The following is a 72,089-nucleotide window of genomic DNA, read 5'->3' as shown; positions in this document are numbered from 1 at the left end:
TAATAGTGTTGATCAACATTGCCCTATTGCTCTCTAACCCCCTTTCCTTTCCATTCTCTTATAACTACCATTCTACTCTCCACCTCTATGAGAGCAACAATTTCAGATTTGACATGTAAATGGGATAAATGCAATATTTCTGTTTCCCTTCTTGGTTTATTTCACTTAACATAATGTTTTCCAGGTCTGTCCATCTTGGCACAATTCATAGAATTTCACTTTTTAATGGCTGAATAGTATGACATTATGTATGTATGCCAGATTTTCCTTATTCATTCATTAGTAAATGAATATTTAGGTTGTTTCCATTTTTTGGCCATTATGAATAACACTGTAATAAACAAGGGGGAACAGATGTCTCTGATATGCTTGTTTCATTTCTTTTGGATATATACCCCATAGGGATTGCTGAATCATATGATATTTCTATTTTTAATTTTTTGAAGAACCTCAATACTGTTTTCCATAATGGCTAAATTATTTAACTTTTCCCCAACAGTGTACAAGAGTTCCCTTTTGGAACATTCTTGTCACTTGTTACTTTTTAAAAAAATAATAATCATTCTAATATGTGTAAGGTGATACCTTATTGTGGTTTATATGTGCATTTATGTGATGTTTAGTGATACTGAGTTTTTTAAATATGCTTTTAGGATATTTGTATGTCCTCTTTTGAAAAATGTCTGTTTAGGTTCTTTGACTATTTTTTTAATTGGAATGGTTCTTACTATTGAAGTGTTCATATATTTTTATATTTTTTTTAATATTTAGCCTTTGTCAGATGTATACTTTGTGAATGTATTTTCCTATTCCAAAGTTATCTCTTCCCTCTGATGATTGTTTCCTTTGCTATGCCAAAGTTTAATAATGCGATTTCATTTGTCAATTTTTGCTTTTGAAACCTGTGTTTGGGGGGTCAGATATCTTTACACTGTACAATATCATAACACATTGCTCCTTGCTTTCTTCTAGTAGTCCAATGTTTTGAGGGCTTAAATTTAAATCATTAATACATTTTGAGAATTTTTTTAACTTATGAAAGACATGGGGGTGCAGTCTCATTCTTCTGAATGTGAATATCCAAGTTTTGTAGTATTATTTTTTGAAGAATTTTTTAGCACCCTTATAAAAAATCATTTGACTGTAGATCTGTGGGTTTATTTCTAGTCTCTCTATTTGTTCGATTAATTAGCAAGAATAATTTGAAAACTTTCTCTTTAAGACCTGAAACAAAATAAAGATGCTATGTTTACTATTTTTATTCAATATAATACTCTAAGTTCTAGATAGAGCATTCAGCCTTTCCGCCAAAAAACAAAATAAAGAATATCAAGTTGAAAAGGGGGAGGTCAATTTGACTGTTGATGACATGATCTTATATGTAGAAAGTCTCAAGATGTCACCAAAAAATCATTTGAACTAATGAGCAAATTCAGCAGTTTCAGGAAACAAAATCAACACAAACATTAGTAGTGCTGCTACATACTAATAATGAATTATCTGAAATAGAAATTAATAAAACAGTCCCATTTACAAATGGCTACTAAAAATACTTAGGCATTAATTTAACCAAAGAGGTAAATGACCTATACAATGAAAACCATAAAATATTGAGAAAAAAATTAAAGAACACACAAACAAAATAGAATGGTTATCTGTATCATAGTTTAGAAGAATCAATATTGTTAAAATGTCCAAATTACCCAAAGCAGTCTACAGATTCAGTACAATCGCTATCAAGAAACCAATGACACTGTTCCCTAAAATAGAAAGAATGATATTAAAATTTGTGTGGAATAACAAAAAAAAGTTCTGCCAAAGCAGTATTTGATCAAAAAGAACAAATCAAGAGTCATCATACTACTTGACTTAAAAATCTACTACAAAGCTATAATAGAATCAGAACAACATGATATTTGACATAAATAAGCACATATAATAATAGTACTGAATTTTAATTATATTAACAGCATCTTTTGCAGATAAAAAAACTAATTTAAAAGAATCCAACGTGTCAATTTACATTTGTCTTTATTCCATTTTGAGTCAATATTTGTAAAAGTGTGAACTCTGCATCTGGATTCATTTCTTTCTTTTTGAAGGTATGTCCAGTTGCTTTAGCATCTTGCGTTGAAAGGTTATCTTTTTCATTGAATTATTTATTTATTTTTTGTTGGTCAATGACTTTGTGTGCATCTTTCTGGGTTCTGTATTCCACTGAACTGTTTGTCTATTCTTTGGCCAATACTGTACTGTCTTGAGTAGTACAGCTTTATGCTAACTCTTGAAGTTGTTTAATGTCAGTTCTCTGACACTGTTTTTCAGTGGAAGAGTTTGAGCATGATTGAAATTAGTTATTTAAAGGTTTTGTAGAATTCAGCAGTGAAGCCATCAGGTCCTGAGCTTCTCTTTGATCACAGATTCAGTCTCTTTTTTTTACTGATTCAGTCTCCTTACTTATTAACAATCTATTCAAATTTTTGATTTCTTCATAATTTCATCTTGGTAGGTTGAACACATCAAGAGTATATCAATTTATTTCTGGGTTATCAAATTTGTAGGCATAAAGTTGTTCATAGTAGTTTCATGACTTTTCTGTTTCTGTTGTTTGTAATTTGTTCTTTTTAATTTCTGATTTTATTTGAATCCTATTTTTTTAGTCTAACTAAATATTTGTCACTTAATAAAAATTTCAAAATCATTTTTATGTAGGCATAGGCTAACCCTTAATCAGTGTCCTTATCTAGAGTAACACATTTTTTATAATTGATGAACCTACATTGACACATAATAATCATCCAAAATCCACAGTTACACACAGAGTTTGTTCTTGGTCTTGTACCTTCTAAGCATTTAGATAAATGTATAATGGCATGTATCCACTATTATAGTACAATAGTTCCCCTTATCTGCAGTTTTGCATTCTGTGGTTTCAGTTGTCTGTGGCCAATGGCAGGCCAAAAATATTAAAATAAAAATTCCAGAAATGTACAATTTGAAGGTTTAAATTATGTGCCACTTCACTAGCTTCTGATAACTACTGATCTTTTTACTGCTCCATAGTTCTGCATTCTCAAGAATGCTCTGTATAGTAGTTGGAATGATGCAGTATATAGCCTTTTTATGTTGACTTCTTTTATTTAGCAATGTGCCTTTAAGTTTCCTTGCTGTCTTTTGATAGCTCGGTAGTTTAGCATTGAATAATATTCCATTGTTTAGATGTACCACAGTTTATTAATTCATTCACCTACTGAATGGTATCTTGGTTGCTTCTAAGTTTGGGTAAAATTAAATAAAACTGCTATCCATGTTCAGGCTTTTATGTGCACATGTGTTTTTAATTCCTTTGAGTAAATATCAAGGGGTATGATTGCTGAAGTCTATGGTTTAAGAGTGCCTTTAGTTTTGTCAGAAATAGCCAGACTGTCTTCTGAAGCAGCTGGACCATTTTATATCCCCACCAGCAATCAATGGAATCTCCTGGAGTTCCATATTCTTGCTAGCGTTTGTTATTGTTAGCTTTCTTTGCCTTGAATTGAGTATTTTATATTTTTACATTTTCTTTTTTTAAAGAATTTTTGACTGTTTTTAATTTTTATGGGTGTATAATAATTATATATAATGGGTTCATTGTGACACATTTGTGCATGCACATAACATAATTAATCAATTTAATTCCCCTGTACCTCTCCTTGCCTTCCCTTCCCCCTTTCCTTTTACTACCTTTCTTTACTGTAGCCCTCTTCCTTCTCTTTTCATGAGATTCCTTTTATCCTTTTCCTTTAATCTCTAGCTTCTACATGTAAGAGAAAATATGAAGCCATTTGCTTTCTGAGTTAGACTTATTTTACTTGATATGATGCTTTCCAGTTTTATTATTTTCCTTCAAATGACATTATTTCATTCTTCTTCATGACTGAATAAAGCTTTACATATATATATTTTATATATATATGAATTATTTTTATATATGTATAGTATATGTAATATACATGCAAGTTTATCCATTCATCTGTTGATAAATATGTGGGCTGGTTCCATAACTTGGATATTGTGAATTTTGCTGCTGTAAACATGGATATTATACGGTTTTCTTCCACATTTTAGTCTTATTAGTTATACTTGTTTCAAAATATTTTAGTGATTTTTCTAGAGTTTTTTAATATACATGTACAGCTAACCTGGGTTGTAGGTACTTACTATATTATATTTTTAATTTGTTCCTCCTATTCCTGAAAAGATTCCTATCATTTACTTGACTTCCACATGTGTTTCGACCATCTAATGCATTATTGCTATTTTTCTTTGAATAAGCAGTATCTATTAGATCAATTAAGAGTAAAAACACATTTTATTTTAATTTCACTTATTCTTTCATTCTTTCTCTGATGTTTTTCTTTTCTTCTCTCTTTCATGTGGGTTAAAGTTTCTGATCTATATTCTTTTACTTTTCCTTGAATAACTTCTTTTAATATTTTTGCATATTTTAATATTTTCTGCTGGCAAAAAAAAAAAAAAAGAAAATACCTTGTGGTTGTTCTTTTTTGAAAGAATTTCTCCTGCCTTTTGAAAGCTAATTTTTCTAGATACAGAATTTTAAGCTCATTCTATATTCTTTCCACATGTTATGCCATTTCACTGTCTTCTTGCTTACAGTTTCTCATGAAATAATAATATATTTCTTCTTCTTTCTTTTTTTTTTTTTGTTCCAGGTAAAGTGCTTTCTGACACTTTTCTCATTTCAAGATATTCTATACTTTGAATATGATATGCCTAGGTATAGATAATTTTGCTATTTATTCTGCTTGTTATTGTCAGAGTCCTGAATCTGTAATTTAGTATGAGCAATTAATTTTAGAAAATACTCATCCTTTAATACCTAATATTTCTTGTTCTTCCTTTTTTTCTTCTGGTACACATGGGTTATACCTTTACAATTGAGTGATTGGGTATTCCCTTTTTTATCATTGGATTATTGGGCATTCTATTTTTTGTGTATTGGTTATTCTGTTTCTTTGTATTGTTTTCTATTTGCATTTAAATTTGGGTGATTCCTGTTGACATGTCTTTCAGAAAGCTGATTATTTATCTAGGTTCATTGATGAGACTGGCAGGTATTCTTTACATCTTTCATATAGATATATTTATAGACTTTCCTTTGGATTCCTTCTTAGAGTTTTAATCTTGCTTACGTTGCCTGTTCTTGCAAGCTCTCTTTTTCTGTGAGAGATCTTAATGTTTAACCAGTTATTTTAAGTGTTCTGTTTTATTATTCAGAAAGCTGTCTTACCTGATTCTGTGTTTGGTGCTTGTTTTGTCTCCATGGGCTATGTTTTCTTTTCTTGCCTTCTAGATGACTTGTAAATTTTTGTTGAAAGCCGGACATGAAGTTTTGGAAACTTTGGAAATTAGGCCTTTTTTTGGTGAGTGTCACATTTGATGTTAATCTGGCTAGGAGTTGAGCTCTGCTTCATGTGTGCTGTGACTGTGTGTACTAAAACTTCATTTTTCTGTAGTTTCCTTGTTGCTCTTGCTGCTTTTCTGTTGTCTAAATTTACCTAAGAATCTCTTCTTAAGTAGAGTCTGTCTGAGAATTCTTTCACTTGTAATCCACTTGTATTTTACAGAAGCCCAGTTTTTTGTCTCCAGTGTCTATTAATTTCTGGTAAACTGTGATTAATGTATTCACCTTTCTAGATTTTGAGTTGGTACTTTTCCTTAGAACCTTGGGTCTGAGAAGCCATTGATTATGAGTTTGTTCATCTTTGTGCTTATTGTGAGATGGGTATTATAAATTTCAAGCTTTTTCCGTGTACATCTGAAATTGGAAATTTCCCTAATTGACTTTTTTTTTTAATTCAAGATAACTTTTTTACCAAAATAGATGAGCACAGTAAAGCAGTAGCTTATAAGCTGCCCTGACCTATAAAGTATGTGAGATATGACAAAATAGTTTTTGTTTTAAGCCAGTATGTCTTGGGATTATTTGTTCTGCAGCCATAAACAACAAAGAAACAACTGTATGAAGTTATAAAGAGAATTTAATAATAGTGATGAATACAAATCAATATAGAAAAATGTTAAGAAATGTAATTTTAAAAATTCCCTAAAAATAGCAAAAAAAATCAACAAAATAAAACATAAAGAACATTGGATTAAATCTAACACCATATAAATAAGACTTTTATGAAAAAAGTTGAAATTTTGCTCTAATTTAAAAATAAAGTTCTAATTTATGAAGAGATATATTATTAACTTTGAAAACACAATATTTTAAAGATATCAGTCTCTTCAAGTTCACTTACAGAATTGATGAAATCATCATTAAAATAACTGTAGTTTCTATTCTATGATATATATGGAAGAAGACCAAGAATAAAAGTAACTTACTTCTACCAAAAAAGGAAAATATTTGGAGTCTTCCAAATGTTGATTGGGCAGAGATAATGACTGTTTAAAAGGCTCATAACAAAGGATTTAGAGAATTGAAGAAGGGAGCTCTCGGGCAGAGTTGGCAGAGTACCTTAACACATGTTGGCGAGGCGTTCAGTTCAGCCAGTTTTGCCCCTTACTTATACTTTACCCCACCCTAATTTCCCAGAAATATTTGAATTTGTATCCGTTGTGTATTAAAGTTTTCCCAACACAGGGGTGCTTATTTGTTGGTTGGTTGATTGGTTTTTGACTTCCAATTTGCTATAACAAATACTCAAGAAGGAGCATACATAACTGTTATAAACAAGATGGAAGGAAACCATTTTTAAATGTAACTTTCATCTTATGAATCAAATTCATGAGTACTTCCCAGCTTGAAATAGAGATCTTGTTTCCTGCCCTTGTGCTGCATTGTTGTTATAACTAGCAAAATCTGTACATTGGAAACACAGAAGAACTATTCTTACCCTTTTTCATCTTATTATTTTGTTTATTTTCTTGTTTCAAAAAATCAGGATACCAAGAAGTGGTACATACCTTAAAATAATACAGAGCTAAGAAAGGATGGGGAGGAAAGTTTGATTCTTTTCTAAATCATTATTTAGCATCACATTTTTTTCCATTCATTTTAATCAACTTTTTTTTCATTGTTGTGATGAATAGAGACAAGAACAACATAGAGGAAGAAAAGTTTATTTGGGGCTCAAGGTTTCAGAGCTCTTCAGTCCATTCACAGTCAAGTCCATATCGCTGGGCCCAAGGTGAGTGAGAACATCATGGTGAAAGAGAATGGATGAGGAAAGCAGCTCAGGACACAGAAATAAGGAAGCAGAATGAGAGCGCTCACCTCCTGTAGCCTACCTTATCCAGCAACCCTACCTGCCTATAGTTAACACCCAGTTAATCCCTATCAGTGAACTAATGTACCAATAAAGTTACGGCTCTTACAACATAACCATTTTATCTCTGAACTTTCTTGTGTTGTCTCACACACGTTTTTTTTTGTTGTTGTTGTTACTGGAGAGTGAACCTAAGGGTGTTGGACCATTGAGCCACATCCTCAGCCCTTTTTCAATATTTTATTTAAAGGCATGTTCTCGCTGAGTTGTTTAGGGCCTCGCCAAGTTGCTGAGGCTGGTTTTGAACTTGTGATGGTCCTGCCTCAGCCTCTTGAGCCGCTGGGATTCCAGGTGTGTGATACTAAGCCCAGAACACACAAGCTTTTTGAAAACACCTCATGTCTAAACCATAACCCCACTCAATTGTATTAGTTCAAACTTACAGAAATGAACTACCAAAAGATAACTGATATGAGTCAGAATTCAAGGTTTTAAAAAAGAAAAAATGTAAATACTGTTTGTGTTCAAAGTTTCAAAATTTGACCACCACAATATGGAGAATCTAAAAGGTTCCATCTGCAAATCTTCATTTTGAAATAACTTCAGAGATATTAGACTTTTTATAAAAGAAGGTGAATACAATGCCTGTCTTTCATACTTGGCAGGAATTAGTTGATATACTGAAAGAAAACTAGATGCAGTACAGCTTACATGGATTTCCTTGTAGATTACATGGTTTTATTAATTGTTTCCTTATTTAAGACAAAGTTTACCTATAGGTAGATGCAGTCCATATATCCCTTCCTTCTATATTTTTGAAAGTCACTATACTTACACTTGTAGAAATCTGTTTATTGGTATTTGTAAGCATACAATAATTGTTTTATAATTATGCAATTATAACTGTATTTGCATTTGCTACATATTACTTGAAACATATTCAACTATTTAAATTTTTTCATAATTTGGTATTTGCAGAATTTTGAAATTTAGAAATAATAAGCAAATGCATTTGCATCTTCCAAAATAATCCTTACCCCCATGTGTCCCTAGCCAAGACTGAATAAATATTCCAAATGTCTTCATGGGAGGTCATAGGGTTCATTTCAATTGGAAAACAAGAATTAAATTTTATTTCCTTTACCTAAGTTAATTGCAAACAAATGTTCTTTTTGTCAGGAAGGAAAGAAAAAAAAATGCTTAGCTCTCTGGAAAAACTCTGTTTGTTCCTGATTTCTGGTAGCCTAGGAAGTCCAAAGATCTTTTTTCTTTTTGGTTCTCCTCAGAGAGGATTACCTGGTCATAATTACTTTACTCCTTATTCAGCTTCTGTTATTGAATTTATCTGAACCATATCCAATAACTAGAATTTACTTTGGATGCTAGGAATCATAATACTTCTTATTATGGAAATCCCCATGTCTGCTAGCCAGGAGAAAAATAAGGCAGTCTCAGAGATCAAATTGCTAGTCTGGCACGATTCTAGGACAACAATGAGATGCAAAAATCATAGTGAAGAAAACTCCAAGTTTACTAATGGAATTGCCCACGCAGAAAAGAAACCATTCTGAAAAAGCTGATTTGAGTTCCTAAGCTGTGCAAGGAAAAGACTGACTTAGCCCGCTAAAGCAAGAAAACCAATAAATGCAAAGAATAAGCCACTTGATTCTTCATTTCTTACTCGTATTACCAAGTGCCTATTCTAAGTTTGTTTTCTGTTTGAAAGGCCTTGAGGGTTGGGGAACTGTTCAACCACTGTATTAATTGGTTGAGTTAAATCACTGGCCCACTGCATTTGCTATAACACCCACATTCTCAGCATCACCATTGGCCACCTGTACTCAGCATGTTCTCACACATGGTCATTAACTCTGAAAAGTAATGCAAGCCAAACAAAGCCTGAGGAATAAATGGGTTGCCATAAGAAAACAATTAAAAAGTCACCTGTTGTGAAAAGACATATTTAATCAAACCTTGGTAAAGAGACCACCCAAGATTAAACAGAGGTTTTTCTACAAGTCTGGTATTTACAATACAGGTGCATTTTTGTGAATGAGTGATTGTGGTGAAAATACATTTGGTATTTACTTGGTATGTTTGAATGCTCAGAATAAATGTTTTAATAAAAATTTTATTGATTCTTCATAAATATTAAAGAACTTTTTTTCTTCTAAAAAGACTAAAAGTAAATATATTTTACACAAATTTGATTGGTATTGAGATTAGTGACCAAATTATCTAATTGGTAACTAGATGACTCATTCATCAAGACTTGGGGCTGTGAATTATTCTAAAATTTGGAAGATGACTTCTTTATTTTCTTTAGAAATAATCATGGAATGGAAATAACCTCTGTTATTTCCAAAAACCACTTTTTTCAAGATGGATTATTTTAAGCAGTCATTAAGATTTATAGCATAGATATTTTTAAAATATTTCAGAAAAATTTAAATTGCATCATATTTAAAATTTCTATTATTAAATCTTAGATTTCTAAAATTAATAGAGGAAAGTGTTCCTCACATTATTCCCTTGCAAAGAGAAATAAGCTAAGATCACACTAAAAGATAATGATTTGTCTTGAATATTTTGTGAATAAAATCAATACACTTTCACTCATTTATGAAAATACATTAAAATGTGAATTTATTGTTAAAATAAGGGTAATATTTCTGATGTTAATATAATTAGGTTATAATATTAAATATTACCATGATATATTAGCAAATTCCTCATATTTAAAAGTTGTTGGGGCTGGAGTTGTAGCTCTGTTGTAGAGCACTTCCCTCGAATGGGTGAGGCACTGGGTTTGATCCTCAGCACCACATAAAAAGAAATAAATAAATGTGTCCATCTATAACTAAAACAATATTTTAAAAAATTATATATTTAAAAAATAAAATGAAAGTTGTTAGAGCAAAGTTATGTGATGAGAATTTAAATCATAATTGCCGCCATTCCAATAACTTCAAATTCCATTGCTTTGCACAAATATTTTTCAACATTTGATTGTTTTGCTTAAAAAGAATGGAAAAGGAACTTTTAAAAAAATTGTGCCTGAGTTTCTGTGCCTGTTAAAAGGAGCAAATATTGTTTTTGTTTAGCATTAGTATAATATGCTAAGTTGCAAAGAACATAGATAGCCTAAGCTAAAACCTGTTTCTATCACCTGGGCTATGTGACTGAATGTAAGTTTCTTCAATTACCTGTGCCACAATTTGTTCACCTGTAGAATAGCATACATTAACACCTACTTGGTAGACTTGTGAGATTACATTATTTAATATAGGTCATTCCTGGAATACATCAAGTGCTATTGGTTAATTTTGTATAATGTTGTTGTTATTGCATATTTCATACATTTCTGGTGAATTCAGGAGAAATGTATATAAAATCTCTATATGCTTTCTAATATAATTGATAATCAGATATTAAAATATTATTTTATAATTTTGCATCTGAATTTACAAATGGGCAAAATGTATTTGTTAACATAATGCTTGATGATTATACCAATTAATAAATTTGCTACAAGTGAAATTCCTAGGGATGACAATTTTTGTGCGTGTTTTAGAACATCAGAGAAATACAAATGTTTGCACTGGAGCAATGTTTGCACATTTGGCACTCCTTCCCATATTATAGAGCCTGCATCAGCCACTAAGTCTTTGTTATTTTCTTCTACTTCATGTACGTAATGCATATTGGCATAGCAAGATACCAGTTATTCCACAGAGCTTAGATTCAGTAGATCCAAAACTGTCCTTTGAAACTTTATTCTTAAAATGTATCTATTTAGACATTGTTTATACTCAATTTATATATTTTAAAAAAATTTGTGGTGGGGGAAGATTTGGGGTTGAATTCAGGGACACTCGACCCCTAGCTACATCCCCAGTCCTATTTTGTATTTTATTAGAGACAGGGTCTGAGTTGCTTAGCACCTCCCTTTTGCTGAAGCTGGCTTTGAACTCACAAATCTCTTACCTCAGCCTCCAGAGCTGCTGGGATTACAGGCATGTGCCACCACACCCAGCTTTTTAAACTTTTTAAACATTTTTATTTATTTATTTAGTTAGTTAGTTACCCATGATAGTAGAATCTATTTTGATATAATTATACAAACATGGAATATACCAAATTATAATTAGGACCTCATTCTTGTGGATGAACATGATAGTAGGATCCACTGTGGTGTATTCATATATGGACATAGGATAAAATTTTATTTCCTCAACAGTTGTTGTTTATTTCTTTGTCTGCCAGGGAATTCTTCACATCTATTCTGTTACATGTTTCTTTAAATTCTATTTTCCAAATAGTTCTTAGAAATGTTCTGTTATTTTTTTCCTCATGTTTTGGTTCAGACCTTCATATATTATGCTGAACTATTGTAATAGTTTTCGACATGTTCTCTGGAACGTTGTTTTGTTCTCTTAAATCTGTCTACACTCTCATTATGATCTCACGAGAATGCAACCTTGTCATATACGAGCATCCTCACTGGCTACCGAATAAAGTTTAATAATATAATAAAAGTCTTTGTGAAGCATCATCCTGGCTTTGCCTACCCCCCCACAGATCCCTTCTCTCTTCTCATTTTCCCTGTTCTTCTCCTCCCTTCCCTTTCTCCACTCCCACCATAAGAAGCTGCTTTCCATTCTTCCTTTTTTTAAAAAAAAATAATTTCACCCCTTCATGAACGAGATCAATGTCATCTCCTTTGAAAAGTCTCTTTTGACACTTAGAATAGATGATTTTTTCTTTCTCTGCCCTATTACAACGTTCTATACTCACTTCTGTTGTGGAATTTACCATACTTTGTTGAAATTGTTTATGTTTTGTACCATTGAGGCAGGCATGATTTTTGTCTGATTTTTAATATATTTTTTCTTTAAAATTACCAATTTTAAATGATTTTTAAAAATTTTTTAAATACACCACTTACTATTATTATTGCAAAGAGCTGTATTACACTAAAAATTGGGAGAATATATGCTGAGAAAAAAATCTTTTATCCAATATTCAATATGTATGATAATTTGGATAAGTCCCTTTGTTAATTTTATTTCTTTTAAATTTCTTTTTTACTTATTTATTTTTTAATGTGGACATGTGAAAACTTTGTCACAGATTAGTATGATTTCAAAATTTTGCATTGTGAACTACTGATTTAAGCATATGAATTTAATTTTTACTTAGATTCAAGAATAATTGAGTGAGACTCCAAGAACTTACTTTGAGATTGTTTTTTCTGATGTATTGTGTTTAGCAGAGAAGAAGGGATTAAATACCCTTATAAATGTCCATTGAATAAATGAACATGTTAACTATGGTCAGTCAATTAATTCATGTAATTTACAGGATGTTGTACCTCTCTACATCAAGATTGAGATACATGATTTTTTTCTATTGCCTTTTGGTTGTTCACTGTCTTCCTCTTTGCTTTCATTACCATAGTTCATGATATTTCTCTTTTCCCCCATTTTAAAAATGAGTTTGCATTTTGTATTAAATCTCTTATTTATATTTAATTTTAAAAAATTCATTGTATTTTAACAATAGTGTAGAAATTTTGATCTTATGTTCATTTTATATCAAATTAACAGAGACTTTTATTTTATTTGTAGTTCTGGGGTTAAAACCTAAGGCCTCATGCATGCTAGGCAAGTACTCTACAACAGAGCTATATCCTCAACCCTCTTTTAAAATTTCTATTCACAACTATATTATCTTGTTATTCTACTATCATAAGGTCAAAATTTTTACTCCTGTGACCCCTATATTTATATACATAGCTACATCATATTACTTAATGACTACAAAAAAGGAATAAGTAAACACTTCCAATTTTCAAAAGATAAAGGGCAAAAAACTTGAAAAATGTAAATAGCAGCTAAAATTCTTTTCTTGCTTTTGAATGCCTAGATTTTAGATATAATAAAAGGTAAAACATTTTTTGATTTCTCTATTAAATGTTTTTATCCATTAAGTGAGGGAAATACACCTTCTTTTATTATATCTCAAGGATAAGGAATGTGACTCAATGCATAAAAAGTATTTTGGATTTCTCAAAAGAATCAATTACAAGAAGAATGTTAATAAAGGGCTGGGGTTGTGGTTCAGCAGTAGAGCACTTCCTCTCACATGAGGCACTGGGTTTGATCTTCAGCACCACATAAAAACAAATAAATAAGCAAAGTAAAGGTATTGTGTCTATATACAACTAAATGTATATGCTTCTATTGTGGTATATTTCTTAACATTTTTTTACATTTATTTTTGTAATATATATATATATATATATATATATATATATTAATGTTAAGAAAAGTACCACAATAGAAGCATCATCATATTATATTTAATGCATTATATATGCATTAAAGAAACTGATTAATTATAATCCATGCATGATTCAAAGAATCATTTTGTGCTATTAGACTATTATCTGGTCATTATTAGTTGTGAATAATTCAAAACAATGACATAGTTTAATAAGGAATTTAATCCAGATCAATTGTCATTTCCCTGAAATATGCCTTTATCAAAGAAAATATATACCTCAAGTTTACAGTGTCTTTTTTTAAAGGTTTTCCTTCACACTTTTTTTCTTGAATTATGTTTTTAAGATATTCAAAATCTACCAAATAATTAAAAATAAAATTAAAGTGAAATAAGAGAGCTCATGCCATGTTTCCTCTTTGACTCTGAGAAATAGCAGAGATCCCAAGCAGTGGCGGAGACCACCAGGGAAGAACAGCTGTCTTATGAAACAGCAGGAGACAGTGCTCCAGGAAGGACAGGGGGAACCCCAAAGAGAGGTCTGAACCAGGAAAGGGTATGTGTCTGGAGGGCAAAGGCAAGATGATTGCCAACGGCTGAAACTAGTAAATAAAATGTCACAGCAAAGCGAACATGAAAACACTTCAAATATGAACCAAACAGAAATGTGGAAAGAAAATGCAAGAGAAATTTAGGATAGTCTTTAACTTGACTATTCCTAAATAAATGAATGTTAAAAGGGACCAGACACAAGTATTTCTTTCAGGTAACATTTTCATGAACTTTGGTAGATAGTAAAATGAATTAAATTTATTAATTTCCTGTTTCCAATAATGGGAAATTGAATCATCTGTATTAGGTAAAGCCTCTGCATCTGCCCTCTGCATCCTTACCATTTAACTTCTTCTTTTTTTCTATCTATGTTCAAAAGCATCTTTTTCTTATGCTTTCCCAGATCACATTTTTTATGGTTATATCACTTACTGTACGTAACTCCACATAGCTGCTTCTGGTCTGGTTATGTTCCCAATATGGCCCTGTCCCACATATTTTCATTTGTGTTTGAGGCTTGTTTTATTTCCTTCATTGAATTTCAATTTGGTTTTAGAACAGTTGTTTTCATGTGGCCATTTTTTTTTTTTTTTGAAGAAACAAACACTGCATCTCTGTCTTTGTATAGTATGCGATCCTACAATGTTTCTGAGGCTTCTGATACTTTTAAAAATGTAGTACTGCACTCTGAAGAACTTAATTTAGGATATGGTAGAAGTGATTCTTCCTTAAGTTTTTCCTTTATTTTGTCCCTTAAAAACACACATAAACACATTCCAGTGTATTTTTATCCATTTTTCATTCATTTTGTATATAACTTATGAATTCTTTCAGGAGTAATTCACATTTTATCTCTTCCAGGCTTCCTTGGCTATTGAATCCTGCCTGTAGTAATATTTCCCTTCATTAGACTACTCTGGCCTTAAGATATCGATTATATTTTTTCAGCAGTAAGATTCCTTAATTGTGTAAAGGGAAAACCTCCACTTAGAGAAGCTGAGGAACTTTCCTAGGCTTACAGTTATTACATAAAATGATGCATACAAAGCTATTAGTATAAAGAAAGTGCTTTGAAAGTTAGATATTACCTGTAATGGTGGTAATTAGTTCTTACTTAATCAATTCATTTGAGATTTTTCATCTTTCTAATTATACTGTATTCCCTTTTAATTTACTTACTGAATTTTTGTTGTCTTGTATAGCATTTGCAGCTTTGCAAAGTGCACAGGGTACTCACTGATAGTTTGGTGATAGACAGAGGCAGGAAGAACAGAGGAAATACAAAGAAACAAAAAAAAAAAAAAAAAAAAAAAAAAAAAAAGCCTACCAAAGCAAAAAGTCTGTAAGGGGTTTAGAAACAGGAATTGGGTGAACAATGAAGGTTTTGGAGAAGCTTCCCAGAAGTAATATTCTAAAAGAAAGCTGATAATTTATTCTCCTGACAGTTTCTGGCCCAAATCACAGTTCTGCAATACAAAAATATAACATTATGTTGTCAAAAGACTGTGAACCTTTGATCTTTTATTTCCTTTATTCTACATTAATCTGCTACATACTAAAGGATGTGCAACTATACTACAAAAGATTAAATATCATAGTTTTTTTTGAAGGCACAGAATTCATTAAGAGAAAACAATATTAATGGGAACTGCAATGCATACTTAGAGCCAAAAAAATCTACAAAATAGATTCCAGGAACACTAAAATAAAATGTTAGACAAAGTGGGAACCAGGAAGGGAAATGAGTTTTAACAGAAAGAAAAGAAGTTTACAACCTCGTGTGGCTCAAGGGAGAAAAGCTCACCCACATTGCTCCCTTTAAGAGTTTTTCCATGTTTAACTAGCTGCATGGAGATTCCCATATGGCTATTAAAGAATTATATTATCAAATAGAAAAATAATAAGTATATTAAAAACAGTATATAATCATGCTATTAGAAGGGAAAGACCAGGCTATGAGCACATTATATTTAAGAGTTTAGAAGAGTAGGCACTCAATAAACGCCATGCACAGCGTAGGCTTTGAGAGCCTACTCTCTAAATCCAATATATAACTAAATAAATAATGTAGCCTTGATAACCCTCAAAATAGAAAGTAAATGGTCCATTAAGAGAACACATTAAGAAATCTTATTGACTCATACATGGACCCCTCAAGTGCCCATTATTAGCAAAATGCATGCATCAATAGTTACCCACATAGAAAATAATCTTGTAAAATACACCTTCAGGCTATAAATTCCCATTCTTAGCTCTTGACTAATGTTTCTAATTAGAAATTTTATAATTTTATAGTGTTATAATTTTTGCTTTAAAATTGTATTTTTGAATGGTATGGCTCATACTTAGAAAGTAATAATAGTCAACATTTTTTTTAAAAGTAGAGCTAGCATTCAATAGAAAGGTTCTTGTCTTAGAACAGGAATTGGGTGATGGGACTGCTAACATTCATGCTGTCCCATGAAAGGGAGAGAGTGGTAGGCTTCTTTTTCAATTATCTTCTAACCAGAGCTAAATCAGTTCTAAAGAAAATCATTCAAGTCACTTTCTATCAAATGCCAAAAATACAAAAGATATTTGATGCTTCACTTGATGTACTCTGTATGAAGATGTTATCTCTGCTTTTGAATAGAGTACTCATTTCAAACAGACCTTGAATAATTATTTCAAATGTATTGGTTTTCAATCAGAGTCACACTGGCTGCCTGAATTACATTGTTTCCAGTTCCTGGCTATTTATGTATGCCACATACATTACATCTATGTTCAGGCAAACCTCCAAAGTCCGGGTTATTACTGCCCACTGAATTGCCACCACCCAGCCTTAGAACCCAAAGCTGCTCCAGTTTATGGTCTCTTTGACAGACATTCCCCAAATTCCAGCCTAGATTGCTATACACAAGCTGTTCTTTCTAAGTGTTTGCTGATTAAATTTTAGCTCTACCGTACTTCCTTTGGTTTTCCACATCCCAGATTTCTTTTGTCATCCTTCCCTTCCAATATTACTTTCTCCCTACTCCTCTCAAATAAAGTTTTGTTTTGTTTTTCCATCTCCATTCTTTTTTTAGTCATATTTATGCAGTCACAGCTTCCACTTCCTGGGCCTTATCTAGTATGGACTCCTCACTATTATTACATCTCTGAAAGACAGCTTCTAGCTTGTTTCAACTTCAGCATTTCTGAGTTCATTCTATCAGGAAATAATTGATGGCATTTTCCTATGCATGTTTAATTTGAGGTGGATTTAGTTCTCACACAAGCCATTGTTCAGATATAGCTGTTCAGAGTTTATATATCTGGGAATGAATTACGTATATGTCATATGAAATCTGAAATAAATTTTAATCTCTTTATTTATGTGAAGCATAAGTTGACAGTAACCTTTCCTTCAGCTAAAATATGAAGGTTATATAAAAAGAATGAAGAAAATTTATCTGGAAAAAAATATCCACAGAAGGAGAAAAGGTGAAAAGAGAAACACAAAGTTGAATGGGAAACAAAGGAAAGAATATAGAAGAAAAGAGAGTAGAGGAGAAGACAAAAGGAAGGAAGGGGGAGGACAGGAGAGGGATGTAGGAGAGAGAGGAGAAAGGAAAACTGGACTAATATTAGTTTCAATATATTGTGGTTTAGATGTGGCCTCCCCCAAAAGCTCATGTGGGAGACATAGCAAAAGGTTTGGAGTAGAAATGATTGGGTTATAGCATTGACCTAATCATTGAGTTAATCCCTGATGAGATTAACTGAGTGTTAACTGGAGGCAGGTGGGGTGTGGCTGGAGGAAGTCGTGCGCTGGGGCATATATATTTTGTATCTGGAGAGTAGAGTCTCTCTCTGCTTCCTGATCAATATGTGAGCTGCTCCCTCTACCACACTCTTCTGCCATGATGTTCAGCCTCATCTTGAGCCCTGAGGAATGGAGCTGGCCTTCTCTGGACTAAGACCTCTGAAACCCTGAGCCCTCAAATAAACTTTTCCTCCTAAAATTGTTCTGGTCAGATCTTTTAGTTACATCAATGAAAAAGCTGACTAAAATATAATAGTAGTATTAATTAGTAGAAAATATTTGTGATACAGGTTATATATCAGAATTTTAAGAATGTTTACCCTATAGTTACAAAACTAGAGGACCTTGGATCAAAGACCCAGAAGATGTATCTCTTTCCTCCTTCCTGTCTGCAGTACAGTTTTTGACAGTTACTATCCACTTATGTTTCATCCCTTTGTTTATATTACCCCAGGAATGCCATGACTATTGATCCATTCTCTTTACTCAGCCTTTCTTCTCTTCCCAGAGGAGGCATATCTACTTTCATCCAAAAGTTAAAGAGAACAGAAAAAAAAATCTTACCTAGTCATAAAAATAATAAAATAATTATATTTTATCATTAAACATGCAATCTAATTTGATCATTGTTTTCCATCAGTAACACACACATATAGATATATATGTATAAAATTCTATATAAGTGAATTCATGTGTTTCTCTGCATTGATGAATTAATTTTTAACAAAAGAAATGGAAATACGAGGAATATAGCTATTCACAGATATGACTATCTTCATCCCATCCATCTACCACGAAAACCACAATAGTTCATTTTGAGCTAGATAACAAGCATGTACATACATCTTCATGTAATTCATCTCATTCCTTTCTCCACAATTAATGCATTTGGAGTAAACTTATACTTTAGTTTACAAATCTCCAAAGGTCCTGCAATGCCAAAACTCTAAGTGACAATTGAAACTTTTAAGAAATGCCTTAGTAGCCAGAACCTAGGTTTGGTAAAGGTGGCACACACTGAATGCCAAAATTAGAGTATATAAAGAAATACGATGAACTATTTAAATATTAAAGAAAGTTTTATTCCAGGCCAATGATAATGAAAAAATAAATCTATTCTTGTTTAAAAGGGCATACATTGATCATTAAGAGTTTATGAGTTTTCAAATGCACATATGCCACTTGCCTTTAATTTTCTTTCTGTTCTTTTCTCATTTTCGTATAAAATTATGTGTGTTTTTCTCTTCTGTAGTCATGTGCCATTTAATGTTCTAAGAAATAAGTTGTTAGGTGATTTCCCTCAACACGGATTCTTGCTTCAATCAAGACATGGTAATCATGAGATGTTTCAGACTGATACCAGCTTAATACAGCAAATGATTACTACTGTATCACAGTACTTTTTTTTTTTTAGTAAGTGGGAGTATGCTGTAAAATAACAGTAAAAAATATATTAAATGAATGTAATATTTTTTTCATTGCTGTGACCCAAATATCTGACAAGAAAACTCAGAAGATGAAAAGTTTCTTTGGGCTCATGGTTTCTGAGTCCATGATTTGCCAACGTCATTGCTCTGGGCTAAAGGTGAGGCAGAGCATCCCGAGGGAAGGTGTGGCAAAGAAAGCTTCTCATGTCATGGCATCAGGAAGCAGCAAGAAAGAGAGGGAGAGAAAGACAATGGGGACAGATATTGTCCCCAAGGACACATTCCCAGTGGCTTACTTTTTCAAGCCAGCTCTCTCTTGCCTACAGTTACCTTCCAGTAGTCTTTTCAAATTATTAATTCATCAAATGGATTAACTTACTGGTGAGGTTACAATCTTTGTAGCCCAATCATTTCCTAAAAGCCCCATCTCTGAGTATTGGGGACTATGCTTTCAACACGTGAGCTATTTTGGGGACATTCCAGATCAAGAATCACAATATATAAACCAGTAACATAGTCATTTATTACCATTGTATCATATTATAAATTGTGTTTAGTTGTATAGTGCTGTATTTTTATGACCAGTGCAGCTGGTTTATTTATACCAGTGTCACTACAGACACGTGAGTAATGTGTTGCATGATGATTTATGGTGACTACAATGTCACCAGGTGATCATAAAATGTTCAGCTCCATTACAATCTTATAGAACCACCATAGTATATGCTGTCATTGACTGAAACATTGTTATGTGGCCCATGAATGTATAGTGTTTTAATTTTATTTAGATTCAAAAACTTTATTTTTTAATTAGATTTAATTTTTTAATTAGATTAGATTAAAATGATTTTTTAAAATCTGATTAATATATATGCCTAGTTTTAATGTTTAAATAATTCAATAAATCTTAAAACTATGAGAGTCTTTTAAAATATTTTTTGTAGTTGTAGATGGACAGAATTCCTTTGTTTATTGAGTCTTTTTTTCTATATTTTTTATTGGTACTTTATAGTTGTACATAATGGTGGGATTTGTTACATATTTGTGCATACACAGAAATAACAATAAAATTTGGCCAGTATCATTCCATGGTATTTGGCTTTTCATTCCCCTACTCCCTCCCTCTGGTCCTGTTCATCTCCTCTACTGATATTTTGATTTTCATGAGATTTCCCCAAGTCTTGCCACCCTACACCTTTCTTTTCCTCTCTAGCTTTCACAGGTGAGAAAACATGACTCTAGAACTTCTGAGTTTCACTTATATTTTTTTAACATAGTGCTCTCAAGTTCCATCCATTTTTTTTTTACAAATGACATAATTTTGTTTTTCTTTATGGCTGAGTTAAACTCCATTGTGTAATATACCACATTTTCTTTATCCATTCATCTGTTGATAGACACCTAGGCTGTTCCATAGTTTGGGTATTGTGAACTGTGCTGCTATAAACGTGGATATGCATGTTTCACTAAAGCTAGAGCAGTATATTGTTCTGCCCTTTCATATTCTGACTTGAGCTACTGTAAAATACATTGTATGTCAATTTAATGATTTCCTTTAGAATTTACCTCTCTATATAAAAATAATGTTTAAACTACTCTGAGTTTTCATTTTGCAAATTAACTATTGAATTCTTTTCATGAAATATATATATCTTGCTCAACATACCTTATTCCCCCCAAGACATGAACCAGTATCAGTCTCTCAATGTTTCTATATAATAATTTCAGTTTGATCAATGCTTATTCTTTATATATATATATATATATATATATATATATATATATATATGTGTGTGTGTGTGTGTGTGTGTGTGTGTGTGTGTGTATACTAAATAAATTGCCTCATATACAATATATATGTGTACACACACACATACATGTAAACATATATATTATTATTTTTTGGTACCAGGGATGACTGAACCAAATTGAACTAAAACACTTAACCACTGATCCACATCTCCAATCCTTTTATTTTCTCTTTGTACTTTGAGAGTGGGTCATGTTAAGTTGCTCAAGACCTTGCTAAGTTGTTGAGACTGGCTTTGAACTTGTGATCCTCCTGCCTCAGCCTCCTGAACTACTGGGATTGCAGGTCTGTACCACTGCTCCCAGCTCTTTAAATTTTAAATACTATAGTGATGTTATTGAACATTGTGACATACTGCTTACTTGTGTACAACTTTTTGGCTTTCTCTAAAGTCCATAAATATCTCTTTTTTTTCTGCTTGATTTTCTCTATACCTATCACTAATTTATCAACAAACTTTTTGCCTCAGTGTTCAAATCATTGTATATGAGACAATTTCTTTTTTCCTTCCTTCCTTCCTTCCTTCCTTCCTTCCTTCCTTCCTTCCTTCCTTTCTTCCTTCCTTCCTTCCTTCCTTCCTTCTTTCCTTCTTTCTCCTGTCTCTATTCCAGGCTGAACTGGTTTGTCTGAGAATTGCTGTATAAGCGTTTACCTTGAAGCTTTCTTTACTGCAAATTATTGTTTCCCTCTTATAGTGAATCTCTTATTTCCTTTGGCACAATACTCTTGGGAGCCTATCTTCTTTCAGCTTTCTTTAAACGATTTTAGGTGAGATTTTTGTTAAGCTGATGTGTAAACTTAATCTAAAAGTATGATTGATTAAAAGTTTGTTGGAGTGCTGAAGCTGAGATTAGAGATAAATTTTTCTCTGAATGCTGATGATGTTTCACTTTTATATTCTCAGATGTCATTGAGGATCTAGCATTGTTATCAACCTACTCTTTTGTATATGAACTCCTTTTCACCTTTTTGGAAAGACTTTGAGATCTGTTCCATTTTGGATTAGTTTGCTTAGGTTTGGCTCTTTTATAATTCTGAGCATTTAATGAGCCATTTTAGTTTGAAAACTGATACTCTCAGTTTGGGAAAATATCCTTGATTACTTCCTTGATAGTTTTCTTAAAAAACAAAACAAAACACTTTTTTCCCCTGCTTCCTATTTTTGAATTTATCTATAGATGGATTTTGAAAACCCTGAATTGAATCTCTAATTTTCTTATATTTTCTCTTCTGTCTTACATTTTGCTATCATTGTTACCTAGTTTCTAATACAGTTGTTAGACATTTAAAAACTATTGTAGTTATTTTTTAAATGTGAAGCATTAGGATTTTTTTCTCTGGATTTTTTTGTTACATCCTATTATTTATTATATAACTCAAATTTTTATTATTTACATAAGAATTTAAAAAATAATTCTTGTTTATTTGTTTGCAGTTTTCTCTTGTTCCAGAATTGCTTCTATTTCCCTCAATTTCAATATTTGGTTTATTGGTATTGTTTCTGTCATATATTTGCATGCCTGTTGACCCTAGTACCTCCATCTACTTTAAGAGTTAGTTGCTAAAAAGCTCATTAAATATTAATTTAAAGTAGGTTAAGGCACTTTAATAGGTAGTCTTCATTTCCATATAGTACAATGAGCACATGTGGATATTTTATTGCAAATTACACACATATTGGTATCTATAAATAGTATTTCCTAGGTCAGCTTCCCCAAAGATTATTTCATGCTTCAGGCTTAAAGGAGGGGAAAATATAAATTTGACTAATAGCATTCAGAGACCCCAGAAGGAGGAAGGGACCCCAGGATGAGAAAGGGACCTGGACAATTAATAGATTTTTCCATTTCTAATCACTATTGCCCTTCACCACTCTCACCTACCATTAGTAATTCTCCTTATTTTATGAAAGTAAATTTCCTGTCTATTTTACACACAGCCTAAAAGTGAATTTGGGCAGTCATTGTTCCTTATTTAGTCTTTCATACTTTAAGGTTAATTTTTAGCAATGTGTTGGGTACTAATTATGTGAAGTAGATTACATATTTTCTGAAGTTAAATTTTCATTTTTGGCTCAAGTGAAACCTCTAAAAGTAATAAAGATGGTTAGATAATTGCATAGTGAGAAACTGCTGTGAACTAAGTTTTATACTAGCTACTTTTACACAAATCATCCAGTGTTTCATATTCAAAGTTAGGTAAGTAGTTTGTTTTGTTTTGTTTTATAGAGCATGAGAATGATGCTTAAGGAAGTTAAGCATCACCATCATACCTGTTAATATGTTTAATGTGGTCCGTGAAGTCATGAGACATCAAAAATTAGGGATCCTATTTGATTGTGGTCTTTATTTTTATTCTTTTCCATTATGTTCAGTAATTACAAGTAAAAAGAAGAACCCCAGAGTTGTTAGTCGTAATTTATACAGAGGATGTGACACTAACTTTGTGTACAAATATTTTTAAAAATCTTAGAAATGAAAAAAAGGTTTCCTATTTTGTTAAATCACATTCTTCAGTGAAAACTGGTTGACATAAATGTACAGTAATCAACTAAGAAAATGTGTACTGCTATTATACTGAAAATCTATATCATTTATGAGACCTTAATTTAAACAAGTGCTTACTTAGTGCTTGAGACTCCCCTGCCTTCTGAAATACTGTGGATCTTAGTTTGTTAGGCTTCTATAAGATTCTTCTTGGCTGTGTTTTATAGTTAGGACACAGGTTAACCAATATTATAAACCGATATAACTTACTAGTAATAATATTAATGTAAGATACTATGTACTAGTATTAGCAAACAAAATTCAAAGTCACATTAAGAATATGATGCACTATAACCAAGTTGAACATATTCAAGGAATTCAAGGTTGATTCAATGTCAGGAAATTCATGCATATCTTACATAGTAATAATGTATATAACAAAATTATCTACATAAATTCTGGAAATGACTAAGAAATTCTACACTTATTTATTATTTTTTTTAAAAAGCCTGAAGAAAACAGGAATTTTTAGAAACATCTATATTGTTGCCATATTAGTTTATTACTTAAAAAGGAAATAATAGAAACATTTTCACTGCAATAAGAAACAAAGCAAGGATGGCCATAATCTCTGATAAAATAGTAGGATATAAAATTAACATACTTCATTAGTAACCTGCATAAACATAAAAATAACCAATTTGGTGATATAATAGTAAGGAAAACTCTACATTAGCAAGAAAGAATAAACTAAATGATAAATGGACAAAACAATATAGGATAAACTTTAGAAAATACCTAAAAGGATAGATATCTTTTTCCATAATAGGTTAGAGGTGGTCTATTTGTGAATCAGTAAGTTTATAACCACTCAGCCATAATGAAGCCAACCCCCTTGTTGTCAGTGGAATCCACACAGGAAGCACTAATAAAGAAATTCTACTTATCAAGCCTTAGAGGTATATGTGATTGCCTAGATGGTAGTGATAGTTCTCTCCTACATCCAGAAGTAATAAAGAGCACCCCTCAAGTGTGGGAGTCACTGAAGTCTGACTGGGGAACCTAGACTTCTAGCCTAGTAAAAAGCCAGAATCCCTCCTTCACCTGTTGAGTGGAATCAAAAGAGCCAAGCTAATAGACCCAGGGAGTCATTAAATAACAAAAAAATGCTCAGTTTTTTTACAGTTGAAAAAATCACTCATCATATAAAGACACTGGAAGATATAAAACAGTGATAAAAGACAAGCAATGGATACCATCATCAAAGTTACAGAGATGTTACAATTATCTGAAAAACATGATGAAGCATCATCAAAAACTAATTAAAGGAGCAGTTACAAATACATATGAAGCAATAGCATGAGTAAGCAAAAAGATGGAAAAATATAAAGAAAAATTAAATGGAAAACTTAGAAATGAAAAACATAATAACCAAAATGAAAAGAAAAATGTCAATGGATGGGATGAACAGTAGAATGAATAGCATAAACTAATCAGTGAACTTGAAGATAGAATAGTAGAAACCAAATATGAGGAACAGAGAAAACAAATTAAATAGGACTCTACAGATCTGTGAGACAGTAACAAAGATGTATTTCATTGAATTCCCAAAAAGAGATACAAAAGAGGGAGTGACTGAAAAAGTACTGAAAGCAATAGAAGGAAGCTTTTCAAATTGGCCAGAAGACATAATGTAAATATTCAAACATGAAATAATATAAGAAAAAGATAAGCCCAAAGAAACAACACCAAGAAACATCATATTTCCTTCTGAAAACTCTTCACAAATAAAAAGTGTTGAAAGCTGTGCGTAAATGACAACATACATTTTGTCAAAAACCATGGAGTCCAGAAAGCAGTGGAACAAGATTTTCAAAGTGTTGAAAGAAAAGAGCTTTTATAATCACAAATCCTACATCTGGAGAAAATATCCTTCAGAAACTAGAAAAATCAAGGTCTTCTCAGATGCTCCCAAAGTGAGAATTTCTTACCAGTGGTCATAAAAGAAATTTATATAAATACACAGAAAATGTAAAATTGGAATCTTGGAACATTAGAAGGAAGAAAAAAATGTGTAAGAAAGGAGAGAGAAAAAATATGTGTCATTTACATTTTGCTCCATTTGAGTTTATAATGTTTCATGATTGAGGCAAAAGTTATAATACAGATATGATTATAAATGTATATAGAAAATAAGAATTGTATTATTGATGGGATAAAATGTTAAGGATACCAGGTTTCTCCATGTCGTTCAAACTGATGAAGATATGTGAGCTATGAGTGCTGCATTTCTTACTCTCTGGAATAGGCATTAAAAATAAGAAAAAGGGGCAAGACTAGTATGAAACCTGTAATGTTGCACTGGAACCAGAGATATGAATATAAAATCATAGTCTTTAAAAAATTTCTAAATATATGTCAGGGAGTGACTGAAAAAGTACTTAATATAGATCTAGAAGTGTACATATATGCACACTTACATTTATTTATTTCCTAAGATTATTCTAAAAGTAATAATATTGAATAATAAACAAGCCTAATGCTAAGATGTTCATTTATAAAACATTTTCCAATAGAAGCAAATAGGTGCTTCAACATCTGAGGCAGGGAAAGAAAAAATAAGCCTAAAACATCATTCATATGCTTCCATAAAGTAAGAATGTGCTAAAAAATGATGATGTCATGTCAAAGGAATTTAAGAGCCAACTTCCAAACACTACCAGTTGCCAAATCTGGAATATTTTTCTACTTTCAAAATACTAATGCTGGTAATGTTTTATAGCCTATGATATGCCAATATCCTTGAGTTTACACTGATGTAAATAATAAGTAAATGGTTAAATAGTAAAAAAGGGATAGCAATTCTTGATGAAATTCTAACATATAAATACAGAAAGAATAATGAAAATAGAAAACCATGTTTTTTGCAGATGCTGCATTATAGTCAAGTGTCATCAACATGTGATAAAATTAGTTGCAGAAAGTATTATGAGAAATCAGGTATTTATTTATTTTGAAGTAGGTACCCACAAGATAATTACTAATCAAAACACAAATAGTAATGTTATGGGGCAGACACTTGGCAGACCTCACTTTAACAAAGTTATCAAAGGTAATATCACCAGTAATAAGACATGTCATCATGTACTTAACTTGATACACTGAGAAGGGTACAACAAATTTTTGTGGTACTCTTGCCAAAAATATGACTCAGACTCAAGCTGACTAAGGAACTATGTAAACTAAATATAACAAGGCATCTGGGATTGGATGTTAGGCCAAAAAAAAAGTTAGTGGGATAATCAGTAAATTTGAGTAAATCATTTAGATTAATAAATATTATGATATCACTATTAATTTTTAAATTTTTGTCATTTTGTACTATGGTTATGTAATTTGTGAACATTTGAATAAGCTGAATAAAGGATTTTCAAAAAGTACAACATTTGCAACTTTTTAGAAATCTGAATTTTTTTTGTGAATAAATATTTTAAAAGCCACAAGTAAATAAAATCACTAGTGAGAATTCTGTTTCAAATATATCAGTATAAAGTATACTAAAATATTTAAAACTTCCTGTGAAGATAATAAATTTATTGTGCTATGTGTAACTTCTTTTTCCTATGTTTGGCCTCAAAGGATTTTAAGTTATAATGTCAAAAATATATCACTATTGTTACGTTGTTAACTTATAGCTGATAATTTAAAAATTTTATTACTTCTACCTGTGTTTTGTGTAAATTTTTCATAATTGTATTATAATGAAGGGTAGGTTAGAAAGTACTAAAATAGTATAGCCACTTATCATCATATTATTTTCAAGTAACATCATTCCACTGTGTAATCTTCGCAGTCAAGCCCTGTTTGGCAAAGAAATTATGCCTAAATGTTTTTTTTGAAACAGAATAAATTATAAAATACTGTAGCAATTTCTTATGATTGGCAAAGAAGAGTGTATATTAGGGTTTTGAACATTCTACATAGTTTTGTTTTTGTCCTCAAGTAGGCTTTTGGTATATGTGAAGGAAATATTGAAATGAAGATAAAATATTTACACTAAATGTTTTGTATAAGGATATAACAAAGATAGTATCTTATTTGATAGTCTGAACTGGCTAATGAATAGCTTTGTCTGAAAATCTTTTCCTCGATGGTCTGAATTTAGATGGGTAAGCTCACTGATTAGTTCCAGATTTCATATATTTTCATTCTAAATTTACTCCTGGCAGGATAAGATATCAGGAATAATAAAGATGAGTACAAATGGTTTTGGAACATTTTATATTATTTTGGGTTAAAAATAAGTTCATGATATTTAAACATTAATTGTATTTAGTAAATGTATCTTTTATCATCCAGTTTTTAAACATTTTTGGAAATAATCCTTGCAAGATTTTGTCATACTCAGTGTCATTTGGAAGATGAATTCCAGTTGGCTGTGTTTCATAGCACCTGCAGCTTTCAGAAATAAGTAAGAGTTTCAGTTGACACGTCCTAGATATTAATTTATCTAGGACAAGTTAAAATGATTAAATCTGTGTGCTTTGTTAAGAAGAACATCTAATGATGAAGAGCAAATAAAGTCAAACAGTGATTTAAGTCTCTACTCAAAAAAAGGAAAATGTATAAAAGTAATGCTTGGAATTTGACCTCAGCTGCTAAGGGGAAAATAAATTACAAGAAAATATAGAAGCATGTATTTTAGCTTTTCTAGTATGGTTTATGTTTCCTAAGCCAAAAAATATATATACTATTTGAAGTGTACAGCAGGATTTATTATGCTAAATTGTTATTCTACAAATAAGGTTTGTAACATATGCTTAGGCCTCATTGTTTGTTGATTCATCTTTCTGACAGAATAAACAATAAGAGAGTGATCATGGGATCCAAGTTACAGGGATTTGGGGCCTTTAATCCTAAATTTTCAGTGGGAGAGTTTTCTTGAGGTCAAAGAGTACCAAAGGACTTTGTTGTACCTTTCTCAGTCCTACTGGTTCTTCAATAGTGAAAGAAGAAAAACTGGTAGGAGAAACTCTGGAGTCTAATGTCACTGCAGGTAACTGAATTTTAAGAATGATAGAGGCTTAGAAAACAGCATGAGTCCAGCAGGCATTATAAAAACAACAAATAGGAAACTGGACAAGAGCTTACATAAGGGATGTACTTAGCAGGGTGAGTGGGGTGGAGTACAGCAGGTCAACTAAGATGGTTAATGAGATACCTGTCTAGAACATGCTGCACACAGGAACAAGAATAAGATTGTATGTGACATGAAGAATTGGACATATTATATAATAAAGTTTCAGGGGAAACCAGAAGGAAAAAAAAATTTAACACATTATGGAATGTCTGATAACTTGGGCTCATATTCTGAACACATTTGGCAGGGGTTTCAGAAGAGAAGCAAATTTTAAGATATAAAATCAGAAAAGAAAATTTAGTGTTCAAAGATATATTTTAAAATAGGGCTGGTCTTAAAATGTGAAAAGAACATTGAACTAAGTTTGACCTTCTTGGCAATTTGTAATGAAAGAAATACTTTTGCAGAGATAGTGTTTTTGTTTATCTAAATTAAATGTTAAGCATTATTCTTCCTGAAGTTTGCCTTATCCTAGATCTTCAACTTTCTATAATGAAGGAAGTCGTAGATATTTTTATTGAAAGTCCTTTCTTCATTCCTCTGAATACACATATTATTCCTCATTCTTTAGGGAAAATTAATGATATAGAATTGATTCACTTTGTAAAACGGCTCAATCATAGTTGAATATATGTGTATTTATAATCTCATAATGTTTATGACTTTGATATATTTACCTTATAACACATAAAGAATATAATTTTTATTTTCTTGAAGTATCTTTTTTTGTTATGAAAAATATGTCCCAAATGAAAATCTGCACTTATTTATTTTAAAAAAATTGCATGCAATGCTTAGTCTATTACCTAATGACATTTTTTTTTTTAAACAGTGGCTGAGTCTCATGATCATTAGTTTACTGATGAAGTTCATTAGTAAACATAGGCTAAGTTGCAGTTTTTTACAAGTTTTTCAAAAGGCATTCAGTATAAATATATATTTTATAGTATTTGTTGTTTGGGGACTGAAGATAGAGTAAATCATTCTGGTCTTAAGCCTGCATACATAATAAACCTAATAGTAAACCAAGAATACAGACAGAATTGTGACAAATCACATAATAATGAATGGTATACTAGGATTTTCATTTCTATCAGCTTTTAGTACAAATTTCAGTGTAGAATTTAAGAATCCTAACAGTGAATTTTGGAAAGAATTTCAAAGGAAAGGTAAATAAAAAGTATCCTTTCATTTTCAACCAAGGTCCTGAGTTGTTTGCCTTTCTTTTCAGTCTAAGATCTTAACCCAAGCTTCCAGCACCCAATTCCATAGCCAAAATATATATTAAAGGGCTGAAATGATTCATCTTCTTCAGGGAAGTTAAGTAAATTTTGGTTTGATTCAATAGTCAAGAAATTAAGCAGGGTGCAGTGGTGCATACCTATAATCCCAGCCACTTGGGAGACTGAGGCAGGAGGAGCACAAGTTCAAGACTAGTCTCAGCCACTGAGCTACCCTGTCTCAAAATAAGATTTAATTCTACTGATAGAGCATCCCTGGTTCAATATCACACAAGAAAGAAAGGAAGGAAGGAAGGAAGGAAGGAAGGAAGGAAGGAAGGAAGGAAGGAAGGAAGGAAGGAAGGAAGGAAGGAAGGAGAGAGAAAGAAAAACTGAGTTTGATTTTGTTTCAGAATTAGAGCTCTTTTTGATGTCAATAGAAATGCGATTTTATAGTAAATTCAGAAAAGGCCTGTAAGTGGGCATTCTTATTGCCTGCTTGCATTTCTTATTAATCTCTTAATATTTATAGATAGAATGCCAAAAAATGTTGTGTGTGCTAATCAGTTCCTAAAAGGATTAGACCTTAACTTTAAGTATTAAGCCTTTGCTTATCTTGTCAAAATTCAGTTTTATTGAATTTCTAGTTACTAGCTTATTCCCCTGTGCAGATGTTCATGGAGAGGAAATTCTTCCTCCTTTGACCAAAGTAATTTATTAGTTTGTTGACAGATTACAAAAGGCTGTGCTCTCTGCTTATCGCAGTTAATGTCTCAAATATGCCTGGGGAGTATGTATTTTGTACTTGTAAGGTCATCGTGTTACCACAAGCTCTAGCCTGTTTGTTTGAATAAGGTTAAGAATATGCATGTAGATCATTCAGTGAACTTAATTTTTAAAGGTATGGTGGCTAACAAAGAAGCACTCTATCTATATGCTTCCTAAGAAAAGATCTCAAAATTCCTAGCATGTCTTCACATTCAAATGGCAACATTAATGTTATAAAAACCTATTTGATTGTCTTTAGTTTCATATGTATGCCGATAATTTAGTTTACTTCCTTATGTATCTGTATCACAACAAAGTCAATTCTTACAGAATTGTTAGAATTAACAATTACAAAAATATCTGGAACCCATCATCACTTCTACTATTCATTAAATGTGTCCACATTTTTCTTAAAATTATACATGATTGAAGTGAAAGCATAAATAAATGAGATTCTTAAATTTCCTACTTGTTAGGCTCAATATTAATGAGAAATATTAATTATTGGACAATCGTTTGCTCATTTTTGAGGCTTTATATTATTATGATAATAAAATGGACTTGGTGTAGTTTAACTCCGTCATTTCTTTGGGATGGAATGCCTCTGAAATATGAAATAAAAGGCTGCTTTCAGCACCATCTAGGTGCAGGTTCTGACAAGAGGGAAGATTTAAGAGCACTCATAGAGGACTATCCAAAAACCTGCTGATGAGCTTGAATTTCCCAACTGTGTCTTTTCCTTAAGACCCCAAGACAAATCTCTCTCAGGGATTCTGTCTGAGGGTAGATCTTCTGAGTAGCTCTTTTTCAACATATGCATTGTAAAAGAGTGACAAGGCTGACCACATTTCATTCTGTTTGACTGTTGAAATAACAGACAGATTTGTGGCTTCCTCCCTGCAATTTTGGAGCAGGAATTTGGAGGGTAAACCTGGTATACTTGAACTTAAGTTGCCTCTTTGTTTTTTGTGTCTTTTGATAATGTGCCTTAATTTCCTTACTAGTCAGTAGCTTTTGTTTTGTTTTTCCTCCTTTATGCATTTTGATAACTGCTTTAAATTAGTTTAAAGGGCAAGGTGAGGGCTCTTTTTCTTTTGTGCTATAAAAATGTGTTAACAGATTGCATACTTGTGAGTAGAATCTATGCTCCATCTGCCTCCACTGGCGCTGAGTGGTATATTACCTGATTTAAAAAAAAAATATGTGAATTTCAGTTTAATTGATTCCAGTGTGGTTGTATGTTTTTATTTTAACACAGAATCAAGTGTTTAGTGGCATATAAATGACCATTTCTGATCAAAAGTGATTTATGCAATGAGCGCTGTTTACAGGTTCATTTCCACTAGTCTGATATATTCAGAATAGCTTGAAAACTGCCTATGACACTTTTTCCCCTACCTCTTTCAATAGCCCAAGATCCAGTAACCCAAGGCATTTTACCCCAAAACATTGTCTTTTACAAGTTAATTAACACTTAGAGATTTTTCGAACATTTATTATCATGACATGTTCCTACAACTTACTCTGTTTCCATGGAAAAAGTGTTAAGTATTCATTCTGAGACAATTTTCTTGGTGATATGTATAATGAGAAGCAGACTGTTTTTGTAAAGTTATAGGAAGGGATGAGAAAAGTGATGTTTACAGAGAAATTGCCATCAAACTATTGAAGCAGAAATGAATTTGCGCTATTCTTATGGAGTACAATAATGTCTTTATTATCTTGTAGATCCCTAAATGTAGTGCAATATCTGGGAAAAGATTAGATTAGAACTAAAGGCAATATTCTTTATAAAAATGTCTGGCATTTGAACTTTTGTTGTCCCTCATTTACTTATTTCTCTATATCAAATATAAATGAGGATTCAGGGAAAATATTCACATATGCTCAGCACAATGAGAAGATTTTTTTCTTCTTGCTGAGCAGAGAAAAATAGAGTCTGCTGTTGAGGCTACAAACCAGAGAACTCTTAAGAAAGAAGGGATTAATTCTTCTCCCTGAGGAGGAGTGATACATCTGTATTTTTCAGAATGCATTTTAAATTTAAGTTTGCAACTTAATATTAAACTACTAAAATGCCTGTTGTTAGAGGTATCCCTATCTGTACATTTGGTTTAAGATAATTTATGTTACCTAGTATGACAAATCTTTGAAAGTTGATATAAAGTTATTTTTGCTCACAATTTATACAGGATGGTTGTCTTTCTTACCATATACTATTTTTCACATACTGTAAGGCATTATCTATTAGACTACTATCATGGAACATACAAGTATGATGGTTCTTTAAATATCGATTTCATTTGAGATTCGTTTTTTAGTGTAAAACAGAAGAGAATATCTCTTGCATTTAGTTTTGCACCTACATTTAACTTATTTCAGCAAAGAAAAAATAAATTGTGAAAGACATTGATTATACTTATTTATTATTAACCAGTTTATTATTAACCAATTGAATGATTGCAATGACTTTAGAAGAGATTATACTTTTCTTTCTCTTAGTCTGAGCATTTTAAATTGAAAAAAAAAATATTAAAAGTCATCTGGTTATTCAATTGAGTCACTCTCCAGTAACATAGATCAGTTAAATTAGTTAATTATTATACCATCAATTCATGGCAACTAGAGAAAATTTGTTTCATATCTAATTGCCTTGCTCCCAAAATAGTAATTTAGCACATTTCCAAAAATAGTAATTTAACACGTTTGTTTCACTGTTTTCTTGTACCGTTGCTATGCTAAACAGTGGCATTTTATTGTAGACTCTTTCCCATTCCCCACTATGTTCAAATACAGCTTGAATTTTCTTTACACTTGAAGTCCCCTCATCCTAGCATTAGTTGTCACACAACTTGAAATGTATTTACTACTATTTTTTTTGATGGATATAAGAAATCCAATTACACCAGTGCTTATCTGATTCTATATTAGGTAGTGTACTATGTTAGGCAAAGATATGTAAGATAAGCTAATAGTTCAGTAGATGGAACACTTATATTTATAATTCATAATGGGACTTTCGCTTTGCACAAAGATGGAGTAAAAGAAATAGGATTTACTTTCAAACAACTCAAAAAAGAGACAAAATACTTAAAGTAATGAATCTCAACACAGTGGACCTCAGACATCAAGGGCAGTTATGCTAAAGAGGTAGAAAAAAGAAAAGAAAACATGAGGTGAGTCCCATGATTGCTGCAGTTTACTATAACAGATTATAGACCTTAGGCAAGAGAGTGGGAAGCTGGGGAAGTTAGCAACCTCCCTGATTTGAGAAAATGGATTTGGTAACTCAAGACACCAAAACATGTAAAGTTGACAAAAAGCATGAGAGAGAAAGACAGAGAATGAACTCAGAGAATTTCAGAAGGTCTTTCTTTTTTTTAAAATTTATTTAATTGATTTTAATTTTTTTAAATACACCACAGTGGGATGCATTACAATTCTTATTACACGTATAGAGCACAATTTTTCATATCTTCGTATATAAAGTGAGTTCATGCCAATTCATGTCTTTACACATGTACTTTTTTGCATTACAATTCTTATTACACATATATACCACATTTTTTCATATCTCTGTTTGTATATAAACTATGTTGACACCCAATTCGAGTCTTCATACATGTACTTTGGATAATGATGTCCATCACATTTCCCCATCCTTGTAAATCCCTTGCCTCCTCTCTTTCCCTCCCACCCCTCTTCCCTATCTAGAATTCATCTATTCCTCCCATGTTCCCCCTTCCTATCCCACTATGAGTCAGCCTCCTTATATCAGAGAAAACATTCGGCATTTGTTTTTTTGGTATTGGCTAACTTCACTTAGCATTATCTTCTCCAATGCCATCCATTTACCTGCAAATGCCATGATTTTATTCTCTTTTATTGCTGAGTAAAATTCCATTGTGTGTGTGTGTGTGTGTGTGTGCGTGCGCATATATATATATATATATATATATATATATATATATATATATAAAATGTGATTATTTTAACAATATTAATTCTGCCTATTTATGAGCATGAGAGGTTTTTCTATCTTTTTGTGTCATCTTCTCTTCAATGTTCTAGAATTCTCATTGTAAAAGTCTTTCACATCTTTAGTTAGATTTAATCATAGGTGTTTTGGGTTGTTTGTTTGTTTTGTTTGTTCTTGGCTTTTGTGGATGGAGTGATATTCCTGATTTCTTCCTCAACAGATTCATTTTTTGTACATGGGAAAGCTATTCATTTTTGTATGTTGATTTTGTAACCTGCTACATTGGTGAATTTGTTTATTAGGTCTAGAAATATTTGGTGGAGTTTTTTTGAATCTACTAAGAATAGAATCATATCATTTAGAAACAGTTATAATTTGACTTCTGTCTTTCCTATTTATTCCTTTTATTTTCTTCTCTTACCTAATGGTTTTTGCTAAAAATTTCTAACACTTTATTAAATAGGAGTGATGAGAGTGGACAACCTTGACTTGTTCCAGATTTTAAAGGAAATGCTTTCAGTTTTCTCCCATTTATTGTGAGATTGCCTTTGTGTTTTTCTTTTATTACTTTTAATTTTTTTAGTTGTAGTTGGACACAATACCTTTATTTTATTTATTTTTATGTGGTGTTGAGGATTGAACCCAGAAGCTCACATGTGCTAGACAAGCGCTCTACCGCTGAGCCACAACCCCAGCCCCTGGGTTTTTCATATATAGTCTTCATGATGTTTAGGTAGGTTCCATCTATCCTTTGTTTCTTCAGTATTTTTATCAAGAATGGTGCTGACTTTTGTCAAAGGCTTTCTTTACATCTATTGTGATAATTAAATAATTTTGTCCTAAATTCTACTTACATGATGTATTATATTTATTGATTTGCATAAACCATCTTTGCATCTCTGGAATAAAACAAGTTGTATATCTTATTGTTGTTGACTATGATTCACTAATATGTTATTAAGGATTTTGCATATAAGTTTATCAGGGATATTGGTCTATTGTTTCTTTTCTTTACTATGTCCTTATATGGTTTTGGTATGAATGTGATACAGGCTTTATAGAAACCGATTCCTTTTCATGAAATAATTTTAGGATCATTAATTAGCATTAGTTCCTCTTCAAAGGTATGGTAGAATTCATCTGAGAATCCATCTAGTCCAGGATTTTTTACTGTTGGAAGGCTTTTTATTACTGCTTCAATCTGATTACTATTTCTTGATATATTTAGATTTTTTATCTTATTGATTTGGTTTTGGCAGGTTTTATGTGTCTAAAAATTTGTCCATTTATTCTAGGTTTTCCAATAAATTGGAGTATAAGTTTTCAAAATAGTCCCTATTGGTCCACTGGATTTCTGTGGTCATTTGCTGTTTTTTTTTTCTTAATAAAGTATAATATAAAAACCCCAAAGAATTAAATTATTTTCAAGCAATTTAACTGCATTTCAGAGAAAAGTTTAATATTTTAGAAATCAAAAACTTTCTAAAAAGAGAAAATAAAACTTACCGCTCAGTCTTCTTTATAAATTGTTAGGCAATACAAAGAAACAAGAGAGTATCACTATAATAAGCAAAACATTGATCTATTAAAATTGGTCTATAAAAGAGACCAATGATAGAACAGGCAATGTATAAATTAGTTATTGTGACTATATTCTACCTGTTCAAGAAGCTCAAGAGAAGATTGAATATGTCAAGTACAAGCATGAAAGATATAAATAGAAAAGATAAGTCTAAAAGATATGAAATCTCAATATAGGGGGTAAAAGTATGAGTGAGATTAATAGCATTTTGCATAAGAAGAATTTAGTAAACTGGAAGACATAACAATAGAAACTATTAAAAAAGAAATACCTAGAGGGACTGTGCATTTGGCTTAGTGGTAGAATGCTTGCCTAATATACACCAAGCCCTTGGTTAAATCCAGTGCAAGAAAAATGAAACAAAGCAAAAAAAAAAAAAAAAAAATACAGAAAGAAAGCGATTAAATAAAAGCAACCAAGAAACAATAGCAAGACTGGGTTAGCCAGCTTTGAATCACTGTGATGAAAATACCTGAGAAGAACATCCTAAATGAGGGAAAGTAAATTCTGGCTCACAAATTCAGAGACTTTGTCCATTGTCAGCTGAATCCGTTGCTCTGGGCCCAGGATGAGACAGTACAGGATGGTGGTAGAGCATGGATGAACACTGCTCCATTTATGGCAGCCAGAAAGAAGAGAGAGAAAAGGCAGAAGGGACTACAGGAAGAGGAACACTTAGAAGGCACATTATCAATGATCCATCTCCTCCAGTCATGGCCCACAGGCTTACAGTTACATTCAGTTCATTCAAACTAGGATGAACTGGTTTGGCTATACCCCCTCACAATCCAATTATATACCTCTGAGAAAACACAGCAGATTTTGAGAGATGCCTTATATTCAAACCATAACATTCCACCTCTGGTCCCACAAAGTTCATGTCTATCTCACAATACAAAAGGTATTTGTTTCATCTCCAAGAATTCCAGAGTTTTAACAGTTCTTGCATTGCCCTAAAGTCCAAATCCAAAGTCTCATTTGAGACTCAAGGCAAAGTCTTGACTGTAAACCCTGGTGAAGATTAAAAACAAGTTACTTATATTCAGTGGACAGTAGCTTGGATTAAACATTTTCATTCCAAAACGAGTGGGGCAGAGAAAGATGGAATGAGACCAAAGCAAGATCAAAACCCACTCGACAAATAGATCCTGTAACTTTATGTACAGTTCTAAAACACATGGTGGTGAGATTTCTCTACAAAGGGTTTTGGCAGCCCTGATCCTTTGGTCTTGCCAGTTTCAGAACATATAGGTTCTCTTTTAACTTGGCTCTTTTTAAAGCCAGCAACTTTTCTCAGCAGACAGTCCACATTACTTGCATCTCATAATTCCTGGAGTCTCCATTTCAGCTTGAGTTTCCCTTTCACATCTTCATGTACTGCCCTTTCAGGGGAAGCCCACAGAGATTCTGACCCTACTGCATGTTGTCAGGCCTCCCTGGACTTCCTTTGAAATATTGGTGGAAGTTTCTACACCTCCTAACTCCAACACTCTGCATTCCTGCAGAATCAGCACCACATGGAAGATACCATGGTCTATTGCCTGTCACACAGTAGCTGAACTCTCCTGAATCACAGTTGCAGCAGCCTCTGAGTGCTTGGGTGACTGATCACAGTGGAACGACTTTCTAGCCTCCTGTGCAGTGGAGGAGGGGCACCCCCATGATTTAAAAAAATTTGTTTTCCTTTGAACCAGTGAGTATAGTCCTAAAAATTCCTCAGATGCCCTAAAGCCCTCTTTTCTGTTGTCTCTATGTAGAGTACTTTGCATCTTTTTAGGGATTGTAATCTATTCTACAAGGACACCCTTGTTTTGCCTCAGTTTTACATGAAATTTTCTAGTCAAATTGCAATTTTTAAAAATCCTTCATCTCTTCTTTCTGCTCCCTATTTTCACAGTAAAAGTGATCAGCAAAACCCATGCCACTGTCTGAATTCCGTACTGCCTTAAAATTTTCTTTGCCAGAAAACGATCATCACTTTTAAATTCATCCACACACAAAGTCTTAGGACATGGACAAAACATGGGCAAATGGACATAGACAAGTTCTTTGCCAGAATGTGGCATGAATGGCTTCCAGTCTAATTCCCAAACAATCCCATTTCCCTCTAAAATTTCAAGAGGACAGTCCACATTCCTATTGCCATTCGGGCTTTCTGAGTTCCCACCAGAGTCATTCATTAAGGTCTAAGTCTTCTCCATCCTACTTCTCCAAACTTTTCCAAACTCTACCTGCAAGCCCTTTCCAAAAACTTCTGAATCATATGGCCAAATAAGTCGTGCCAATGACCCTACTTTTCAGAACCAATTTCTGTTTTTTTCAGCTTTTCATACTCATGACCAAAATTCCTGACAAGAACACCTCACAGGAAGAAAAGTTTATTTTGGCTCTTGGTTCCTGAGATTTAATCCATGGTCAGCTGACCATTGCTCTGGGCTCAAGATGAGGCAGAACATCATGGTGAAATGAAGTGGTGGAGAAGTGAAGCTCAGGACATGGTGACCAGTTAGCAGGGAGAGGAAAAGGGAAGGGTCAAAAGGAAGATGTATTCCTCAAGGGCATAACCCCAGTGACCCACTCCCTGTGGTCATGCCCCAGTTACCATTCAGTTAATTCATTCAAATTAGGATGAGCTGATTAGTTACAAACTCTCATAATCCAATTCTTTTACCAATATAGGTGTTCATCAACAGATAAATGGATAAAGAAAATGTGGTAGGTATACATTATGGAATTTTGTTCATCATAAAAGAAGAATGAAATTGTCATTTGCAGGAACTTGAGAACAGAATGTTACACCATTATGGTAGGCAAAATAAGCCAGCTCAAAAGTCAAAGGTCATATGTTTTCTCTTTTATATGTAGAAGCTAGAGAGGAAAAAAGAAAAGAACAGAGCAAGGAAAGTCATAAAATTTGAAGAGAATAGGAGAAACAGACAATAGTAAGGGAGGAGAAAAGGATATTCTCACTATTTGGTTAAAAAATTACTATTATAGATTTATCTATCTCTTCTTTTAGTTTTATCAAATTCTGACTTCTACATTTTATATCTATATTATTAAGTACAAATACACTTGTATTATCTTATTGGAGAATTAGAAAAAATTCATTATGAAGCCATCCATTTTATTTTAAATAAGATTGTGTATAAAGTCTATAGTTTTAATCAGCTTTCTGTTATTTTAGATAAGTACTTGACATAAACAATTTATAAGCAGGAAGTTTTATTTTTGTTCAATTTTTTTCTCTAATTTTCTATCCTTTTACACTCAAATTTGTCAACTTTGCATATCATACATATTAAAATATTTCTGTGTTTAAAGCCTCTATTTATGCTATTGTTTTACATAGTTTCCAATTGAATAAATGACGATAACTGATAAATGATTAGAAACAGAACAAGGTATGCATTAAGTTAGCATGTGCTATCGTAATGCCGTCTTTGTATTATAGCTGCATGTTTCTTCTGTAGCTATTGTGGGATTTTCCAAACTCCAATTCTTGAAGAACTTATTTGAATTTGTTTAAATAAACAGCCAAAGTTGAAAACATGATCTTAGAATATACTAATCAGAGTTCTATGTACTTCTATATATAGCTTGTCAGCTGTTTGCTTACAAAAGTTTATTTAAACATTATGTGTTAATTAATAATCACAATTAATTGTAGAATAAATTGGAAAATCAAAGAAGTAAAGGCAACAAATAAGGAAGAGGAAGAAAAAGAGGGGGAAGAGAAGGAAAAGGAGAAGGAGGAGACAGAGGATATAGAGAAGAAGAGGAAAACAAGTTCCAAAAAATACCATTATATGAACTGCAGTGTTTCCCCATATTTTTCTGTACCTCAGTGTGCATTTTTCAGTACATGTATAATATACACAATTGTTAGGACATCAGATATAAAAAGTTGGGAAAAACAATAAACAGAAGAATTTGATCATTGATATAATTTTACTTTTTGTCATATTTTAATATGCTTTTCATATTTTCCTATTCGATTATTCTCACAGTGTGGAACATGAAATTTAAACATTTGCAGAAAATGCCATGTCTAAGGAAGATAGATAAGCTTTGCTGTGTTTCCTCTCTGTTGTCTTTCTCCTTCAGGAGGAAGCCACCCTGAAAGACTTTTGGCTCACCAGTGGAGTCTCAGCATTATCCTGAGTGCCCTTATGAATTTTTCCTTGGTTGATCAGAAATCTAAGCAAATTATCTATCTGTTTCATTATAATAAATTTTATCTTAGTGATTCATTTAAGAATCCAAATGTTCTGAAATAACATTTCACTTAACTCTGATAAATATGCTATTTATGTGAGCATGATAATAATATGAGGTACAGAATGTGAAAGGACCTGGGTTTTATTCTCATCAAAAATTGTTACTTCCATTCTATTTTTTTTTTTTTTGGTATCAAGGGATTGAACTCAGGGGCACTCAACCACTGAGCCACATTCCCCACACTATTTTGTATTTTATTAGAGACCAAGTTGCTCAGCACATTGCTTTTGCTGAGGCTGTCTTTGAAGTTAATATCCTCCTGCCTCAACCTCTGGAGCCACTGGGATTATAAGTGTGTACCACCCTGTCTGGCTGTCACTTCTGTTCTAAATCATCACAAATGTTCAGACTATGATACTTTAAGAACAAAAATCTATAGATAGAAAATATTTCTCATGTGTTTTATGAGTCTACCTTAGAAATTCCAAGTAAAAATGAGAAAATAGAGTAAGAATTATTAATATGGTCTTTATTTATTGTTTTAGGGCATCTGGTTATCTGAGTGACCTATATAGAATCTGATATCCTTTTGAGGGAAACATGATTTCTAAAGTTCAATATAATTTTTAACACAAAGTCAAAATGAATCATTAAAAATAAAAGTATTTCATCACTTAGATGTATGTAAACTAATGCAGCTAACAAGATGGGAAAAGGCAGAACTGATGAAAGGGAACAGTGCCAGTACTTAAGACAGAAGGAAGATTGGGTGTGAAGAGAGCAGGAAATCAGCATGAGAACACAATTCCTCAGGAAATTGACAGCAACCTTATTGCCTATGGCAGGGGCTATTCCTAACATTTGCCAGGAGAACTTGAGCCAGTTCTGTCCAAATCTCAAAGAAAAACGTAAACTCACTTCATGTGGGGGTTAAATTTTGACTTGATTTTTTTTAAAAAAACTTGAATTATTTTGTTTACTTGCCTGAAATTCTTCAAGGAAATCAGATTGCAAAATGCTTAGTTGTTAAGTTTAGTAATTTATAGTATGAACAGATTTTAAGATGGGAGAAGTACATAATAAAATGGGAACATCTGTCTTATGAGCTTTCAATGGGTCAGTGACCCTTTCAGGACATATTTATATTAAGAGTTCCTTTTGTTCATATTTATAAGTGCCAAAAAATGTATCTCACCTAATCTCATACTGCTGCAATAAAGATATAAAAAATTAAGAATATGTTCTTGGGTATTTGGGAAAAAAATATTTGTAGAGAAAATTGTGAATGGAATACAATATTTTCTTTCAGAAAATATTTTCAGAAGTATGCAGATTTTTAGATTTAAAAAAATACTTAGCTATAGCGTAACATACATGCAGAAAAATACTAAAATCATGCAGGTACAGTTTGATGTATTTTCACAGAATTAGTATACCAAACAGGTCTATTTCCATGCATACAAAATTTGTTGTGATGTTGGTATTGCATTGACTGTTTATCACTGTGAAAATAATTGACACATATTTCTCTTAACTTAAACATTTATCTCAGAGTTGAATACTGTCAGTAGGGTTACAGGACATTTTGGGCAATCTTCATTATATGAAATTTTGATAGTTAATTTTTATAATTATATAATTTATCAGCATAGTAAATTAGCTAAATTACAATTTTAATTCTAAGGAACAGAGAAAACGAATTAAAGCCCCCTGATGATTTCTCAGAGTTCAGTTTCCATAATATCTTGTGCTATCTGTTCTATGTGCCCGAGAACATTCTAGACATCATGTTAATGCTATTTTCATTAAGTATATGATGTAAAAATATGTATAAGTGTATGCATATTTATATATTATCACAAAATCTAGTGTTATTAATAGAAACTACATATAGTCTCTGTCAATGATTGGGCAATAGGGGAAACATTCTCTTTGTATTCTGTGTGTGTGTGTACAATATGGTTGATACAAAATTATGTTAAAAATTTTCCTGAAAGTATTGCTCATTATGTAAATGACATTTTCTTGGATTTTACATATTATTAGCTAATATTATAACAAAGTTTTCTTACAGAATTTTTTAATCTAGAAAATATTTCTTCCTTTGCAGGAATAGTTTGTGTTAGTCTAACTGGAGACTGCTCTAAAAACTCACTTTGCCGATCTGGATTCTTTTATTTGCATCATTTCCAGAAACAGGTTGACTAAAGTCTCCAAATGTCTGCATTGTTCATTAAACCATAGTCTCCTATGGGTCTGGGATAAAGTTACTCAAGTTTATAGCATTAACTTAAGGAGTTTTAGGGAGGGATGTTTTTCGGCTTTTTTTTTTTTTTTTTTTTTTTTTTGGACTCATGGTGAGGTATAACAGTGCATCTGATAAAAAAATTTATAGCAAATTTCCTAAAAGCAAAAATTTCTTATTGGGGGAAAACATATTAAAGTTTGTACTTGAAGTTTGAGCTTGTGGAAATTCAGTGTCCAAACACAGGTAAGTGGTTTCCAGATAAACTGATCCTCTGAGGGATATTTTCACACATCTTAATGCAATTGGAGACAGATAATTCAAAAACAAGTGGAGAAAGAAAGGAAATGATTCTTTAAGCAGACATGCTATCCTGTAAACTTGCCCTTGTGAAAAACTACCCATGAGCATATTTAAGGGCTTATTGTTCTGTTTTCATGTATATGAAGTATGATCATACATCTGGGGAATGAATTATAAAGTGAAAAATGTTCCCTGGCTTGCAACTTCAGACAGAGCTGTTCTGGTGTTATTTTGGTTTGGTGACATTTTAAAATTCTTCTTAGTGAAGCCAGAGTTGAGAACATTTATTTAATTATTTATTGAAAACAATAAGGTAAAAATTGTGCTCGTTTGCATATTTTGCTTATTTGATTTTATGATTTGATGAAGAAATCACAACAGCAACTTGTGTATTGAATTAAATAATTTTTGTATCTGAATTAATTTTTGCTTGCAAATCTTATTCAATATGCAGCTAATAAAACAAGTAAAACTTGCAGATTTTTGTATAACTGTTCAAAGACACAGATGAGTAGCAATGAAATAAATGTCCTGATGTTTTTCTTGGCTCCAGATTAGTTGGTTGTGGACAGAAGGAGTTAAATGGAGTGATTTAAAAAATAACATTATGTCTTTATTATTTGGAGAGGATTTATATAGTTGTCAACATATTTAATCTAATTTCTTGAAACTTGGTATAAATTGTATTTGGATGGTATGCAGAAAAGCATGGAGTGATTTCAACATAAATCTACTAATTTTCTATCTTTACTACTTCATTAAGTTTATTGGGAGAGAAAAGTCTGCATGTATGGGAACATTTATGATAATGGTACATTGAATATTTCTTAATGATGACTTGTTTTTCATACATGTAATAGTTTCTAAAGTGCTCATGAGATTATGTTTTGCTTTATAGAGACATGCTTTTCAAAAATTGTTTGAAGAAAATATTAGTTTTCATAAATTTGGTAAAAGTGGCCTCTTGTCCCTTCTACCTGGAATGCTATTTGCTTGATTTTGAAAAAATGACTTTTAATGAATATGTATCTTTCTTGAGAATGCTAATTTAAATAAAATTAAATAAAAATTAAAAATTTGTTTTTAAACATAAGTCAACAGAAAAACTTGAAAATAATTTTATCTTGTAAACATCTTCCTTTAATATTTCTTCATGCATACTAACATGTTGTGAAGCATGGAAAAATTTTAAAACATCCTGAAGTTACAAATAGTAGGTTTTCTGATAGGAAAAATTTATATTCCTGTAGCACTATCCAGACTTACAAAATAGGAGCTTAATTTCCTAAAATTAAGAGCTGATTTCCTTGGGCTGCAGTGTAGTTCAGTGGTAGAATGCTTGCCTACCATGTGTGAGGCACTGGGTTTGACTCTCAGCACCATATATAAATTAAATAATTAAATAGTTGATTTCCAAATATAGAGAAAATATTCATTTGCCACAGCCATCATAGTATTTAACTGTGGTATGTTGAACATAATAATTTTATTGTTCTATGTGAGATGATTTTGCATAATTATTCATTGTACTATTTTATTGATCCATCTTATTGTACTTCATGTGATAATTAAAGCTATGATTTAATAAAATATTGTCTTTAATGCATGTATTTATTTAACCACTAGAAAATATGCTAAAGAATACCTGTAATGGAGTTTTCTTTAGTTTCAATTGTTCCTTAATTTATCAGATTGCTAAATATGAAATGCAGACACTGAATTTTATAAGCTGAAATATTAGGAGGATAAAATGTTCCTATTCCTAGGTAGCTTCTGAGGCCGAGGAAACTGCAGGAAGTTTTTTCCCCTGCGGCTGATTTATTACTAACATTGGTTTCTGCCTTATGAGATATATACACATAATTGTTTTCTTCAAACAGAACACTTAAATTCCAGTACATTTTGAATAGAGATGTGGTTATATTTACATTGTGTTAAATTATACAATCTCTCTCTGATTTCTCTTCTCTATTTTTTTGGTGGTAGTTCTCCTTTTCAACATTGTACTTGCAATATCAGCCATAGGGGGCATTTGAAAAATCCAAGTTAGAGCACACAATTTCCTATTCCTGAGTTTTCCCTGTAGGTAAACAGGTAATGGTGTTGCCATCAGAGAAATGGTCAAGACACAAAGTCATTGGCATCAATGTCCATTTGTGTTAGTGGGGAAATGATGTTGATATCAAAAATGGTACCTAATTTTTTTAAAATTGAGCAATTCAATATTATGATAATATGCTGCAATAATGATGAATAATTTGGGGTTGTCCACACTACCAAAGCAATAACTACTACTAACTTCAAGAATTTTAATGAATTGAGTAGATTTGTGGGTTTCAAGTTTTTGTTTCTTTTTAGTGTACAAGCAGTCACTTGGATTTAATCATTGTAAGTTTGCTTATCTATAAAACTTCAATAGAGTATTTTCATAATAAAGTGTATTTCTTTTTTTACTTTTTTGTAAAAAAATATTGAGAAACAGCAAATTATTTAAGTATGTGCATTTTTTAGGTATAAAAGTACAATGATTTTCTATCTTGCCCTTGAAATTTGTAGTCCATCTAAATATATCTCTGTTTTTTAACAATATTATAAACTTCTACAAACCAGCTCCTGTCTTTAGCTTCAAAATATTAGTATGAAGATCAGAAAGGTACACATGTAATAATATAATAATGGGGACAACATACTCCATTGAAGTCTGAGTTGATTCTGCCCATTTTCATGAGGAATTCAAAATGAGATTTTTAAAATACTGATCAATAACTTTGAAAGATTATTGCTCATTAGGATGATTTAATTATTTTTCCTATGGAAAAGTGAAAGTAACAACACACTGAAAGCATAAATAAATTCAACAATGTGGATAAGGAAATTAAACACAATATAGTGAGCATGATGATATGTGTATAAGCTGAATATTCTCTCCTTCAGAAGCATAGAACATAGCCATTTCCTTGTGTTTTAGTCTCATAAAATTAACAGGAATTGCTCTAAAGCCCGTAACTAACTCCAGTTCTTTTTCACTCAGGACTAAAGGATCCTTTCCCTGTCCCTCTCTCCCTCCCTTCCTTTCTTCCTTCCATCCTTCCTTCCTGTTAATTCCAATGAATTGTATTTCTTTGTAGATTGATTACTTTTTTTCTTCAATAGTTCTCATGACACAGAAAAGGCTTTTAAAATTATTTTAACTTGTTTTTATTTTTAATTGACATAGTAACTGTATTTTTTATTTGGTACAGTATGACATTTCAATACATGTATACAAATGTGTAATCACTAGATCAGGATATGGCATATTTGTTATCTCAGACCTATATAATTTCTTTGTGTTGAGAACATTAAAAACTTTCTCGACTAGCCACTTGGAAATATTCAATTAATTATTGTCAACCATGATTGACCTACTGTGTTAGAAAAAATTAGAAATCATTATTTTATTTGACTGTAAACCTGTACAATGCTCTCTTCAACCTTTCCTACCCTGTACACTTTCCAGGCTCTGCTAGCTTCTATTCCGTTCTCTACTAAATCAGCCTTGACTTTTTAGCTTCCACATACACATGAGAAGATGCAGTATTTGTCTTTCAGTGCCTGACTTATTCCATTTAACATAATGTCCTTGATCCATATTGCTACAAATGACAGGGTTTCATTCTTTTTTATGCCTGGATAATATTCTACTGTAGATATAACACATCTTCTATATCCACCCATTCATCAATGGGCTCCTAGTTTAATTCCATCTTGGCCAGTGTAAATAGTGCTGCCTTTAAAATGTGAGTGTAGATGTCTCTTGACATGCTGACTGTAATTCTAGAAAAGGCTTTTTAATTAAAAGGTCATTGAAATGATTCCATATAGTATACTGAGATAAATCATTAAGGAAATTGACTGATGCTCTTTTACAGACTCCGTTTACATTAATGAGTCTATAAAATAATATGGTTTTGATGTTCCTAATTACCTCCAAATACTTCCTTATGTCAACCTGGAAAAAAAAGCAGAGATCTATATGCGTTGACTAATTGATAATTATTAAGTATTCTATTTCTGATGTGCTAAAGTGGACACTAACAATTCACAACTATCATTTAAACTTCAAATGTAGGTTATAGATAAATTTTTGAAAATGTGTTTGAAAAGCACCACTAAAAATTCAAATTAAATAATTTGACTTGCCAAAGGGTCATTTTAAATACATATTTAAAAGATTTTAAATATATGGTGTATATACAAGGCACTACTCTTGGAAGATGTAAAGATTATATAACAGAAAGTGATATTATAAAAATGATTATACAAAATGTGCAATCAGAAAAATTAGAAATTATACTCTACTTATATATGATATATCAAAGTGCATACATGTATTCTACTTTCATGTGTAACTAATTAGAACAAATTAAAAAAAATTAAATGCATTTCTAGTCCATAGGAAATAGTCTAAAAGTTTTATAAGCATTGATAATTAAGTTGAAAAGCAAATGCCTAGATAGTATTATAGGTCATTTATAAATTACATATGCAAAGATGGTTTTATAAAACAAGAATTTCTAAATGAGTGGCTGTTTCTGGTTAAGAATTAAATCTACCTATCATTTGACATCACAAAATCAGGAATGATGCAGCATTTTAAATTTAACCTGTTCTCATTAGAGGTTAATTTAATTTTTGTTAATCCAGTTATTTACTCTGTTAAAATAAGTAGTAGTGAGTATAGTTTTTGTTTAGCTTTCAGTGATACATACTTCCCCTCTCTCGTTGTGTTTACAATGAATTTACAGTTTGCATACTACAATTGATAATCGGAATATCCTTACTTAATGGAGTTTAGCTTAGAATTACTGTAAACAAAGATGAGAAAAGAACAATTTTTTTTTTTTACACAGGAATGTGGTCTAGTGTCTGAAGATTTTTGCTTTATGAGTTTAGTGTTTTCTCAAACGAATTTCCCTTTTGTTAAAAAAAACCTTAGATGTTTTTATTTGTGATGTCTAGATAGAATAGAGGTAGATAGTTTGAGGAAGCTGAAAAGTACGTGGAACTTCATTATTGAGAGACTGAATTCTAATATTTATGATAAACCTATTAGAGGCTAAGCTGTAATAAATTATGTGGGCAGTCTAAACTATATAGGACTGACTGAATAGTGCTATGATAGTAGTGCCACTAACTGTAAAGGAATTTTGTTTTCTGAAACAGAATTGTAAGATATGGCATGCATGCCTACTAGATTTTTCAGATCATGTTAGGGTTCTGAATGCCTACATAAAACAAGGACACAGGGGCGTTGAGCCTATTTCTGAAAATAGAAATGAGTGTTTTCAAGAGGAAAGAGAACGAAACAAATCAGGAAGGGGTAGCGGGGGCATCCATTCATACATACAAAGGTATGTTTTTACTACCCCCAATTTTCCCATATAAAAGGGACTCTAAGAGATTCAGTTGAAAGTAGTGTTGATTTCTAGAGATTAAGTCTTATGTTCAGTTATACATACACCAAAGAGGGAAAAATAAACAGTAAAGGAAATAATTTGTGTGTCAGATTTTACATATGGATTGAAATAGTTTGCATGTTGATAAATAGGATTTCTGGAAAATATTCTTTTCTCATGTGTTTCTTTATTCATCATTCCTCTATTCAACTTTCTTTTACCAGTTCAGTCTGGGTTATGTGACTTTATATGAACTTGTGCAATTCCACAAGGAATTGTATCCACCACAACTATCTACAACTATCTTCATGCTTGCCTGTTTCCCCCTCAAATGGTGAACTCTGAGCATGATTTATCTTAAGCATTGTGTGTTGCACTTAGCACTATTTTGCAACATAGTCATTGTGTTATTCAGCTTTTTATAGTCGGGGCCAAAATACCTGAGAAGAACAATTTAGAGGAAAAGTTTATTTTTGCTCACTGTTTCAGAGGTCTCAATCCATGGTGGCTCAGCTTTATTGCTCTGGGTCAAAGGAGAGGGAGAATATCTGGGCATGGCAGAGAAAAACAGCTCAGATCCTGGCACCCAGGAAATAGGTATATATAATATGCATATACAGAGGGAAAGAGAGAGAGTGGGGTGTGGTGGGGAGAATGTATGAGGAACTAGAGACAAAATATAATCCCAAGGGTGTGTCCCCAGTCACCTACTTTTTCCAGGTATACCCTACCACCCAGTAATTTATTCAAATTATTAATATTAAATTATTATACCATTTAACGCCCAGTAATTCATTCAAATTATTAATCCATCAAATGGATTTATCCACTTATTAAGTCACAGCTCTCATGATCTCATCATTTCATCTCTGAACATTCTTGCATTTCTATCATAAGCTTTTGGGAGACACCTTATATCCTTATATCCAAACGATAACAATAGGTCAAAAATATTGAAGGATTTTTTTCACAAAAATTTGGTGTATTAAAACATGCACAACGTATTTTGTATCTTAAAATAAAAAAATCTATTTTGAAGTGTATATGGTATTAGAAATGGTATTACTTCTTTTTTATTGATTCTTTTTAGTTATATATAATAGTAGAATCTATTTTTATGTAATTATGCAAGCATGGAATATATCTTATTCTAATTCAGACCCTAGTACCTCTTTTTCACCTTCCCTTTCCCCTTCCCTATTCCCTTTCCTCTATTAATCTTTCTGCCATTTACCCATAGTTATTATTTTTTGTGGATGGACACAATAGTGACATTTACTATATTGTATTCGTATATATATGTAGGAAAGTTATATCAGATTCATTGCACTATATTTCCTTTTCCTATTCCCCCCTCCCTTCCCTTCATTCCCCTTTGTCTAATAAAACTTCTATTCCCTTCCCCCCTTATTGTGGGTTAGCTTCCAAATATCATAGAAAACATTTGCCCTTTGGATTTTGGGATTGGTTTATTTCACTTAGCATGATACTCTCCAGTACCATCTACTTACGTCAAAAGCAACTGTCATGAAGTCATTCATTTTAGGGGCAGAAAAATACTCCAGTGTGTATTCTTTATCCTTTCATCTATTGAAGGTCACCTAGGTTGGCTCTATAGGTTAACTATTATTAATTTTGTTGCTATAAACATTGATGTGGCTGTGTCACTGTAGTATGCTGATTTTAAGTTCTTTGGGTATATACTGAGGGGTGGGATAACTGAGTCAAATGGTAGTTCCATTCTTAGTTTTTGAGAAATCTCTGTACTGCTTTCCAGAGTGATTGTATCAATTTGCAATCCCACAAGCAATGTATGAGTGTACCCTTTTCCTTACATCCTCGCCAACATTTATTGGTACTTATGCTCTTGATTGTTGCCATTCTGACTAGAGTGAGATGAAATCTCAGTGTAATTTTAATTTGCATTTCTCTAATTGCTAGAGATGTTGAACATTTAGAAATGGTATTCTTTAAACACTGTAATATGACAACTGTATTTCCAGTGTGTGGTACAAAGGTATCTGTATATATCTGTCAAACATGTTCAGCCACTTTATTGCTAAGTTAAAACTCATAATATCCTACACACATATAATAGAAAGGCGATTTCCATTTTTTCCTTAACTAGCTAAACTTCCTATCTTCTTTAAGAGGTAAGTCATTTAATGAGTCATTGGTGGAAAATATATCTGCTTAAAAACACAATATTTTCTTTTTTGGTCCATCTGTACAAGTTTCTACAAGATACATTTCCTTTCACAATTATGATAATCCTTCTCTTTGGAATCTTAAGGCTACCTCCGGTTTTTGTGCATGGGTTGAATAAGCATGTAAGCGTTGTAAGGAAGCAAATTCAAGAAGATTATGCAATTAAGAAGAAGAATAGAGGCTTTGATTTTTTTTTTATTTCTAATGACTAGGGTGTTGCCTTCTTTAATACTAGGTTGAGAAATCCTCCTGCAGCTGTATGGGATATACATCACATAATCACAGGGCACTTAATAACAATGTTAAAATGTGCTTCCAGCAAGAATGTAAGAGACAGAGTGAAAGTAATACTTAACAACAGGTAGAGTTTGGTTACCAGGGGCATTTATTACAGTAGAAGTGTTTCAAAAGCACAACCTGTTTGCTCTATTTAATACAATAGGTCTGTAGTTTTATGTCTGATTATCCTAAAGTATTGAGATCTAGTATAATTGTTTTAATATATTAGATGCCTCTGTATGCCTCAAAAATGAGTAGTGTCTCAAAAAGGAAGGATTCCATCTAGAACAATAACTCAAAAGTACAAATGAGTGTGTTTATGTGTATGAGAAAACATTCTAAATGCTTCTGAATACAACTTTTAGTGACTGTGACTCCTCACTCACCATTAAAATTCACTGTGGTCTATGACAGTATTGCTTATTGTTCATACATCACCTCGTTTCCCCTTTTCAGAGTATGAACTCCAGTTAATCTACATTTTTTTTTTAGCTTCTCTTATAGCTACAGGTGGCCAAGTCACATATTTTTGATGTATGAGATTTATCAAGCTCTGATGGGTATTTTTGAGAAAGTTTTGCTTCATTGAATTTGACTCTACATTTTTTTTTCTTCTTTTCTTACCTAGAAATCAATAATGGAATGTGAGTGAGCATCTTTGGACCAGGAGAGCAAATGTCACATGATAAGAATGTCACTTCTGTAAGGCAAGGAGGAGTCTGGTCCTTCAGATTTTTGTCAATTGACCAAATCTGTGCTGGAAGGTCCCTACATGGAGACTGTTATTTAAATACGTACATTGGATTCTGGCCACAATAAGAAGGCTTTTATTTCATTCAGATGAAGACATTCCTGTTACAGAGGGCACTGCTGTGCATTTGTTGTTGTGGAGACCTAGGCCCCAGGTTTTTCATGATGAGTATCATATAATCCATATGCTATGTCTTCTGTGCTTATATCTCCATGTTACACCTCATGCCTATTCAAAATGTTATCTTGATTATTTGAATCATTTCAAGATTAACAAGCCCAACCTGTAACCTCATACTTTACTTACCCAACAGCAGAAGTTACCCACTTAGGAGTTTCCCCATTTCTAACAAGTAATTATTTCATTTGTGTGATCGGTGGAATGGGCCAAAATATTCTTGTGATCTTCCTTGGTTTCTTTTGCTCTCATCTCATATACATTGACTCAGCATTATTTGACTAAAATAGATTATAACAGTTTTTCAGTACTTTCATTACCATCACCTTGATGGAAACCATTATTCTCTCTCTCTCAGAAATTAATTTTCCTAACAGGTCCTCCTACTTCCAGTCCATTCTTCCTAATTACTGCAAAAGAGCAGCAAGACAGATTAGAGTAAGGAGTAAATCAATAATGCCATCTGTCTACTCAAAACCATCTCATTTAGAGTCACAGTTAAGATATTTGCAATTGCTCACAAGGTCACTAAGATATTGTTGTCATAATACATGTCTCCCAAATCACCTGAAACTGTTTTACTATATTCCAGAGAGATCTACTAGAAGGTGTCTCACAAAATTGTATGACTTTAAATTTGGTGAATTGTCAAAGATGTCCTGCTTCAATTATCCTATTTTTGTCTGTGAAGTGTAGGCTGTAAATTTAACTATCATTATAATATGAAAACCCACATGATGATAATAAGACTTCCTTTTGTTTTCATCAATCCCAGCTGCACACTACAGGCATGGGCATAATAGATCTTTTCAGAATGCCATTAACCCTTTGTCTCTGCCCTTAGGGACTTCTCTGTCTCTGTTCAAATTATTCATTATTGTCTACTCTAAGTAACTATTTCATCTTTTGGTCTTTTCATTTCTAGTGTTTTTATAACTTTCTCTAGTGCTACCAGATACCTGAGGCTTCATGAAGTTAAATATTAATAATTTTACCACCATGTTTTATGCCGTTACTTTCCTCTCTAGAAAGTGGAAACAATGAAACAAACATACTTCCTTTACTCTTAATTGAACATATAATAATTTCAAATGCTATATATTTCATTGAGTGTTCATTTCCTAAATTCTATTTTCTCACTTCCTTCTGATTTATGTAAGATTCTCTGGTAGCAAATTTAAGCAGACTCTTACTACCGTTTGATAAAAAAAATGACATCAAAGTTCTAATATAATTTAAAAATTACAAAATCATGTTTAGAAATGGGCAAGAACAAAGACTGTATGGACAGAATAATAGGACATTCAGAATGGTTTCTTAACATAAAAGCTAGTTAGGATTCCATCTTTATAAAAAAACGCTGAACATTAGATTATTATTATTTGGTTAATTGCTATTATTTGGTTAAGAGCATTTAGTTGTCTGAGCCTAGCCATATGATCAATTGTTGGTTCTATTCCAAGTTAGAGATAAGATCTATCTGGCCATTTGGTATCCATAGTAGAAGGATCTACCACACAAGGGGAAGAAAGGATTACACTAAAATAAATCTATCTTCTATTGGAATGGATGGAGTAATATAAGGATGATTAAAAAATATCAAAGGTTACCACAGAGATTTTGTCCAATATTAGTTGCCGAAACAGCAGATGACACTTTAAATTATTAATTTAGTCTTGATGATTGACAGCTTCCTTATCAATGTATATTTCTTTCTTAATACTTGGAATTTTACCTCTGGGAAAATAAACAGATATTCTCCCTCTCCCCAACCCCCCCTCAGAAAAAAAAAAAAAACAGAGACTAAAAGAAGAAAAGGTCAGCCCGGGACAATGGCACTTGCCTATAAAGAGGCCAAGGCAGGAGGATTATGAGTTCTAAGCCCAACTCAGCAACTTAGTAAGACTCTGTTTCTAAATAAGATACAAAATGGGCTGTGCATGTGGCTCAGTGGTTAAGTGGGTTCAATCCCAGGAACCAAAGCAAAAAAGTTTGATTAAAAGACATACAACATTTAGAAAACTCATTCTCATTGCAAAGTTTATAAAGCTAGTAAAAGTTAATATGTCCCATTTTAAGAAGTACCAGGAAATGATAATGTCTGTTCACATATCCAGTTAGGGAAAATACTTTTATATCAAATGATAAGATTAATAAATCATACCTTATATTCATTAATGAAACTGTTTCTATGTAATTATAGATTAATATATTATTATTTTGTTATACTCTTGCCTTTTCAGTTTCTCTCTTTTTTTTTAATTTTTTTGTTATTGGTCAAATTCTTCCATATAAGGTCACAATGATTAAGATATTCCTGTTTATACTTTCATCTTTGAGGAGCCCATTAAAAAACACATCAAGGCCAATTCATAACATAACTTTTAAAACAGAAGTTATACTATTCTACACAGAAGTTTCTGACGAGTAGAAAGGGAAGAAAATTAAGATAACTTTAAATGTTAATGAGATCTATAAATTTATATTTAATTTTGGATGTCTTTACTATTGAACAATTTGAGGACTTTGAAGGACAGCAGGGATTATGATATCCATAATTATTCTCCTTATCTATACCCTCACCTTATTAAATACAAAAATGAGGAATAAAAGATGAAGTTACATAAGCAAAAAAGTTTTTTTTTAACATTCAAAGGCAGAAAAAAGTGGAAAATGTTATTTTTTCATGATGTAGAGGATGAAATTATAATGTCTTAAAATATCCTAATAGTTTCTTCCTATCTTATTGTGGAACTTCAGTTTTTTCAAGTTCACAGATCTACTCTTTAGTTTCTACCACTAAGAACAGGTTTTTTGGTAATTTTATTCTTTAGTGAAAAATAGGGTTCGAAAATAAAAGCAATGATTTTTTAATTTCATAAATGAAACTATGACATATTTAACATCTATATTTATAGTAAAAAAAAACAGGCACAAGTTTTTTCATGAATCCAACACATTTTTAAAGAGACCAAATAAAAAGATAAAGAAGTTTTTTAAATTATGGAAAGTTGGGTTCTAATAATTATGGAATGTTTGGTGAATTCAGAGAAGGAAGTGCCTCAGTTATTGTTTATAGAATATATGGAAAGTTATCTGTTTAAGACAGAAAAGAAAAAATGGTTGTCATTGTAAAATTGAGAAAGTCAGGTGGAGCTACAACTAGAGAAGGTGGTGGAAATCACAAAGCTTTGGCTGCATACAAATTATTTAAGTTCCTAAATTTTTTATTTTCTTACAGACGAAGGGAGAAATTTGACTCTCTCTCTCTCTCTCTCTGTCTCTCTCTCTCTGTCTCTCTCTCTTTCTCTCTCTCTCTCTCTCTCTCTCTCTCTCTCTCTCTCTCTGTATAGGAAAACAGACTTACATTTGAGAGATGGGTTCCCTATTTTCCTTCCAAATACCTTCCAATGTGTATTGTCTTGCAAAGACTATAAGGTTAAAAGCACATTTTCTAGTCATCCCTGAAGTTCTGGCTATGATGCATAAGGGCTAGCCCAAATGAACTTGCTCAATATTTAGTAAGCAGAAGTGAGACAGAAAATATACTTCTCCTGCTAGAGCAACTTACACTGATGAGTATTATCCTGGAGGTACTTGATTTTTCTGTGGCAATATCAGCAGAAGTCCAATATAAAAGGCATTGACTTTGTGTGTAACAAAATGTAGCACTAGAGCTGGTGACAAAGGTGTGATGTGGTCTGGAATAGATGGAAATAGCTGCCGTTATTGCTGGCCATGGTGGTTTTCTACTTTTATAGAATTTCTGATTGTGGTAATGTTCGTGTGATTCTGGAGTTGACAGATGAAATAGCTTTCTAAATTCCTGGGCACTTCTCAGCTGGTGAAAGTCTTCTTTGATGATTTGGTCATGAACTCTCAACTAAATATCTCCAACCTTTGGGTAAATGCCTAACTTCAAGTGGCTTGAAGGGATAATGTACTCTGATAAAAAATCTCAATCAACATTGTTTTAAGTTGCACACCAATGCACAACAGATAAATAATGGCAACCCTTACCATAGTTTTGCTTCCAAAATTACACATGCATACAAAAGAAAGTACATCTACAATTTTTAATGTAACTAAAATGAGATTCTTAAATTATGAAATAAAATAACCATGCAGGAAAATCTCTAAATATTACTTACTAAATATTACTTACTCTTAGCAAATCAAAATTTATATACTGTAATATAATTGAATAGTGCATGGGGCAAGATTAATTTTACTCTGAATATAAAACTGAGCTCTAATCAGTACATATTTTTAAAGTAGGTGTTCAGTTTATCAAATCCAGATAAGAAAGTAAGTCTTCTAGGTAGTATGTGGCTAGTCTATTGAAAGTTCTCAGAGAAATGTTTGATATTTTGCATTGTTATAAAGCTTTAAGGGTGATGTTCTGGAAAGTATATAGAGTGATATAAATTGTATCCCAATCCAAATGCAGTGAAGAAATATAACTTTAATAGAAAAATTTAAATCAAAGCAATTTATAGATTTTGGCTATGTCCTTTCTCTCAAAAGAAGTTTACATTAACTTGTGGTTACATGTGCGCAGTCTACATTTGATTGCTCCCAAGTTATTTGAAAAGTCTCAAAACAACATTGAACGCATTTAAAAACATGTGTTACTGTTAATGTCTTTTGGGAAAACAACTCTAGTAAGTTACCTTGTGGTCATCAGGCACCAAGTCAGCTTAAATTGCAATAACCAGCAGATGTATGATAAAGGCAGGAAAACTGAAAGTCATTGGTTTCTACCTCCAGCAAAGTAACAGGAAATGAACAGTCAGGACAGATGGGCAGACTAAATATTCCACTCTAATTCTTTGACTAAATCAAGAAATATTGCACAGGATACACTTCATGCTGTTCATTTAAAACTGCTATAAACCACCAATATTGCAATGTGTTGTTTGTACAAGTAATGTTTTCATATGAAGTTATTAAAGACAAATGGCTTCGATTGTTCTATGAATTTTCAAACTGCCACTCAAGTTTCATACTTTCTAAGAAACTTTAAAATAAAAGAAATATACAGATTTTAGTTTTTTAAATTTATAAGATAGAAATCTAATTTAAAATTTTCTAAGTTTCCATAAAAGCCTACTTTCTAAGTCATAGATGTAGGGCTTAATATTGGACAAGAGCTTGCAATTTATCATCTCCCCTATCCTGACCTCTTAACCTCGACTATTTTAAAATAAGGAAAATATTCTAAGATTAATTAAGGAATTTGACTAAGCTCATACCTACGGTGTGTTAATAAGATCATACCTAATGTGTGTTAAGTATGTCATAACTATAGACATGTTCTAGAAATACTCATATTTTCTTTATTTTTCTCTATATGTAATCTCTTAAATGTACATCTGAGATAGTGTTACACAACAATGCACGCAGATGTTTTTACTTTGCTATAGACATACTTTTTGAGGTCAAGTTTGGGTCATGAGAAAGAAAATTTTACAGACAGTTTGAAACTTATATAAGTCTCCACGGTGTCCTCCATCAACTAGTAGCATTTGCCTTTTCATCCCCATTTATAATACTAGGGTGACAACAACTCTATTTTTTTCTTAGTTATTTTTTCCTGAATTACATTAAGGTTAGTTAAAGAAAAGATGAGGGTAGTCCTTGTAATGTACTTAGAGATATCCAGAATATTGGATAAGAGTCCAATTCTTCTATTAGTTTGGCAGTTTACGCACAACATGAATGGCTCTGTATGGATTAAACAGAAGGAGAATAGTGGAGCTCTGTGATTCTGCAATACTAGAAACATCTCTCAACAGAGACATGGTCTTCAGACTTTGACCAATGTCTATCACATTCCCTTATTCTGGATGCGGAAAGAAGGTGTTCAACAATTCCTAACATAACCCTACTCCTTGCTCCAGTATTATTGCTCTCTAATTTTATGGCCTCTACAATACATCTAAGGGTCTGGCTTCTCTTCTATCTAGGTAGCCTTCCCCTCTTTCCCCCAAGGAGCAGGTCCACAGGATTTTGCTTTACCTATTCTCCTTTTAATCTATTGTTTTGTCTGTTCTTAGCTTTTCTCTGGGGTTTCTCTTTTGATTCTTTTCTTTTTATGCTTGCACTAACAATATGGATTCTTCTCCAGACACTGAGTGATACTGAAAGTCTGAGATGGAAGAAAAAAGGCAAATCAAAGCATGATGATATTATGTATGTAAGTGGAAAGTTAATTAATGCTAATTAATTACTTAATATTTAATATATAAGTAGAATATTTTCTGTTGCCAGTCTAAAACATCTCCAACTTTGGCCACAGAAGGCATTCATTTTTATGTAGGATTGTTTTGGAAACTATTGAATACCTTCTCTCCTCATCCAGGACAAGCAGGTATGACAGAAGCTGGCCAAGGTCCACAGACCATCTCTTACCATCTGGTATTGAAGAATCATAGAGCCCCCACTATTTACCACCTTCTTTTTGTCCATCCAGAGCTCTTCTACAGGAGAATGTTCATCTGGAAACAGACGGCACCTTTAGCTTTTTACAGATTTATGAGCCAGCTCATCAAAACAGGAATCGTTTGAGGGCCTAAAGCACATTTTTAGGAAAATTATGCACTTAAGTCACTATATTTAGAAGGATTTTGATTTAAAGAAATGAAAGATTCTTTATTATTTTTGTGTTGGCATAGACAAGCAATGCTGAGCTTGACAAGTGTTAGTGATGAGTAATGTAAACAGGTTAGAAGAAAACACCGAAGGGATGAACGTGCACAGAAGACTCAGATGAGAAACCAGGAATGCACATCACCATTGTCACCCGAACAATGCATCTGTACTCTTGTGAGGCAAATATTATGCTATCTGTATTCCTAGGATAAAAATAGTCATCACACACACGCACGCACACACATACACACACACACACACACACACACATATGCACTACATGTACACATTGGTGTCAAAGTATTATGAAAACAAAATACAAAAAAAGTGTAGGAAAAATATTGTATGTTATATGGGGAGCTAGCAATCATATACAATAAATTTTGAGTAAACAAAGTAAAATATTATAGAGCTGTCTATATAAATTTCAAAATATGGAAAAACAAAAGACAAAATTGGCTATCTTGACTTACTTAAAATTTAAATAACCAAAAGCACTTTAGGAAGAGTTTGCTGATTATTGGAGTTTACCACACCATTGTTTTGGGGTAATGTTTAAGCCTGACTCTAAAAGGGAAACAATTTTTAGTTCATAAAGAGTGTTTATGTACTTTCAGCTCCATTTTCAGTCATTTGCCTCTTGTTTTGAGTCCTATGGCATCTTACAATACTATCTATCTATCTATCTATCTATATAAATATATATATAAATTATAGTGAAAGACTTTGTGGCTGAGCATCATTTCCTTTAATGCTTTATGAACTACTACCTTGCCAGTACAATTAGGATAGACCTTTTGGAATCTGAAGTTACTTAAATATGTATTTAAATAGAAATTACTGCCTAAAACATAGAAAATAAAAGGTATTATGAAACAAGCAGTGGCTCAGTAGGCTGAAGCAGAAGGATCACGAGTTCAAATACAGCCTCAGCAAAAGCAAGGCACTAAGCAACTCAGTGAAGTAAAATACCAAATAGGGCTGGTGATGTAGCTCAGTGGTTGAGTGCTCCTGAGTTCAATCCCAGGTACTCCCTAAAAATGGTATTATGAAACAAGTAGTTCATTGAAGCAACAGAGAAATAAGAATAAGCAGAATAAGAAAGCTGCTACATTTGGGTATGTATGATATCCAACCTATAGAGGAAAATGTATCTTCACAGAAAATGAGAGAAGTTAGAAAATAGCAATATTGTAGAACTTATTTGTGTAGCAGGCTTTCATTTTGTTGAAATGAGGCCTTTCTTATGCTAGTTTTTTGCAAAAACTGACACACTTTTGAATTATTAGTAAATGGCCAGAATCAATATAAATTTTATGATAAACTTGACTTTTCTACACTGTGATGTGATTCCTAACTAGGAATTTTTTAAGTTTAAATTTAAAAATCTTGAAGAGTTTACATTTCTACTTTACTAAATAGAAATGAGTAAAATAGTTACATAATAGTTACATGCTCTAAGGCCACACAGCAGTGAAACCCATGATTCAACATGAGTGAAGTTATTTCTGAACAGTTTCCTTCAGCCCTAATGGAGAAGTATATGCTTATGTTAATTCGAAGTTATTTTACCTTTTTAGTTTTTGCATTTCATTTGAAGGTACCTTTTGCACTTATAACTGGAGCAATGACTTTCTTCACACAATGTAGACTGCTGGAAGAATGGAGAAAAATGGTGTGCTCAGATCAAGCAGAAGCTACGTAAACATCTTGTGACTCATCAAGAATTGACTAGAATTGTCCCTTTTTCCTTGAGTAATAAAATCAAATACTTCCCCAAGGAACTTGAAATTTAACGATAATGAATTGGCTTGTTCCCTTCCTACATAATGAGAAAGAATCTTGGTCCATCTTCAAATTTATTACCATGACTCTTTCTTTTTTTTTTTATTGGTTGTTCAAAACATTATAAAGCTCTTGACATATCATATTTCATACATTAGATTCAAGATGGTTATGAACTCCCAATTTTACCCCAAATACAGATTGCAGAATCACATCTGTTACACATCCACATTTTTACATAATGCCCTATTAGTAACTGTTGTATTCTGCTACTTTTCCTATCCTCTACTATCCCCCCTCCCCTCCCCTCCCATCTTCTCTCTCTACCCCAACTACAGTAATTCATTTCTCTCCTTGTTAATTTTCCCATTCCCCTCACAGCCTCTTATATGTAATTTTGTATAACAATGAGGGTCTCCCTCCATTACCATGCAATTTCCTTTTTCTCTCCCTTTCCCTCCCTGGCTGTTGCTTCCAGGGGTGACAAGAGGTGAGGGCAGAACCAGGGGCCTAGGGCACACCCAGGGCACCTTCTCTTCCATGTTGTCATGGCTTAGACGGCGGGCCGTCTCAAATGCATGTTGGTCTGACAGTATCTCTCTTTTCCACAACTGAAACTGACACTTGTTGAGAAGAATGCAATTACACCTATGATTTCCTTTGAATTCTGTGTTATTGAAATCAGTTGCAGGAACTGGAACTGGGCAGGTCTACTCTAATCATAATTTCACAAGATGTATGTTTTATTTCACTTTGAAAATAGAAAGAATTGTACAGAAGTTCAATCACCTTCTTATAGTTTAGGTTTGTTGATTTTTGAATAAACAGGGCTAATCTTTATAAAATAAAGTAGATATTAAAATCACTTTTAAAATATATCATTTAATTGAACTGAAGTTTATCTTCTTCATATACCAGAGTGAATGTTTGAAGGTCCAAGATGAATTTATCAGATGCTGTGGACTCATTCTATTTGGGCATCCACCTCAGCAACTGAGGTCACCTTTTGCAAGCTACAGAAGATGAAATGCACTTGTTAAAGAGCCATTCAGTACTAAAAAGGGACAGAGAAATAAATTGTGAATGGATATAGACAGTTTTGTTTGTTCAGTTTATAAACAGTTTGAAAAGTTCTGAAACTTGCCCAGAGTAGTTTAGGGACAGATGTGTAAAATTACATTAAAACAAGCTTAGTGCTCACATTGTCCCTGTTACAATATAACAGATATTTTCTTTTGATATTTTCATTATTTGCTGTTTAATGCAGATGTGACATTAAATATCTCTGTTTGCCTTTAACAATCAAAAATAATCATGCATATCATATAAAAATATTCTCTTAACTAGTTTATATTATTAAAGAACAAAACAACTCTTAAAGTCTATAATTCGTATCATGCTAATTTGTGACTACAATTTATTTTTTAGGGTCTAATATCAAGAACTGTTTTAGATTCACAGAAAAATTGAGAAGATAGTGTACAAAATTCACATACTGTGCACATTGAATTTTTCATATTAATACAAAAATACATTAGTATGGGAAGTTTGCCACTATTAACAAGCCAATATTGATTCATTAATAATAACAGAAATCTACACTTTATTCAGATTTCCTTAAGTTTTAATCTGATACCTATTTATACTCTAGTTTATACTCTATAGTTTTTATGCCCTCATAGGCTTCTCTTGGCTATGGCAGATGTTTAGATTTTCCTCGTTTTTGCTCTCATGAAAGTTTTAAGTGGTGTATATTAGGTATATTATGGAATGTTTTCCAGTGGGTATTTGTCTGATGTTTCTCTTATTATAAGACTGAAGTGTAGATTTTAGGGAAAAAAAAGTCAAAGAAATAAAATGCCAATGATATCACATCCTATCAAGAGAGTACAGTAAGATTATTTTTTTCTTTTCCCTCATTTCCAGATTGAAAATTTTGTGAGGAAGGCACTATATATAGAATGGGTAGAGATTTACTCCTTGAGAGCAGAGTATATACATAATTAATCTAAATGATTTATGCAAGATACACTTATATATTTAATGATTTACTTATGTCAGTATAAATTAATATTAACTTTTACTGATAAGTAAATTATTAAATATATATGGATATATATATATTGGATATTTATACATATATATTGATATTTATTTTTTAAACTGGTTTTAGTTTAATCATATTTTGTCATTGCGTACTCTATCAGTTTGCTTCTAATGACATAAATTCATGAGTGGGAAGGTAGTGAGTTTATTTTTGTAATGATTTAGTTTTATTTATTCATTTAAAATTTTTAGTTTAATTTATGTTTTATAGCGCTACCTTTCTTTCTGGCAATCACACGATGCTCCCAGCTTACATTTTTCATGACTCAGTTCTGCAGTCACTTATTTCTCCAAAGAGTCCAGGATCCTTTTATTTGAGAATAGAATTAGAAACTGAAATCTGGCCATTAGAAACACTATTGCTACTGGTGTGATGTTTCTACTGTCCTCTTAACTAACAGAATGATGAAATATTTGTATGTACTCTAACCTGTGTATGTTTGTATATGTATAAATATTTCTGTATAGACACAATTGTTTGTATTTTGAGCTAAACAATAATATATACTATGTCTTCAACCCTAGAACATATTATATGTATGGATCCTTGGGCATCTTCTCCTTGCCTTGCTGTTAAATTTCCCACTGCAACATTAAGAAATCTGGGTTCCACTATTCACAGTCCATTTATTTAGTTGTTTAGTTTCAGGATATCATGGTATCAAATGAGAAACACCTTGATCAACAGAAGTGAAGTACTAATATTTCTTAGAGACTAGTCACTCTTTTTCAAAGCTACTTAGATCACCAACCTGGTACTCCCACATTCAGAGAAGATTTTTTTTTCTTAAATAATTTATAACAAAATTAGATACTTTTGTCAAAGTCTGCATCCCCTCTTGAATTACGTCAACTTCCTATTTTTAAAAAGTTTGTATAAATTAATGTTCACTCTTTTTCTTAATATATATATTTTAATATCTTTATTTATTTAGTTTTATGTGGTGCTGATGATCAAACCTAGAGCTTCACAAGTACCAGGCAAGTGCTCTACCACTGAGCCCTAGGCCTAGCCCTAGTGTTCTCTCTTTGTGCTGCTAAATTTTATGGGTTTGACCTAGGCAAAATGTTATGTGTCCATGAAAGGATGAACAGTTTTGTGGCCATAAAAGTATTGAAAACTCATAAAACAAAAAAGAAAAGCTGAATATGGTCCACTTATCCAGCCTTTCCCCACTCTTCCAGAACTCTTTGCAACCACTGATTTTTTTTTAAATGTCGGCATAGTTCTGTCTTTCCCAGAATGTTATACAGATGGAATCAAACAATATATAACAATTTATAACACTTTATAATTGACTGTTTCATTTATCAGTGTTCATTTAAGGTTTATTCTTGTCTTTTCCTGGCTTGTTAGCTCATGTATTTTATCACATATTCTTAAGATTGTATCATAAATTATTCATCCATTTACCTTTTGAAGGACATGTTAGTTGCCTTCAGTTTTTGATGATTATGAATAAAACTGCTCTGAAAACCCATATGGTTTTAAATGAATCTAAATCTTCAGATAAGTTGAGTAAATACCTTGGAGTTTGGCTGCTCTGACATAGAGTGAACTTTTAAGAGAAGGTCAAGTAATGATAAAAAGTGGTTATACCATTTTTATTTCCACAACAGTGAATGGGACTTCTTCATGTTTCATATATAAATCAGTTTTTGTTATTATGAGATTTTTTGGATTCTAACATTTCTAATAGGTAGGTAGTGGTAACATTATTTCAATTTGCAATGGTCTAAGGAAAAATGACATTGAACCCCCTTTTATATACTTATTTGGGATTTGTTTATCTTCCTTCTTGAGATTTCTCTCTACAAATTTTTCCCATATTTGTAATTGGGCAGTTCATTTTCTTACTTTAGACTTTTAAGATTTTTAATTTGGAGGCTAGGCCCAGCCCAGATCTTCCCACACCAGCCTGGGCAGAACATAGGCTCAAAGTAGGCCTGGATCCATCCCTTCACCAACAGGTACCCACAGGAACACAGCCTTCTGCACAGGACTGCCCCTTCTGACCAGTAGACTACTGCGGGAGGGTAGGCCTGGCCCAGATTCACCCACACTGACTTCCACTGGATCCAAGTCAAGGGTGGGTCCAATTTTTCCCCCTCATCCTGAACTGGGAGCCTAAGCCTAACCCACATGCATCTTGGGACACTGTAGTCATCACCATAGCCTTCCCCATGCATTAGCCCCTGCATTTTTGACAATAGACAGGGCCTAGAAGCAGCTGCATCTCAGAGCAGGCATCCCAAAGAGAGTGGAAGATCCACCCTTTCAGCCCCATCTCTGAAAGACATTGCATTCATCTTGGGGCACCTCAACTATTATCGCAAGTTACCTTGGCTATTGCCACCACTAACTTTAGTAGCAGTAGCATACATTGAGGGACACCAGCAGGGTCTGGAAGCCCAACATCAAGATGAGGTACAGATAATCTGCCTGGGTATTTGAAATGAAGGATATAATAAACCAAATAAAAAAAACTCAATAGAAAGCATAACCAACAGACTAGATCACTTGGAAGAAAGAATATCAGGTAATAAAGACAAAGTATACAATCTGGAAAATAAAGTTGATCACACAGTGAAGATAGTAAGAAACCATGAGCAGAACATCCAAGAATTATGGGACAGCATCAAAAGACCAAATATAAGAATTATTGGGATAGAAGAAGGCACAGAATTTCAAACCAAAGGTATGCAAAATCTCTTCAATGAGATAATAGCAGAAAATTTCCCAAGCATGAAGAACAAATTGGAAAATCAAATACAAGAGGCTTACAGAACACCAAATGTACAACATCACAACAAATCTGCACCAAGTCACATTATAATGAAAATACCTAGCATACAGAATAAGGATAGAATTTTAAAAGCCACAAGAAAGAAGAGTAAGATCACATGTAGGGGGAGACCAATTTGCATAGCAGCAGATTTTCAACCCAAACCTTCAAAGCCGGGAGAAAATGGAACAACAGGGGCTGGGGATGTGGCTCAAGTGGTAGCGTGCTCGCCTAGCATGTGTGAATGCTTGAGGCACTGGGTTCGATTCTCAGCACCACATAAAAATAAAATAAAGGTATTGTGTCCACCTAAAACTAAAAAATAAATATTAAAAAAAGAAGAAAATGGAACAACATATAGCAAGTTCTGAAAGAAAATGGATGCCAACCAAGAATCTTATATCCAGTAAAATTAAGTTTTAGATATGATGACAAAATAAAAACTTTCCATGATAAACAAAAGTTAAAAGAATTTGCAACTAGAAAGTCTACACTACAGAACATCCTCAGAAAAATATTCCAAGAAGATGAAATGAAAAACAATGATGAAAATCAGCAGAGAAAGTTATTATACTTAAGAAAAATCTAATCAGAAGAGAAACCAAGTCTTTTAAATACCAAAAATAAACAAAAATAGCTGGGAATACAAATCATGTCTCAGTAATAACCCTGAGTGTTAATGGCATTACCTCACCAATCAAAAGGCATAGACTAGAAGATTGGATAAAAATAAAAAAGACCCAACAATATGCTGCCTCCAAGAGACACAGCTCATAGAAAAAGACATCCACCGACTGAAGGTGAACAGCTGAGAAAAATTATACCACTCACACAGATTGCGGAAGCAAGCAGGGGTTTCCATCCTCATATCAAATAAAGTAGACTTCAAACTAAAGTCAATCAAAAAGGATAAAGAAAGACCCTACAAACTGCTCAAGGGAACCATACACCAATAAGACTTAACAATTATAAATATATATGCCCCAAACAATGTAGTATCTACATTCATCAAATTCTTCTTAAGCTTAAGAGTCAAAAAGACCATAACACAATAATTTTGAGTGACTTTAACACACCTTTTCATCAGTAGAAAAGTCTTCCAAATAAAAGCTGAATAAAGAAATTATAGAATTCAATAATCCAATAAATAACTTAGACTTAACTAATATATATATAGAATATTTTATCCTTCAATGAGAGAATACACTTTCTTCTCAGCAGCATACAGATCTTTCTCTAAACTAGACCATATATTATGTCACAAAGCAACTCTTAGCAAATATAAAAAAAGTAGAGATCCTACCCTGCATTCTATCAGATCATAATGGAATAAAATTAGAAATCAATGATAAAATAAGAAATAAAAGCTATTCCAACACCTGGAGACTACTAATATGCTACTGAATGAAAAATGGGTTGCAGAAGACGTAGAGGAGGAGATTAAAAAATTTTTAGAGGTGAATGAGAACACAGATACAACATATCCAAATCTCTGGGACACTATAAAAGCAGTTCTAGGAGGAAAGTTCATTGCATGGAGTTCACTCCTTAAACAAAGAAAAATAAATGACTTAACATTACATCTCAAAACCCTAGAAAAGAAGAACAAATCAATACCAAAAGCAATATAAGACAGGAAATAATTAATATCAGAGCTGAAATCAATGAAATTGAAACAGATATATTAAAAATTGTGCTCTATATGTGTAATAAGAATTGTAATGCACTCCTCTATCATATATAAATAAAAAAAAGAAACAATTGAAAACACTGACCAAACAAAAAGTTGATTCTTAAAAAAAATAAATAAAATTGACATGCTAATGAAGAGAAGGAGAGAGAAAATTCATATTACTAACATATGTGATAAAAAATGAAATATCACAACAGACACTACAGAAATACAAAAGATAATTAGAAATTATTTTGAAAATTTGTACTTCAATAAAATAGAAAATATTAAAGGCATTGACAAATTTATAGGGTTATATAATTTGTCCAAATCGAATCAGAATGATATACACAATTTAAACAGATCAATTTCAAGTGATGAACTAGAAGACGCCATCAGAAGTCAACCAACCAAGAAAAGCCCAGGACTGGATAGATACACAGCCAAGTTCTACAAGACTTTTAAAGAAGAACTAATGCCAATACTCTTCAATTTATTTCAGAAAATAGAAAAAGAGGGAGCACTTACAAATTCATTTTATGAGGCCAATATCATCCTGATCCCAAAACCAGGTGAAGACACATCAAAAAAATTAAACTTCAGACAAATATTTCTAATAAACATAGATGCAAAGATTCTCAATAAAATTCTGACAAATCAAATACAAAAACATATCAAAAAGATCATGCACCATGATCAAGTGGGGTTCATCATATGGAAATCAATAAATGTAACTCATCACATGCATAGACTTAAAGATAAGAATCATATGATCATCTCAATAGACACAGGAAAAGCATTTGACAAAATACAGCACCCCTTCATGTTCAAAACACTTGAAAAATTAGAGATAGCAGGAACATATCTCAATATCATAAAGGCTATCTATGCTAAGCCCCAGGCCAATATCATTTTAAATGGAGAATAATTGAAGGCATTCCCTCTAAGAACTGGACAAGACAGGGATGCCCTCTTTCACCACTTCTATTTAACATATTTTTTGAAACACTGGCCAGAGCAATTTGACAAACCAAAGAAATTAAAAGGATACACATAGGAAAAGAAGAACTCAAATTGGCACTATTTGTTGATGATATAATTCTATACCTAGAAGACACAAAGTTTCCACCAGAAAACTTCTAGAACTAGTAAATGAATTTAGCAATGTACCAGGATATAAAATCAACACCCATAAAACAAAAGCATTTCTGTATATTAGTGACAAATCCTCAGAAAGAGAAACGAGGAAAACTACCCCATTTATAATAGTCTCAAAAAAAGTAAAATACTTGGGAATCAATTTCATGAAACAGGTGAAAGATCTATATAATGAAAATTACAGAATCCTAAAGAAAGAAATCCAAGAAGATCTTAGAAGGTGGAAAGATCTACCTTGCTCTTGGATAGGCAGAATTAATTTTATCAAAATGACTATACTATCAAAAGCACTATACAGATTTAATGCAACTCCAATCAAAATCCCAATGACACTCCTCATAGAAATAGAAAAAGCAATCATGAAATTCATCTGGAAAAAATAAGAGACCCAGAAGAGCTAAAGCAATCCTTAGCAGGGAGAGTGAAGCAGGTGGCATCAATATAACAGACCTTAAACTATACTACAGAGCAATAGTAACAAAAACAGCATGGTATTGGCAGCAAAACAGACTGGTAGACCCATGGTACAGAATAGAGGTCACAGAGACTAACCCACAAAAGTACAATTATCTTAGACAAAGGTGACAAAAACATGCCTTGGAGAAAAATAGCCTCTTCCACAAATGTTGCTGGGAAAAACTGGAAATTCAACCCCTATCTCTCACCATGTACAAAACTCAAATGAAAATGGATCGATGACCTAGGAAAAAAACAAGAGATCCTGAGTCTAATAGAAGAAAAAGTAGGCCCTAATCTCCATCATGTGGGATTAGGCCCCAACTTCCTTAATAAGACTCCTGTGGCACAAGAATTAAAATCAAGAATCAATAAATGGGATAGACTCAAACTAAAAAGTTTCTTCTCATCAAAAGAAACAAATCTGTGAGGTGAATAGAGAGCCTACATCTTGGAAGCAAATCTTTACCCCTAACACATCAGATAGAGCACTAATCACTAGGGTATATAAAGAACTCAAAAAACTAGACACCAAAAACACCAAATAACCCAATCAATAAGTGGGCCAAGGACCTGAAGAGACACTTCTCAGAAGATGATGTACAATTAGTCAATAAACACATCATCACTAGCAATTAGAGAAATGCAAATCAAAACCACTCTAAGATTTCATCTCACTCCACTCAGAATGGCAGCTATTATGCATACAAACAACAATAAGTGTTGGCGAAGATGAGGGGAAAAGGGACACTCCTACACTACTGGTGGGACTGCAAATTGGTGCAGCCAATATGGAAAGCAGTATCTTAGAAAATTGGGAATGGAACCACCATTTGACCCAGCAATCCCTCTCCTCGGTCTATACCCAAAGGACTTAAAAACAGCATACTGCAGGGATTTAGCCACATCAATGTTTATAGCAGCACAATTCACAATAGCTAAATTGTGGAACCAACCTAGATGCCCTTCAATAGATGAATGGATAAAAAAAAAATGTGGCATATATACACAATGGAATATTACTCAGCAATAAAATCATGACATTTGCAGGTAAATGGATGGAGTTAGAGAAGATAATGCTAAGTGAAGTTAGCCAATCCCAAAAAGCTAAATGCCAGATATTTTCTCTGATATAAGGAGACTGATTCACAATGGGGTAGGGAGGGGGAGCATGGAAGGAATAGATGGCAGAGGGGTGGAAGGGAAAGAGAGGTGGCATGGGGTAAGAAATGGTGGTGAAATGTGATGTACATTATTATCCAAAGTAAATGTATGAAGTATGAATATACTTTGTATATAACCCAGAGATATGAAAAAATGTGCTCTATATGTGTAATATGAATTATAATGCATTCTGCTGTCATATATAAATTAGAAAAGATTTTTTAATTTGAATACAAATTCTTATTCAGTATGTGTTTTGCAAAACTTTCTACCTGCCTGTGACTTCATTCTCATAAAATTATCTTACATAGAGTAGGAGGTTTTAATTTTAAAGAATTTGAACTTACACGTTTTTTTCACAAACAATGCTTTTAGTGTTACATCTAACGACTCTCTGTCAAACCCATCTTCCAGTCCCTGAATAAGGACTATATCCATGGTTTTATTCTGTTCATGTGACCAAAAGATTGATAAGAACAATTTTAGAGGAAGAAAACTTTATTTGGCACTCATGATTTCAGATTTTCAGTCCATAGACTGCTAGCTACATTGCTCTGTGCCTGAGTTGAGGCAGATCATCAGCCGAGTGGTGTGGCAGATGCAAGTAGCTCAGAACATGAAAATCAGGAAGCAGAGAGACTAACCTGTGGCTCAACAGGAACAAAAATATATAACCAAAAGGCATGCTTTCATTGACCCATCTCCTCCAGCCATACTTTACATGCTTACAGTTACCACCCAGTTCATCCATTCAAATGGATTAACGTACAGATTAGATTAAGGCTTTTATAACTCAATCATTTAATCTCTAAACTTTCTTGATTTGTCTTATGCATGAGCTTTTGGAGGACACCGCCTATCTAAACTGTAACACCCACATTTATTAAAAACATACATTGATTTCTTTTATTACAGCTGTACATACTTTACTACATTTCTACATACATAATTTATTTTTAAGATACTCTTCTAAATGGTCTAATATTTTTAATTTAAAATCTGATCCATATACATTTTCTTCTTTAGATGGGAAGTTTTTCCCGTATTTCCTTATTTCTATATTTTCTTCATTCATGCCTTCTTTCAAGATGTTTTGCTTTGTCTTGTATTTTTTTGCAGTTTTTATATGATGTGCCTAAGTTTAGAATTTATGTGTGTGTGTGTATGTGTGTGTGTATGTATATGTATAGATTTGTGAATTAGTGTCTGTCATAAATTTTGGAAACTACTTGGACATTGTTGTTTCAATATTTATTCTACTGTGTTCTCTTTTACTTCTCCTTCTGGTATTCTATTTGCACATATTTTACACCTTTTAAAATTATCCTATAGTTTTTGTACATCCTGTTCTGCGTTTTTTTTTTTTTGTTTTGTTTTGTTTTGTTTTTTTCTTTTTGAATTTGAGTGTGGGATGTTTCAGTTGACATATCTTTTGGCTTACTGTTGCTTTGGTTAACTAGATATAAACTATTAATGAGATAACCAAAGTCTCTTCATTTCTGAGCAATTCTACATTACATTAATGTGAATTATTTTTAATTCCAACCATTATGATTTTATCTAAATTTGGTTTTGGTGTTGTGCTGATAGCATGACCCACAATGTAAGGTTCAGAAGTAGGGCCTTTAGGTTATGATTGAACTTGAGGCCTCTCACTTCATTTGATGGATTAATCAATTAATCAGTCAACTGTTATAATACCTGTGAAGAGGATATTGGCATCCTGGTCAATTCTTGTCTCTCTCTTGTTTCCTGGAGGCCATGACATGAACAGGCCTCCTGAGCCACATGCTTCTTCCAGAAGTACTATGTTTCCACAAGCCCAAAGCAAAAGCGCCAAGCAACCATGGGCTGACAGCTCTGTAACAATGAGCCAAAATAAGCCTTTTTTTGTATAAGATGTTTATTTCAGGTTTTTTTTTTTTTCCACAATTACAGAAAGCTAACAAAAGTACATTAGTTCTTATATTTTTCTATATTCTTGAGAATTTGGTATATTATGCCATAAAATTTATATTTCTTTTCAGAATTGACTTAGACTATTCCTCAAATGCTTTATTAAAAACATGATGATAAAATTATATCAATGGTTCCAAAACAGTTTCAAATTGCTAATATATATATATATATTTTTAATTTTGTTTGGTACTGGGAATTAAATCCAGGGGCAGTCCATATCTGAACTACATCTCTAGAACTTCCCTTCCTCAACTTTTTTTGAGTAAGAGTCTCACTAAGTTGCTGTAACTTATCTCAAAGTGGCAATTCTCCTGCCTTGGCCTCCCAAGTTGCTGGGATTATAAACATGTGCTACTAAGCCAGTTTACTAAGGATATTGTTAAGGAAAAACAACCCAATAGATTTGTTTAGTGGTGA

This window comes from Callospermophilus lateralis, chromosome 12, assembly GCF_048772815.1.
Source record: "Callospermophilus lateralis isolate mCalLat2 chromosome 12, mCalLat2.hap1, whole genome shotgun sequence".
Taxonomy (NCBI): domain Eukaryota; kingdom Metazoa; phylum Chordata; class Mammalia; order Rodentia; family Sciuridae; genus Callospermophilus; species Callospermophilus lateralis.
Note: the sequence above shows the minus strand (reverse complement) of the source record.